This window comes from Papaver somniferum, chromosome 5 (assembly GCF_003573695.1).
Source record: "Papaver somniferum cultivar HN1 chromosome 5, ASM357369v1, whole genome shotgun sequence".
Classification (NCBI taxonomy): domain Eukaryota; kingdom Viridiplantae; phylum Streptophyta; class Magnoliopsida; order Ranunculales; family Papaveraceae; genus Papaver; species Papaver somniferum.
In genome coordinates, this window is record NC_039362.1 from 154,067,608 (window position 1) to 154,139,696 (window position 72,089).

At 37.2% G+C, this 72,089-nt stretch overlaps 3 protein-coding genes, 1 long non-coding RNA gene and 1 pseudogene across 4 annotated transcripts; 3 read left to right on the plus strand and 2 right to left on the minus strand.

Annotated features, from left to right (window-relative positions):
- Positions 1-20,570: 20,570 nt before the first annotated feature.
- On the minus strand, positions 20,571-21,169 carry LOC113279894 (GDSL esterase/lipase At2g40250-like). The gene is made up of 2 exons (XM_026528541.1): positions 21,155-21,169; positions 20,571-21,086 (listed from the first exon to the last, which is right to left on the minus strand). Exons 1-2 carry the CDS (start codon positions 21,167-21,169, stop codon positions 20,571-20,573), a joined length of 531 nt encoding a protein of 176 aa, XP_026384326.1.
- A 202-nt stretch (positions 21,170-21,371) lies between these two features.
- On the plus strand, positions 21,372-22,886 carry LOC113277999. The gene is made up of 2 exons (XR_003325258.1): positions 21,372-22,407; positions 22,663-22,886. It is a non-coding gene; the product is annotated as an uncharacterized LOC113277999 (long non-coding RNA).
- Positions 22,887-35,291: 12,405 nt separating this feature from the next.
- On the plus strand, positions 35,292-35,984 carry LOC113279895. The gene has a single exon (XM_026528542.1). It carries the CDS (start codon positions 35,292-35,294, stop codon positions 35,982-35,984), a length of 693 nt encoding a protein of 230 aa, XP_026384327.1.
- Positions 35,985-37,789: 1,805 nt separating this feature from the next.
- LOC113278000 (probable WRKY transcription factor 9) lies at positions 37,790-40,033 on the plus strand. The gene is made up of 5 exons (XM_026526953.1): positions 37,790-38,026; positions 38,328-38,474; positions 38,579-38,974; positions 39,061-39,174; positions 39,267-40,033. The coding sequence occupies exons 1-5, from the start codon at positions 37,799-37,801 to the stop codon at positions 40,023-40,025; spliced, it is 1,644 nt and encodes a 547-aa protein (XP_026382738.1). The 5' UTR covers positions 37,790-37,798; the 3' UTR covers positions 40,026-40,033.
- Positions 40,034-40,565: 532 nt separating this feature from the next.
- LOC113279896 lies at positions 40,566-41,522 on the minus strand (annotated as a pseudogene).
- Positions 41,523-72,089: the final 30,567 nt, after the last annotated feature.

Consider the following 72,089-nt stretch of genomic DNA (forward strand, 5'->3'; position numbering starts at 1 on the left):
GATCCGAATCATTAGGTCCTAGAGTCTGGAAAAACTCAAATATGATCTTAGAAGCGCACAATAATAACCTAAATAACTGAGGATCCTCTAAGTCAATAAGATTTGACTTACATAATTGACCACAATGAGAGTAGTGGTCTTCCTTAAACAGATGTGTCGACCCTAATCTCCTAAAGTAATTAGGTTTAGTCTCAAAACTTAATAATTGACACATCTGAAATTTATATGTTCCCACAATTGGTAGAAAAGTTTTTGGTGGGAAAACAAAGTCAATCTTGGTATTATTTCCTGGGCTAACCTCATCAACCAGAGGATGGGTTTCTAACAGTTGAGACTCGTGTTGAATATTATTAAGTTCGGAAAAACGAGTACGAAGATAGTCTTGTAAGATGGTTGAGGCATTGATGTCAAGTCCCACGTGAGGGATTTTTGTAAGAGTTAAAGAACATGGAGAATGATAATCACCCCCAAACTTAGAGTTTTCGGCGTCTCTAGGTAGACTGGTCATAATCTCTCTAATTTCTAGGTCATCAGATTCCTGAAAGTGGGCGATTGATTTTTCTAAGTCAGGTTCATCCCCGCTAATCTCTACGAGTTCATCTAAGACTATTGTTTCTAAATCGTTTGACTCGAAAACAGTACTCTCAAGATAAACTGATTCCTCTAAACTATCATCGGTTTCGTAATCATCGTCTAAAACGGGGGTATTTCTAATCAAATCCTCGTCCTTTTGAATAGGTAAATAATTATTAAAATTATTTGGATTTGAACTAGAAATATCATTATAATCATCATCACGATCCTCCTCATCATCATCATCACAATATAATTTTTGATATTCACGAATTCTCAAGATTTGTTCCCAACTACATGGTCTATGTTTATAATATTTCTCATAGATCGTTAGAGGTGATTCCTCAATAAAAGTTGGAGTATCCATATATCGCTGCCCACGCATATATTCACCAAGAGTCATTTCCGAAGACGTCTCTTGATAACGAGAATTTCTAGACATATATTCTCGTAACGTCATCTCAGGTGGCGTCTCCTGAAAAGGATTCATCACCGAGGAAACACAAACTACAGAGGAATTCTACACAATCACAAACAAGGCTGACTCGACCAAATCAAACCTATAAATTCTAGCAAACAAAAAGCATGATGGCTCCACTTAGATTGTTTCTAGACCAGCTTCTATCTTTCGAAAGGGAATTCGTTGCAATTTGAGTAAACCCCTCTGGAATCAATCCGAGTCAAAGTAAGTTGAATAGAAGCGAGGGAAGCTTAGTGGAGCTTTGATACCCAAGGCATCACCGCTATCACAAGGCGGCGCAGTCACGCATTCAACTCACAGAAACCATCATGAACTTCGAGGTGTGCTTAAGAAAGTAACCAATATCCTTCGAAAATTTTTCCTAATAAGCGCGATACCCTATAGGTCTCTTTCTAATCAGATTTTAAATCTTGGGTTCGCGTTAGGTTTTGTTCTCCTAAAGCGGGCAAGAAGGGAGCGGTGATGAAATCCGAACCCTTATCTTGTTCAGGCCAGGCCTTGCCCTTTACTAGGAAAATAAAGACAGTCCGGTTCGTCCTCAAACAATTAGCACATTAAGGAGTACAGTAACTCTCTTGCAGGGGATTCGCGAGTGTTTCGATTGGACTTACCTCCCGTACCAGACGGGGGATGAACCATTGTCGCCGACTCGGTCTACGACTCATATGCCGTGTGCGAACCCGAGGGGCCGAGGTGATATTTTAATCACCGTCCTTCCCTGCACACAGTTTGTAGTTAAGGGTACCCTTCCGTAGGGTTTAAAAATTAAAGTCCAAATGTCCAGTCCAATTTAAAGTTCAAAAAGAAAAAAATAAAATAAAATAATTACAGTTTTCCTCACACACTCAAAAAGAATTAAAAATTAAATCCTAAAATTGTCCTCTTTTCTTCTCTTTTCGCTTTTCGCTTTAAGCTTTTTCCTCTCCAAGTCCTTAGTTTTCACTTTGAACCTGCAAAATAAATACAAAAAGACAAAGTAAAAAGGAACAAATAATAAAGAAATAAAAAAAATAAACCTAAAAATAAATCTATATACAAGTCCGCGTCGGTGACGCCATTTTGTTGTAGTATTTTTCGTGCGGTAAATAAGAGTTCGTTGCTCGGACTTGAAAAGATTTATAAATAAAAATATATACACAATATTTGTCACAGGATCAAGAGACACTAGGACTCAGGATTCCACCATTAATCATTCACACAATTCATATATTTATTCCAAACAATTATAGCTCAAATGATGTCGACTCTTATTCTTGCCAAAGTAGATTTTTAGAAGATTTATTTTATATCACTAGCATGACGCATCAAAAGCACTAAGACCAAGCATACATCATCATACGATATCACAACCAATTAAGAAAAATCATAAAACAATTTATAAAAAGTGCAAGTAGTCAAAAAAGAATTAAATATAATTATTGTATGCATAAAGAACGGCTTCCTCCATCATCCCAGTGTTGGGATTTAGCTACTCATATTAATCATGTTCTCAAAATACATTTTTATAGCTCAAAAAGTTGATTAAAAGATGAGAAAATGCTAAAACAGAGATTCACAACAGTTATAAGCGTTACAGTTCGCTGTATAAAACAAAACTGATGTGTAGCAAACAAACGATACCACCTCAGCGCTGTAAACAGCGACACTTCCGCTGTGCTTTTGACGCTGCTGAAAAACGACGGACCTGGTTGGTACGTTCTTCGTGTTCTTCAGCTCCTTCTTCCTCTTCAACAGCAGCAGGTGGACATTGCTGCTGGTTCTTCTTCTTTGCTCCTGCTGCGTCCCAAAGCTCTCCAAACTCTTCATAAAAATTTTCTCTGACTAAAAGGAAGCTTATTTATACGTAACAACCCCACCAAATCTCACGGAATATCTCCCAATATCTTCTTTTATTCTTCACGCCTACGTCCGAAATTTCTTTCCCTGTGGACTCTGTTTACGCGTTAATAACAGATATTTTGTTATTCAATCTTCTAGGATCAATATACATCCTCCTAGGTACAATATCTTCCCTCTTTACTCGAGTATCTTCCAAAAACACAACTCGATATTCTCTCTGTTTCCAAAATATCTCTCTTCCCTGTTCGACTTAGTCTGGCTATTCTAGCCCAATATGATTGATCCATAAATCAAAACCCAAATCTGTTGCGTGCATGGTTCTTTCCGCCAATTTTCATAATTCGAATTTGAGAAGGAATGCCCCCTATCCAGTTCAGGGGTACGAATATCAAGTGGGGTTGAAATAAAATTCTTAGGTGGAAATAACCAAAACTTGAATTCCTTTAGTAATTTTTCTGGGATGTTTTCCGCACTTTTTGGGGTTCCTCCGGGGTATTGTTGGGGTACTTCCGGTACACTTCTGGGGCGCTTCCGGTATGTTATCAACGGAGGTCCAAATGCCACGTTTTTTAGCCAATTTCGCCGCAAAACCTTATTTTTCCAGAAACACCTACAAATAAATAAAATAACCAAATAAGTATAAAATCGAGCACTAACACTATATACAATTGAGATATATTAGACACATAAATGCGTCTATCAGGAGCCACTAAAGTTTATATTTTTTGTATTCATATGTATTATAGTTTTGTCACTAAAATTAACAAAGGGGAGATAGTTAGAGCATAGCTCGGTCAACCACGCATGCGTTGCTATATCAAGCATGTTTGTCAATGTTAGTGATCAAAACTATGAGTCTTGATTTCTAGTCTATTATAGCCAATTCTCGAACTAGGATAGAAAAGTGTAGTTGAGCTCAAGGAATTCATGGCGATTTATCATACAACGACGAAGATCTACTCAAGGAAGCGTGGAACTTCATCAATAAAAAGGTATGTGGAGACTTGAACTTATCTATCACTCAAAAGTCTATCTATTTTATCTCCTAATTCTTATGAGACAAAAGTCATATGCTATATAGACTGGATCATACACATTTAATATTTCGAGCTGAGTATACTCTACTTATCTTTTTCTCGAAATCGTGTGTTGGTAAAGAGTTTCGCTTTGATCGGGTTTATCTTCACCTAGTGACGAAACTCATAATGTTTCAATCATTTTGAAAATCGCTTTGACGAGAAATAGTGTAACAACTATATAACGTCCTCTAAGAATTTTTCAATGGTTGGAATGAGAGTTTAGGTCTATATAACCAATGATGGATATAAGCATTGTGTGGTAACACATATGTGCATAAGTCTTATTCCTTAATCCAAAGTTTTCGCACTTTGTTGATTGAGAGAAACCGGAGGAATTGGATTTGCCAAGTCCACGAACTGACGGAAGTTCTTGTACTGAGAATTTCTGCTGGGATTTCCAAAAAACTCGTTTGTGTGTTAAGTCCGCGAATCTAGTCTGCGAACTGGCGAAAGTTCTCGAACCGAGAATTTCTGCTGAGTTTGGAAAACTCTGCCGGTTATCTTAAGTCCGCGAACTTGTTTGTGAACTTAAGTGGTTATGATCTAAAGATGTGCTCTGAACATGAAACTTAAATTACTAAGGAATGCTTTATGCAAACCGTGGCTAAAGTTCATGAGTCGATTCAATCGAATCGAATCATCTTTGTTTCAATTGTGTCTTGTGTAGTTACATAAGATCTCATAGCAATTGAACAACTCTCTAACTAGTTCATTTGAAGTCAATTGAACTAGTTTTGGTGAAGAAGAACAAGGTTAATATGAAAAGCTTATATGGTTAACCTTTTTGGGCTACTATGTTGAACCAACATACACGTACACGTTTGGGCATGGTTTTCACGAACTCAGTAAACGTATACCTCAAGTGTGTGTGACAAGCTAAGTTTTCGATCTAACGGTTGAGAAATATTAGCTTGAATCTAAATCATGTTTTCATTTAGCGGTGAATATGGATTGCTTTGTAACTAAGGCAAAACCCTGATTTGAAGACTATATAAAGGAGACATCTAGCATTGGGCAAAACTAATCCCTACACGTCCGTGTGATACTAGTGCGCTCGCTAGAGTCGATTCTCCTTTAACCTTTGGTTTTCTTCTTCTAAAATCAGGTTAACGACTTAAAGACTTCATTGGGATTGTGAAGCCAGACCGATACTACTTTTATCATAGCTGTGTGATCTTGCATCTTCTATTGTACGAGTACAATCATATTGATTGGCTTGAGATCGTGAGAGTTCTCCGATAGGAAAGATATAAAAGTAATCACAAACTCCTTCGTCTCATCGTTTGTGATTCCGCAACATCTTATTTCGCTAGTCGATTAAGTTTGTTGTGAGGTGATTGATTAATCTAGGCTGTTCTTCGGGAATATAAGACCGAATTATCAATTGGTTCCTGTTCACCTTACTTCATATCATAAGACGGAACAAAAACCTAGGGTTTATCTGTGGGAGACAGATTTATCCTTCGATAGACTTTTCTGTGTGAGACAAATTTGTTTATTATCAAAGCCTGCGATTTTGGGTCGTAGCAACTCTTAGTTGTGGGTGAGATCAGCTAAGGGAATCAAGTGCGCAGTATCCTGCTGGGATCAAAGGCGTAGGAGTGCAACTGTACCTTGGATCGGTGGGAGACTGATTGGTGTTCAACTATAGTCCAGTCCGAAGTTAGTTTGTAGTAGGCTAATGTCTGTAGCGGCTTAATACAGTGTGTATTCAATATGGACTAGGTCCAGGGGTTTTTCTGCATTTGCGGTTTCCTCGTTAACAAAACTTCTGGTGTCTGTGCTATTTCTTTTCCGCATTGTATTTTATATAATTGAAATAATACAGGTTGTACGTTAAGATCATCAATTGGAAATCCAACCTTTGGTTATTGATTGATATTGATTGATCCTTGGACATTGGTCTTTGGTACCGTCCAAGTTATTTCTTGTGTTTGATTAAAGACTCGCTATTGTTTTAGCTTGAGTAAATCAAAAAAAGTGAGAGATATTAACTTCTTGAGATACTTTAATCTAGATTGAGTCTGACTGTCTAGTTGATTCTCTAGCAAAGTATTTCGGAGTTAGTCCATACAGATTGCTAAGCGAAATATTGGGTGGTATTGTTAGACCCCCCGCTTTTTCATGCGTGCTTACTCTTGCCACGTGTATATGTGCCTATTTTTCTGGCACAACACATCACAACACTCTAAGCTAAGGTGTGCCCCTTCTGTGCCACGACACGTGATGCGTTGTGCTTTGCTCGAATATTAACGTGATGTGCCGTAAACGTGCTGGCCCGGTCCAGGTTAGTAGGTAAATGTTGCAACCAGTTCTGGAACTGGTATTTCTAGTTCATCTTAATTAAAGAAGGGGTTTTCCTTCATAATACAAATAATATTAGTGACAATTAATCTAAAGACTTAAAAGCCTAGACAAATAAAGCTCCCGCGTTGAATGGTGAGAAAACGTCACTTCCTTTTGGCTGAAATACAATAGAAACTCTTTTAATTAATACTCGATTATTTAACAAACTCTCTTAAATAATAATTTTTGCCGATCTCGAGTCCGAGACAATGTGCAAATTAATAATTTTCTAAAATTATAAGATAATACTTTTTTGGTTATCTATGTAGGACCCATATAAAATATAAATTAACAATGCATTATATATTTTCAATACATTAATAATTTGCGAAGGCTTTTTGAAAAATGATTTAATTGTCTTCTGTTTATTGCGAAAATCAATATTGCGTTGAATTTCATCTCTAATTTTTCTTATCATTGTAAGATAAAAATTTCCTAACCTCCATCCAAGGATACAAATTTCTTATTCAAAAGCAATAATATTTTTGTTCCTTCAGAATTGTACTGGTGCGAAAAGAAAATCAAAATTCACTCAAAACACTTGAACAACCAGCAGAGTCCAGAAGAAAAGCAGAGAGCAGAGAAAAAAATAATCTTACCACGGTTCCGCCCACCAGCACCGTGTAGCTGCTTATTTTACGCTTATTCTGATTGAGTTTCAACGATTCACCCCTTCTTCCGACATATGTATCAGAGCCGCGAGATACGAAGGTTTCCAAATAATAGCTCATACCTCTAGTTAACGAACACTCGTGTATTTTCCTGACTCTTTCATGCTTGGGATCATATAAAATATCCTCACTGTGTATCCAGAATAGAATTTCACCATTTTTAAAGAAACCCGCCATCTTCAAAGGGTACGAGTACACTGGACTCCAACATCTGAAATAAGGATGATTCACAATAGTTTCATTGGTAATGACATAACACTGAGACCATGACTCTCCACGTCCATAATCTTGCATCACCCATACTTCGACGTTAATCATCGGAACATGTACGAGGGCACAAAGGCACATATCCTTTACTCCTATATCCTTCAAGACACGTCCCTACCCCCACGTTATATTAGGTAGTTGCAGTTCTTGCCTTCTTGGAATACCTCTTTGTTTATGTCCCACGATAACATTAACTGAGAGGCATGGCCTCTCTTATCACATACCCAATGCAAAGCGCCATTTAGAAATGCCTCACCTCTGGAATGATGAATATAATAAGGGATGGTTTGAGTGATCCACGACATTTCTCATAACCCGAATATGTGAAATGAGGAACGACAACAGTTTCCGCGAACACTTGCAGCAATTACCAGCTTAAAATTGTCGGTCTTGCAATCATAACCAAAATTGTTGATCCAGATGTCGAAGTGGCTGTATTCTTTCAGTGCTTCTAATTCCGGTAGTTTCACGTATTCTGCAGTAGCGGGGTTCCAAAGACAAATGAAAAAGGGTCTTTACGGTCCTGTGTTTAGAAGCGTCCTGTGCAAAAAAATTTCGTAGGGCCTTTTATAGTATCGAATATTTTATAACAATTGTAAAAAAAGCGTTAATGTTTTTTTTGTATAGACGAATACGCTAGAATTTTTTTTACACATAGCTGGTTTATTAACGCGTATTTTCAAAAATTAAAAAAAAAGTTATTCAATTGAAACCTTTTATTTGTTGATATACATTTGCATGAATAAGAATACGCGAGAAAAACTCAAATGGTATCGCCGCATGTATTATATTTAAGGTCTTGGGAGGTAATAATAATACTGTAACACGTCTAGAATAAAGAACAATGAAGAGACTAGCTCGGTGGATGATGCATTAACCAACGCTACTTGGAGTAGTCTTAGTTTTAATTTAGGAGTTCGAATCTCTTCAAAGACAAAGAAGATTTTTTTTTAGTGGAAATGAACAATTGGGCGAAGTGAGAAAAGGGCCATCGACAGAACTGGGCCCTATGCGGTCACACACCCTGCACATCCTCAGGCCCGATTCTGATGGGTGGCGCCACTTTCATATCGTTACACCGCATTCAGAATAATTATATCGCATGATAAACGAGGGAGTGCAATCCTAACACAATTAGAAAACGAGTTTTGCACTTGAAACTCTGATGTGAAAAAAAAAAATACAATATGCATTAATTGGTCATGCCGCTATTGCAAGGGTAGGGCCTTAAGGTTGGAGTCAGGTGCGAGTAAAAACCTGCGGGTATGGGTCGGGTTTGTGCAACCCCATCACATGACAAATAGAATACTCCTGAACACTTCACCATAATAATTTCCTTCACCATAAAACCCATGGTCAAAACCCAAATTTCCATTTTGGGAATACTTTTTTTATTTGAGGATGCCAGCATTTACCTTGTAATCAAGTTTTTCCACGTCTTTTTTCATACTCGTAGCACTGTTCGCGGACCCTCTTGCCCTCTTGAATTAGGATTCTAGACTTTCCATTTTGCAACCCATTTTGAGCACCACCGGCAAGCTGTTTATCTAGATGGACTGAGCTGTCTGTTGAATGTCCTGCCGAGCTTGCCTGCCTTTTCGAGATTTCTAGTTCTATGATGTGATAATGTTGCTTCCTCTTAGGGGATATTCGTGGTCTGGTGGTAAGATGATCGGTGGTAATGCAATTAGTTTCTCCTTTTCCTGAAAATGCACACAGAGGTATCCCATGACATTGAAATAGTCCACCTTCAGAACCTACTTTTGGACTGTCAACCCCCGTGATCCGACTCATTTCGTTAGATTTTTATCATGAATTTCTTCCAGAAGCTTTTTGTTGAGTTGTTGGGAGAGGATTAATCCACAATGCAAATCCCAATATTCCAAGGTCATTTGTTTCAGGCGTAATTCAAGCTTTTCAAGAACTGCGGTCTTCGTAAAACCTTGCTTGTTGAGAGTAGGCTCAATAAAATCTGCCTCCAGAACACCTACAACACCATTGCCCCTATGGTCGTCGTCATTTAGAACACGCCATATAACGGTATTATAAGCCTGTTTTTATGGTAAATACTGAATCCGTGTTTGTTTACATGAGGAGCTTCCTTCAGGAACCCAATTGTTGTGACTACCACAACCTCCGAATCTGGGGCTGTTCGAGGCTTATAACGGATGAATTCATGAAACTTCATATCATCTGCAATGTTGTGATGCTTAACAACTTCTCCACGTAAAATTATTCTGAAAACTGGATGTGGTCTAAGATATAAGATGGATAAGTACTCGCGAAGAGAATAAAGGAGCTGGATGGAGATATTTTCTTGGCCTATAGTTTGTGAATGCCTTTTCAGAAACTTTAGGGGCTCCAACCGCTCTAGGTAATTGAATATCCTTCGTATCTGAATAAAAATCAAGTTCCTTTGTGCCGTGATTTCCTATACTATCGAATTGTTTCATCAACTCGGTTTCCGTTTTATAAGGAGACCACTTTATGAGCATCGAAATATTAATAGAAAAGTGTTCCTCCGAAGAACGTAATATTGAATATAAATTCAACCATTGGAACTACTACTCCATCATGACCTGTTTGTTTCAAGAAGGTGTATTTCTATCTGAGTTTTTGATAGGTTAAAAGGTTTATTGATATCTAGATTTTTGAGCATGTTTTCAGTAGCTTCAGTTTGATTCATTGTAAATAGAGATGGTTGATATTTTAGGCACTCAGGCGCTATACTTGTAAACAGGGTTTTGAGCTTTTTACACCATGATACAGCCAACATGGTAACTAGAGCAAATAACCAGATCCAAAATAACCAGTAGAGAGGAGTAATTTCTGGTTTGACTAAAGTTATGGGAGACTCTTGCAGAGAGTCACCATGCCCCCGTACCGGAGACATTAGACGCTGGAGCAGGCCAAATCAAATCAGCAGAGTACAGAGAGCAGATACAGAGCAATGAATAAGGTAGCTGGTGGTTGGGAAGGTTACTAACAAAGCAGGGGAAGAATAAGAATTCGAACTATAATAATTCAATGCAAGGTACTTCTTAAGGTTTTGAAAGGGTAAGATAGGGGACAGGTTCTGAGAGCAGATAGGTGAAGTACACATTCAAGGTGGACTGAGCTGGATTTCTCAGGAAGCAAAAACCAATGGAACAGTGAAAGGGATTGAAGTTCTGTTCACCAAAAACACTATTCCAAGAACCAATTTCAGTACGAACGATGAGATTTTTTTTTTTTTGATAGAAACTGGAGAAGCTTGAGCAACTTCAGATGAATACCCTGCAAGAATGCAAAAGTATTAGCACAAATTGAGAATGGGTAAGGGAGTTACCTTATAAATCCATTGCTGCTAGCTCTGGGAGCTTGGATGAACCAGGAGAATAGTTACTCGACGCGCATTTCAAGTCAGATCAAAAGATGAGAGAGAAACCTTCAGCTCATAAGGATATATCATTTATAAGTAGTGCACCACAGAATCGAATCCCAACGGTATATGCATTCGGTGATTCGACACTTGATTCTGGTAACAATGATTATATAACCACACTTTTTACAGGTGATCACTTGCCATATGGAAGAGATTTCCCCGGTCATGTTGCACCTGGAAGATTTACTAATGGAAGATTAATTGGTGATCTTTTAGTATCTTATTTACGTCTTAAAAGGGCATTACCACCATATTTAGCACCTAACTTAAGTGATCAAGAATTACTTAGTGGTGTCAGTTTTGCATCTGCTGGTATTGGTTTCGATAAATTAACTGCACAGACGACAAGTGTTATCAATATGGATACACAAATAAGGTACTTAAGGGAGTATTTAGAGAAGATTAAGAATATTGCTGGAGCTGAAAAAAGTGGTAGTATCATCAATGATGGGTTGTTTATTATTAGTGCTGCTATGAATGATATGATGTTTAATTATTATGATCTTTCTTTGAAAACTGTACAGTATTCATTGCCTGAATACCATGATTTCTTGCTTCACAGATTAGAGAGCGTTGTCTAGGTATAACACTCTCTCAACTTGTTTGTTTGTTGTTTTTTTTTATTTGAATACTTTGGGTGCATGACTTGTAGTGATTCGTGTTTTAGATTCTCCTTTTTTTTTCTCTCTCTCTTTGGGACAAAAATTCCCAGTTTTATATCTTTTATTCATATTTTATTAAGGCCCTAATAAAATAGAAATGGCATGGTTCATAGAATGAATCTATTATGCGCAGAATCCAAAATTATACATCAAAATTCCACACTACTTACATTAAAATCAATATTATATTATCGGGGAGACATGGCGTTAAGTTGATTGTAAAAATTTAATTAAATAATTTTTGTTTTGCATGTAATGTTTTGTGTTTTGGTGTTTTATTGAGGTGTGCACGTTTTTGTCATTGATATAATAATGTTATGACATGTTGATATTGTTGTTGTATGAACATGAATTACATTCCTTGGGTGCAAGGAAGTTTGTTATATCAGGTATGCCTCCAATTGGATGCTTACCTATCCAGAGGACAATTGGTAGTTTATTACCTGGTCAACACATCCTTCAGCGTATTTGTACCGCAAAACAAAATTTAGATACTCAAGCATACAACCAAAAGCTTCAGAGTCTCATCCAACGATTTCAAGCTACACTTCCAGGATCCATTTTTGCTTATACCAACTGTTATGGTCCTATGATGGATATGGTCAATAATCCATCAAAATACGGTAACGCTCTTCAATCCTACTGTTTTTATGATCCATATGAGACTGTCACTCATTAGAATGCATAATAACAAAACAAGCAAGCATTCCTAAGCCACTAAACTTTGCATTATCCATCTCTGTGATAGAAAATGTGACAGGTGCATGTTCATTATACGGTCAGATGCAGTAACATTTTCTATAATTCACATGTACGGAAATTATGTTCACTCATGGGCCCAATCATAGCCCTTTATGGACCATATTTCTATTTGGGCCCAAAATATGTCTCAACATACCTGTTTGAGTTTATTTAACTTTAAACTGAGCCTAATTGTATGTATTATGCTAAGCTACCTAAAACTTTCTAATTTAAGACGATTGATCCATTAATCATGATAGATTAGTTCCTTGATTAGTGTGTTACAGATTTTTATATCAGTGGATAAATATTGGTAGGTGAATCATTTTCATTTAATTATAATTATTTTACTAATGGTTTTTTTTCCTGTTTGCTTACTCGATCGTCTAAAAACTATATAGCACAACGACTTATGTCTGAATATAGGATATAGAGTAGAAATAGACTTTCCAAGTGATAGATGAGTTTCAGTCTCCACATACCTTTTGTTGATGAAGTTCCACAAGCTCCCTTAGTAGTTCTTCGTATTCATATGATGAACGCCGTGAAGTCCAAAGTTCAACTACACAATCTATGTCCTAGTCCGAGACATCCATAAGTAGACTAGAAATCAAGACTTATAGTTTTGATCACTAACATTGACAAACATGTTTGAGATGGCAACACATGTGAGTTCAACCGAGCAATGCTCTAACAAAGACAACACTAGCAAGTGAACCTTGAGATAAGAGTTCAACTATTGGGATCAATTCACTATTTTACACCCTAAGTTAGGTACTATTTGGTGGTTCAGACGAATAAATTATGGTGTTGAAGAGCTTCCGCAATCAGTGATACTAGGAGTTTTCAGGATATCACTAACCTATTTTATATGCTACAGTTGGAGATAAATGATTCCAACCAAAGATAAATAAGTATACTGATCGAATCAACATTTGTTAACGTAGAATAAATTCTTAATCATCTTTTATTTTTAATGTTTGTTTATTTTAGTTAATTAATTAATCAATCCAATCTCCTTTAGATATTTAATTTTATTTTTAGCTCGCTAATCCAAATAACTTATCAATTACACAACTCTATGTGGGCACGATCCTTACTACTGCTATATTACCAGTTAAGTAGTTGCACTTACGACACACATCAGTGTACCCTGCGATCTGTCTCTGAAGTTTCTCTGATATTTCCAACAATTTTACTACGACCTTATCTGAAGCTTTGGAACCTATTTTTAGGACGCACTCTTCTATGATAATTATCTTTCCCTGTTGGTTTTCTAATGGTATATACTCTCAGAAGGATTTATGTTGTTTAAACTGGCTGGAAGAATCTATTAGAGCATCGCTTGGTCAAACTCAAAAGTTTTGGCATGTCAAGCTTGCTGTCAAATTTAGTTAACCAAAACTATGCCTTGATTTATAGTATACTAGAGTCAGTCACGTACTTGGAGTAGATCATGGAAGTCGAATATCAGAATTCACCAATTTACCTTGAAAATTCAAGACCGAAAAACAACTAAATTTAATTTAACTTTTAGTTTGCTCCTCCAAATAAATTATCAACTACACAACTCTCTGTGGGAACGATCCTTACTACCTCTATATTACCAGTTAATTAGTCGGAAAATATCTTTGGTAATTTATTGCACCTGCGACACGAATCAGTGTACCCTTCGATTTTCTTAGGATGTTTCTCTATTTTTTCCAATAATTTTACTACAACCTTATCCAAAGATTTGCAGCCTATTTATGAGATGTACTCGTCTATGATTATCACATTTCTCTATTGGCTTTGCTAATGGTACATACTCTCGGAAGGATTGTATTTTTTTTTAAAGTTGGTTGGCAGATTAGAGCATCGCTCGGTCAAAATCAAAAGTTTTGGTATTTCAAGCTTGTTGTTAAATTTAGTTGACCAAAACTACGTCTTAATCTATAATTTATTAGAGTAATTCTCGGGCTTGGAAGAGTATCAGAATTTACTAATAGACCTTGAAGACCGAAGACTGGAGAACAATGACGTCAACGGAAACTTCATCAACAACGGTATGTGAAGACTGACTATCCTCTTTACTCATATTGTCTACCATTCTATCTACCGAGACATGTCGTATGAATTTAGTATTGTGATGAACATTGCAAAAAACAATTCAAGCAATATAAAAATTATCACATAATAGGTTGAGAGAAATTTTTTGTTCAATGTATCACAATTGCGTATTGAGTTCATAAGGATTCCTCAAGTTAGTTCTTATATTCATAAATTGTTTACAGTTCACGAACTTGAACTTGTAAATAATAAAAACTTGATGAATTATTCTCAATTAAACCGAATAAACGAATCTATTTTCTCAGTTTACGAACTAGTCGATTTTGAGATGTTACTGGATACTTTTGGTATCACTAGTACACAAACTAGTTTGTGCAGTTCGCGAACTAGTTGAATTAAGACTTCTCTGTAGACTTTTTGTATATGAGTACACACAATATTTTGGACAATATAATAACTTATAAATATAAAAGGTTCCCGAGTTACGAGACAAAAAAATATTCATGAACAATTTTGGATAGTTCGGGAATTATTTTTGGTCTTGTGATATTGTACATGATAGATCTTTGTTATCCGGATATTTTTTTTATTAATTATTGTAGTTCTCGAACTATATATCAGAAGCGAGAAATATGGAAATCACAAAGTACTATTCATCTCAGACTTTGTGATTCCACAAGATAGATGTCTAAAACTCTTATCTTTTAATGTGTTTAGAGTGTTCTTGTGAGGTAGAATCGATTAGGCATCTTTACAACTTTTGAACAGAGTAAGCTATCCTAATTATTGAGGTTTACTTGATATCTTTTTGTTACCTTGAAGATCTGTCATAAGTAAATAGATTTTCATTACCTTGATTGAATATCTTTCTGAAGGAAAATAGGATATATGTTAGAGGCGGAATAGTTAAAGAATCTCCATTTAGGTTGAAACAAGTTCTAGGCCTGTAAAAGACGTCAGTCGGGAAATCGTGTTGTGTGGGTCTTGCGAGATCCAAAAGGCGTAAAGGAGCATAACTGAAGCTGAAGTACTCGTATGGTCGATTCAGTCTCAACTACATTTCATTATGAAGTTTGATAATACGCGCTAATGTTTGTTAAGGCTTACTACAGTGTGGTCTTCAAGTTCTGGACTTGGTCCGGGGTTTTTATGCACATTGCAGTTTTCCGTGTTAACAAATTTTTTGGTATCTTGTGTTATTTATTTTTTGCATTATGTTGTTTATCTTTATAGTATAAATATCATAAGTAGTACGTTGAAAACCTAGACAGTTTTTGATCACAAAATACTGTACATAAACTACAAGATTTATTCTTGAGAATTCACATCTTGAAATATATATTACAATGCTTGTCTTTGTTGAAGTTCGGTTCGGATACAGTTCGGGTACACATACTAGGTTGATCCTTGGAAATTGATTATAAAGATCCTCCAAGTAAACTTGTTTACATGTGTACATAATCTAATTATTGATCTGTACTAATGCATGTGACAAGTTTTTCCATACAGGTTTCCGAGCGAAAAAGTTGGTGGATACTTGGTACCCTTTCCTTTTTACAATCATCGTCCCTCCACCTACGGTGGATGACACGATGCTTATCCACTCTTTATATACTCCATGCTACTGGTTCATTGTTTTTTTGCAGCCTAATTGGTTAATTTCTTAAAGGTAAGGTTGTTCATCAAGTGTTGTTGCTGGTTCAGACTCGGTACTTCTCCTTTGTTAATAATGCGTCTTCAGGCTCCGACGGCTCTGTCTAGATGTAATTGTATATTGGCTGGTTCGGATACTTTATCCGGATATTGTACATGTATTGAAGAATGTTTATCTGTTTTGTCGGAATCTATGCGCTTGAGATAACTTCTATTAAGACTCGTACATAGCGGTTCTCTCGGTGATGAAAGCTTTCTGAGTTTTAACGAGATTAACTAGTATATCCACTCTTGCAAGAATTAGGCCTAGTTTTATTCATATTATTTGTTCCGTTGGTGAGTATTAGGAATAGTAGGATCCTGTACATCAACCTGAATCCATACTTGTCTAGATGTTCATTTTTTTTCCTATTTCTATGCGGGTGCTTAGAGACAATATTCGCTTTAATACATGGGATTGGAATCTGATTACTAATCCAACTATCTAGTTGTTGAGATTTGGAAGTGACTCTACTTTGCGTCTCGACAAAAGAAGGAACCAGAAAAACTTTTCTCAATTGCAAAGGGTTGAGTAGAAACATCTCTTCGTAGGCGACAAAATATAGTTGCTAAATAGCAGAACCACATTGAACTAGAGATGAACTCACTACAAAAATCTGTTAGATAATTGCTCGGTCGAACTCGCAAGCGTTGCTATCTCAAGCTTGTTTGTCAAGTTTAGTTGCCAAAACTATAAGTCTTGAGTTTCGGCTATATGATTGCATCTAAAAAAGTTGATATGTGCTTTTATTTTGGTCATGAAGTATCTCTATGGAAATTTCATTAGGATCCCACTAATTTTCGTACCTTTGCCAATTTTATTGACAAAAAGGGGGAGAATTAATGTGTAGTTCACACTACAAATACATATGGTTTTCGGATCATTATGTAAGGGGTAGTGGTTTTCATGTGAGATGAAGTATTGACTAAGGGGGAGTGATACATATCACCATAGTATTGTTGTCAAAGTTGTGATACAATTGAACTTTGATGTTGTGTAATAATACTATGACACTGTATAACAATGATTTAGAGCTATTGTTTCTCATTGTTATGGCTACGAATCTTCAACAACGGTGATGCTGAAATGAACATCTTTAGAATCATTGGAGTACTTGGAAGTGACGAAGATTTCGAGTAATGTTGAAGAACCAAGGAGATCAAGTATTTGGATGAGAAGCTACTAAGTTTATTTATTTTGTATTCCATATGTATTGATAGTTTTGTCACTAAAATTGACAAATTAAGGGAGACATTGTTAGATCATTGGTTGGTCGAACTCTCAAGCGTTGATATCTCAAGCTTGTTTTCCAAGTTAGTTGACAAAACTATACGTCTTGATTTCTAGTCTACTTATAGCTAATTCTCGGATTAGGATAGTAAGTGTAGTTGGGCTTTAGACGCCACGGTGTTCATCAAATGAACACGAATAACTACTCGAGGGAACTTGTGGAACTTCATCGATAAAAAGTATGTGGAGACTTGAAATTATCTATCACTCAAAAGTCTATCTACTCTATCTCCTATTTGAGATAGAAGTACTATTGCTATATAGGACTTCAATTATATACACTTGCAATTTCGAGCCTAGTTTATCTTGCTTATCTATTTCTCGAAATATGTGTTGGTAAGCTTTCGCTTTCAGTGTGATTTCGCTAATGCTTTATGGAGCTGGGTTATGCAGGTGTTTAGACATCAGTTGGACTGTGCAGATGTCAATTAACTTTTTACTTCGGTAAGATGATTCAGGGGTTGCTCTCAATCAAAAAATCTTCTCTTGATAGCTGTGGTGAGCTGCATATGGATCATTTGGTACTGTCGTAATAGACTAAGGTTTGAGCATTGCTTTACTTCTTCAACTCAGGCCATTATCTACTTGAAATCTGTAATTGTTGAATCGAGTAGACATAGTGGTGGTTTCTCTTTTTACACTGCTGCAGACAAGGTAATTCTGGATTTTCTTGGCATTAAAAGACTTTCTCCTAGGCTGCCAAAAGCTATCATGGTTAAATGGCAGCCTCCGATGCCTGGTTGGATTAAAGCCAACATTGATGGATGTTATTTGGGTAATCCAGGCCCTTCTGGTTGTGGAATGACTTTTCGAGACTCTAATGGTCTGGTTAAAGGTTGCTTGACTCAAAACTTGGGTTTTAATGATTCTTCTTGCGCCGAGCTTTGGGGAGCTATTCACGCTCTTCGTATAGCCTATACAAAGAAAATTCAGCATCTTTGTCTTGAGTGTGACTCTACATTTGTCTTACAGGCTATCAAAAATCCGAATTTGGTCCCCTGGACTCTTTCTACTCACTGGCACAATGGCTTAAAATTCACATCTTCTATCTAATTTGTGTGCACTCATATTTACCGGGAAGGTAACTCGGTGGCTGACCTTTTAAGCCAAGCATGGTGCACTGTCTGAGTCTCGCTGGTGGTTTGAACCTCTAGAATTCAAAAGGCGGAATCTCATCATAGATAATTTTGTTTTACCGCTTTCGTAATATGTAATTTATTTTCTTTTTGTTCTTTCTTTGTTTTTCTTTTGGTCAACTAAATTTGACAGCAATCTTGACATGCCAAAACTTTTGAGTTTGACCAAGCGATGCTCTAATAGATTCTTCCAGCCAGTTTAAACAACATAAATCCTTCTGAGAGTATATATCATTAGAAAACCAACAGGGAAAGATAATTATCATAGAAGAGTGCGTCCTAAAAATAGGTTCGAAGCTTTAGATAAGGTCGTAGTAAAATTGTTGGAAATATCAGAGAAACTTCAGAGACAAATCGCATGGTACACTGATGTATGTCGTAAGTGCAACTAATTAACTGGTAATATAGCAGTAGTAAGGATCGTGCCCACATAGAGTTGTGTAATTGATAAGTTATTTGGATTAGCGAGCTAAAAATAAAACTAAATATCTAAAGGAGATTGAATTGATTAATTAATTAACTCAAATAAACAAACATTAAAAATAAAAGATGATTAAGAATTTATTCTACGTTAACAAATGTTGATTCGATCAGTATACTTATTTATCTTTGGTTGGAATCATTTATCTCCAACTGTAGCATAGAAAATAGGTTAGTGATATCCTGAAAACTCCTAGTATCACTAATTGCGGAAGCTCTTCAGCACCATAATTTATTCGTCTGAACCAGCAAATAGTACCTAACTTAGGGTGTAACCTAGTGAATTGATCCCAATAGTTGAACTCTTATCTCAAGGTTCACTTGCTAGTGTTGTCTTTGTTAGAGCATTGCTCGGTTGAACTCACATGTGTTGCTATCTCAAGCATGTTTGTCAATGTTAGTGATCAAAACTATAAGTCTTGATTTCTAGTCTACTTATGGATGTCTCGGACTAGGACATAGATTGTGTAGTTGAACTTTGGACTTCACAACGTTCATCATTTGAATACGAATAACTATTAAGGCGAGCTTGTGGAACTTCATCAACAAAAGGTATGCGGAGACTGAAACTCATCTATCACTTGGAAAGTCTATTTCTACTCTATATCCTATATTCAGACATAAGTCGCTGTGCTATATAGTTTTTAGACGATCGAGTAAGCAAGCATGAAAAAGAAAACCATTAGTAAAATAATTATAATTAAATGAAAATGATTCACCTATGGATATTTATCCACTGATACAAAAATCTGTAACACACTAATCAAGGAACTAATTTATCATGATTAATGGATCAATCGTCTTAAATTAGTAAGTTTTAGGTAGCTTAGCATAATACATACGATTAGGCTCAGTTTAAAGTTAAATAAACTCAAACGGGTATGTTGAGACATATTTTGGGCCCAAATAAAAGTATGGTCCATAAAGGGCTAGGATTGGGCCCATGAGTGAACATAATTTCCGTACATGTGAATTATAGAAAATGTTACTGCATCTGACCGCATAATGAACATGCACCTGTCACATTTGCTATCACAGAGATGGATAGTGCAAAGTTTAGTGACTTAGGAATGCTTGCTTGTTTTGTTATTATGCATTCTAATGAGTGACAATCTCATATGATTGAAGAGCGTTACCGTATTTTGATGGATTATTGACCATATCCATCATAGGACCATAACAGTTGGTGTAAGAAAAAATGGATCCAGGAAGTGTAGCTTGAAATCGTTGGATGAGACTCTGAAGCTTTTGGTTGTATGCTTGAGTATCTAAATTTTGTTTTTCAGTACAAATACGTTGAAGGATGTGTTGACCAGGTAATAAACTACCAATTGTCCTCTGGAAAGGTAAGCATCCAATTGGTGGCGTACCTGATATAACAAACTTCCTTGCACCCAAGGAATGTAATTCATGTTCATACAACAACAAAATCAACATGTCATAACATCATTATATCAATGAGAAAAACGTGCACACCTCAATAAAACACCAAAATACAAAACATTACATGCAAAACAAAAATTATTTAATTAAATTTTTACAACCAACTTAACGTCATGTCTCCCGGATAGTATAATTTTGATTTTAATGTAAGTAGTGCGGAATTTTGATGTATAATTTTGGATTCCGCGCATAATAGATCCATTCTATTAACCATGCCATTCCTATTTTATTAGAGCCTAAAATTAATAAAATATGAATAAGAGATATAAAACTGGGAATTTTTGTCCCAAAGAGAGAGAAAAAAAAAGGAGAACCTAAAACACGAATTACTTCAAGTCATGCAGAAAGTACCCAAAGTATCCAAATAAAAAAAAAAACAAACAAGTTGAGAGAGTGTTATACCTGGACAATGCTCACTAATATGTGAAGCAAGAAATCATGGAATTCAGGCAATGAATACTGTACAATTTTCAAAGAAAGATCATAATAATTAAACACCATATCATTCGTAGCAGCACTAATAATAAACAACCCATTATTAATGATACTACCACTTTTTTCAGCTCCAACAATATTCTTAATCTTCTCTAAATACTCCCCTAAATATCTTATTTGGGTATCCATATTGATAACACTCGCCGTCTGTGCAGTTAATTCATCGAAACCAGTACCAGCAGATGCAAAACTGACACCACTAAGTAATTCTTGATCACTTAAGTTAGGTGCTAAATATGATGGTAATGCCCTTTTAAGACCTAAATAAGATACTAAAAAATCACCAATTAATCTTCCATTAGTAAATCTTCCAGGTGCAGCATGACCGGGGAAATCTCTTCCATATGGCAAGTGATCACCTGTAAAAAGTGTGGTTATATAGTCATTGTTACCAGAACTAATTCCTGAAATAGTCCCCTAAATGTGGTTATATAGTCATTGTTACCAGAACTAATTGTAAAGTGTGGTTATATAGTCATTGTTACCGAAACTAATTCCATGTGGCAAGTGATCACCTGTCAAAAGGGGTTGACAACTCCTTTCTATACAAAGGGGCTCCAGACTAGTGGTGTAAGATTGCTTATGGTCCTATTCACTAAATAGGATGCCCTTAGAAAAAAAAAGTTGTGTGTAGTTAACAACTAGGTCATAAAAAGGAAATAAAAACCTAGGTTAAGTTGCCTGAGTTTGATATCTGGTCTTTCTCGTCAAAGAAAGGAGTTGTGCGGCGTGAAGGTGGAGTTGCAGCTGAAACTAAGGGGATTTCTAGGGTTTCTCAAGACAAAGGAAAGTTCTTTCTTGCTTTATCATGTACTATTGGTATTTATGTAAGCTTCAATTGTTCTTTCTATTGAAAACATAAGATAAGAAGTAGAAATTTTTAGGTTAAATTCGTATGGATTGATATTTTTGTCATCTGAAAAATTAGGTACTGATGGGTCTCTAAACGGAGATCCAACCATCGGATTATTGTGATTTTTTATTATGTTATACCTTTCTATGAACTTGCCACTCGACCAAAATTTCAGCTCGATCGTACTGGGAGAGGTCACATAAAATTCCATATTTCAGAGACTGATTTCTGCAGATTTTGTGTAATTAGGCAGTTCTGAAAACCCAAAAGAGCATAGTTATACTAAATATAATTGTCTGAGATTTTAATGGGAATAATAAATTTATCATATGAATTTACTTTAAAAATTTCACTTGAATCCAAGTTATAGAAGTACCTCAACTAGCTGACTTTTACATGTGAATTGGTAGGAATTCAGTTTTCGATGTTTGTATAGAATCAGGGGTATTTTGGTTTCTAACCGTTGTTTTCCTTTAAAATTATAAGACAATGGTTTTGTTATTTCTATGAATGCGTGATAAAGTTTTCATTAGGATCAGATTAGTGTTTATAAAGAAAGTGACAGGTCCAATGGTGATGGTCGAAGTAAGACTGCTGGGTAGTTCTGAAAAATGTTGTGTGTTGTGGTAATGTTTCCGCTTATTGATATTCTTATGTGAATGAATACTGTATTGAAGTGCAGGTGCTTGATTATAGACTTTCTAAAATGTCTTGTAAAGATGTTGAAGTAATGTTAGGATTTAAATCCTTATTGAATGATATATTGTATGTGAATCTACTTACTAAGAGAGCAGGGCCTCGTCTATTCAAATAGTATGAGTGTCGCGGTGGGTAGTAGATGAATTGGATAAGCCAAGAGATCAGGGCCACGATAGCATATAGCTTGTGAGTACCGGTGGGCGCTGGATTAAATGTAAATGTTTTATTCTTGAATATGTGTGTGATCTTTTGTGAACTGCCGAAGGTAAACGGTATTGTCGTTTGGTTGAAATGCTGATTTTGTGATCTAATTTCGTTGTAGTTAAAACATATAGACTACCTTTATACATTGTATCTTACATGCTATCAATGTGTATGATGGATTGAAAGTGAACTTGCATTTCCAAGGCTCTGACCTTGTGTTAATTTTTTCCCTTTCAGGTAGCAGAATAATACGGTGGGATAGTTGTGGGGTTTTCTTGAGTTTCCGCTGCAGTATCTGGGAAGAAGTGGAATCTCTTCCTTTATGTGGTTTTCTGTTGAATTTGTTTTCATTTATTTTCTACAAGGTTATCACATTGTTATTTGTATTTTTTTCAAATATTTTTCTTATCAAAACTTTGTTAATACTAAAGTATTTCATTAGTAGAACTTTTTAAGTCCAATTCAGTGCTCATTTATACGAAAATAGGTTTTCCTTTCAATAGTGTTTCGAATTAGACGTTTTTGACTTAGCGTGAGACATGCAGACTTATTTTCGTGTGGAAATATCATGAATTATTATTGATAGGGCCTGCCAGACTATTAATATAAATTCAGGGTTGTCACAGTTGGTATCATAGCACGGTTCCGATTTACTCGGGATGTGCGTATGAGTTCGCCAGTTTTTGAGAGTTCTCTATACAAGAAATACATTTTTATCGGCGGTAATTTATTTTAATAGTTTGAGTAACTAATTTATTTATTTTTTCAAGAGTATTGATCGCCTAGTTTTCCTATCGATTTTGTCTTGATTTTAAAAGAGTGATCTTTCGGTTTTATGGTTTGACTTTTGGGATGGGGGCGTATATTTAGCAGTTTGAGTGTTTAGACTTCCTAACTAATTTGTTTGTTTTTGCTTATGGTTGGTTTCAGTGTTAGTACTTGACATGCTTGCTTTTATTGTTATATTGAAGGTAATATTGATTATTGTTCCAATCCGAGGTATGTTGATTTCGAGGACGAAATCGTTTCTTTTAGGAGGAAAGAATGTAATACCCCGTTACTCAATAATTATGAATGATTAGCTAAACTCTATTTGATGTAGGAGCGTATTAGTGGTGTAAGATTGCTTATGGTTGTATTCACTAAATAGGATTCCCTTAGAAAAAAATAGTTATGTGTAGTTAACAACTAGGTCATAAAAAGGAAATAAAAACCTAGGTTAAGTTGCCTGAGTTTGATATCTGGTCTTTCTCGTCAAATAAAGGAGTTGTGCAGCGTGAAGGTGGAGTTGCAGCTGAAACTAAAGGGATTCCTAGGGTTTCTCAAGACAAAGGCAAGTTCTTTCTTGCTTTATCATGTAGTATTGGTATTTATGTAAGATTCAATTGTTCTTTCTATTGAAAACATAAGATAAGAAGTAGAAATTTTTAGGTTAAATTCATATAGATTGATATTTCTGTCACCTGAAAAATTAGGTACTGACGGGTCCCTAAACAGAGATCCAACCATCGGATCATCGTGGTGTTTGATTATATTATTCCTTTATACGAACTTGCCACTCGACCAAAAATTCAGCTCGATCGTACTTGAAGAGGTCACATAAAATTCCATATTTCAGAGACTGGTTTCTACAGAATTTGTGTAATTAGGCAGTTCTGGAAACCCAAAAGAGCATAGTTATACTACATAGAATTGTCTGAGATTTTAATGGGAGTAACCCATTTAGCATATAAGTTTTCTGTAAAAATTTCATTTGAATCCAAGTTAGAGAAGTACCTCAACTAGCTGAATTTTACATGTGAATTGGTAGGAATTCAGTTTTCGATGTTTGTATAGAATCATTGGTATTTTGGTTTCTAACCGTTGTTTTCCTCTAAAATTATGAGGTAATGGTTGTGTTATGTCTATGAATGTGGTTATATAGTCATTGTTACCCTCTTTCCCTCTTGAATTAGGATTCTATACTTTCCACTTTGCAACCCATTTTGAGCACCACCGGCAAGCTGTTTATCTAGATGGACTGAGTTTTCTGTTGAATGTCCTGCCGAGCTTGCATACCTTTTCGAGATTTCTGGTCTTATGATGTGATAATGTTGCTTCCTCTTAGGGGATATTCGTGGTCTGGTGGTAAGATTATTGGTGGTAATGCAATTAGTTTCTCCTTTTCCTGAAATAGGGCCGGCAGGACTATTAATATAAATTCAGGGTTGTCACACAGACTGAAGAAGAATCATTTGTGATTCCTCTAATTAGTGATATATATGACAAGGATGATAACGAAAGTATTTTTGAACAACCCATTGATACTGAAGGTATCATCCAAAAACCTGCCAAGTGGGTACATCAAAGACACGCTACTGAAGATATTATTGAAGATGCCAATTCCGAGTTATAACTCGAAGAGAACTTCAGAATGTCTGTCACTATTCATGTTTTTTTATCTTCAATAGAACCAAAAATATTGAAAAAGCACTCAGTGAACCAGCTTGTGTAAACTTTATCCATGAGGAACTCAATCAGTTTAAAAGGCAAGAAGTGTGGGAACTTGTTCCAAAACCAACAGGAGTAAATATTGTTGGAACTAAGTGGATCTACAAGAACAAATCAGACGAATTCAGAGTAATTTTCAAAAACAAATCCAAGATTGTTGCTCAAGGATATTCTCTTGAAGTTATTGACTTTGATGAAACTTTTGCTCCTGTTACTCGTTTAGAATCTATTAGAATTTTACTTGCTTATGCCTGCTATTTTAAGATAAAATTGTTTCAAATGGATATCAAGTCTGCTTTTTTAAATGGGGATTTAAAAGAAGAAGTTTTTTTAACCCAACCTAAAGGGTTTGAAGATCCATCATTCCCAGATTATGTCTTTAAACTTAAAAAGGCCTTGTATGGTCTAAAACAAGCTCCTAGAGCTTGGTATGATAAGTTAACATCTTTTTTACTCCAAAAGGGATTCTCTAGAGGTGGTGCTGATAAAACACTTTTCACCAAGTGGAGTGGTAAAATGTCCTTATAGCACAAATATATGTAGATGATATCATATATGTTCCACCTCAAAAACTCTAACAGATGAATTCCTAAATCTTATGAGTGGAGAATTCGAAATGAGTAATGTCGGAGAATTGTCATACTTTCTTGGTTTGCAAATACAAAAATAAAAAGACAATATTATTCTTTCTCAATAAAAATATGCAAGGAATCTTGTTGAGAAATTCAAATTTAATGAATCAACGCCTATGGCAACTCCAATGCCGACTACTGGGAAACTCCAATCCAATCCAGGAGAAAAATATGTTGATCATAAAACTCTATAGATCAATGATAGGAAGCTTGCTATACTTAACTGCAACAAGCCCAGACATTGCTTTCAGTATGGAATGTTGTGCCATATTTCAAGCAGATCCTAAAGAATCACACCTTAAAGTTGTAAAACGAATCATAAGATACGTTAATGACACTGTAGATTATGGTCTCTCATACTCTATGGATACAAACAACAGTCTAGTTTCCTATTCAGATGCTGATTAGGAAGGGTGTATAGAAGATCGGAAAAGCACCTCTGGTGGTTGTTTCTATGTTGGTCAAAATCTTGTTGCTTGGCACAGCAAGAAACATAATTCACAGTCTTTATCAACCTGTGAAATAGAATACATTGCTGCTGGTACATGCTGTACCCAATTATTATGGATGAAACAGATGCTCATCGACTATGGAATAAATATTTCAACTATGAACATTCTTTATGATAACTCAAGTGATATTCGCTTGACTGAGAATCCAGTTGAACATTCTCGTACTAAACACATAGATATTAGATATCACTTTATTAGAGAATTGTATGAGAATGGGGTTATCAAATTACAGTATATTCCATCTGAGCATCAACTAGGTGATATTCTTACTAAACCCTTAGATAGAGCAATTTTCGAAAATCTAAGGAAATCCATGGGAATTATCAAGGAACATTAGTACCATGTGGAACCCTTGTGGTTTGGGTGACTTTTTGATTTAGCAGGATTAAGTTCTAGCCCATGTTGGTAGGCTTTATCAAAGAATCATGAGGGGTTCTGGTAGAAACAATAGTGAAAAAGTCATAATATGTTGAATCGGTTTTGGTTTAGCATAAAAGCATATGTATTTCGACGGTTTTCAACTTTTTCTTGCAATTGTTAAAAACTATTTTCAACCTTTCTCTGGTAAAGGTTGGTTGTTGTTATTATTCTGATTATGCATAAGGATGACAACATGATGATATTTCGATAACAATTCTCCCTGGACGAAGATGCAAACATATTGGAGAAGTGGATGCGAAATTTGAGGTAACAATCTTGTTAGTTAATTGTTTTCCTGTTTAAGAAAATCCTGAGTTTATATCATATATATTTATTGCTTTCGCTTAACAAAATTTCGGTACAATTGATGTTTATTCCATGATGTGTGTGTGGATGTGTGTGATTCAATTGGTTCCGGTTAAGAAAAACTATTTTTATCTTGCGTTTGTATGGTATCAATTGTTTAGGATTACAAAATTTCGGTACAATTGATGTTGTGTGTGATCCAATTGGTTCCGGTTAAGAAAAACTATTGTTATCTTGCGTTTGTACGATATCAATTGTTTAGGCTTACAAAATTTCGGTGCAATTGCGGTGCTTCTAATGTCTATGTTGTTTCAATTGCTTCCGGTTGAGGTGAATAATTATGCAAGTTGATTTATGTTAGTTTGTATGAATTATTTATGGCTTAACGAAATAAAAGGTGTATGGGATGAGTTGTTTAGTCAAATTCGATTCCGGATAAGAGAAACTAAGTTAATTCTGACCTTAGTTAGACTTATCGAAGTGAGGTTTCGGTTATTCAAGTCTAAACGAATGTCTTAACAAGAAATGCTAGTTAACTAACCTAGTACTTGTCTTGTTTAAACTTGATAGGTCTAAGTTTATGGATAATTAGAACCTGATGAGAAAAATAGAGTTATCTTTATTTTGGTCTTATCGAATTAAGCGGTTGTTTTTGAACAATCGGTTTAGCAAAGGGACTAAGGTGCTTAGTTGATTTGTGTTTTGCTAAACTAAAGCGGAAAATTTGTTTCGGACAATTGTTTCCTTGGTAACATATCAAATAAAACTACTTGTAGTTTCGGTTTTGATATTGGTTATCAGAACATGATGTGTGGAACCTTCGTGCCTAACTCTACAGGTTGCAAGTCTATTGAGATTTGTAAGATTCTTTTCGTGTTGTCCTTTATTTTTCGTTTCTTTGTCATTTCTGTGATAAAAAGGTGGAGAAATATATAAAGTAAATAAGTGATACTGGCATTGATTTTATATTGATTGGTATCGCTAAGGAAAAGAACAGTGGTGCTTGAACGTTTATCTAACGAAAGATTGAAAGCACAGACTAAGGGGGAGTAACATGTCATATGAATTGGTATAACAAAGACGTGCGGATTGAATATATACCTATATTCCTTAGGGGGAGTAATAGCTTTGTTATTATAATGTCAACAACGGCATTTTCAAGGATTGAATGTAAGCAGTTTTACTGTGTTGTTGAATTCGGGAATCAAGCGTATGTGTAATGAATTCTTGTAATTTGTTTATCCATATGATGTAAGAGTTTTGTCACTAAAATTGGCAAAGGGGGAGATTGTTAGAGCATTGCTCGGTTGAACCCACCAAGCGTTGGTATGTCAAGTTTGGTTGTCATATTTTAGTGAATCAAAACTCATGTTAAGAGTCTCTTGATTATGTACTAGAGTAAACTTCGTATAGGTTAGCTTGAAAGTATTAGGATATGAGACATTACAAGTATTGCGAAGACTTGAAGATGTGAAGAAGCAAGGAGCTACAACGACAACAATCATCCTTCCACTTGAGGTTAGTGATATTTGACTTGAACTATTTCATTCCCTGGCGTATCTTTCAAGTCGTGCATATTGACAACATAACTACGAAGCATATTTGAACTCTAGATAGACAATAGTATTAAGGAACACAATACGAGATTTATTTCTTAACCATTAAACTTTGTAGATAAGACATCGCCATAATCATTTGAATGCTATTATGATTATGTATGGGTATGAGGTGAGGATTTCATCCTAGAGAAAAATATTTACATGTGTTCTAAGGAAGTAAGTTCATAAACTTGTTTGTGAACCGAAAAGGAAATTGCCAGGTGTTATTGGTTTTGTTATTCATTGCATATCTTATGAACAACCAATATGTGTGCTTGAGTATAACCGCTCACAACTTGTTTGTGTTCTTGGTAGAACTATTCACAAAGGCCTGACTTATCTATTGGTATGACTTTTATTAGTGAAAGCGATCCTAGTAAGAGGTGCAGTACATCACAAAGGGGAACCGATCCTTGTATGAGGTGCAGCAAGGTTTATAGCAGAAAGGGACACCGATCCTATGGACATGTGCAACACGTTTTTAGTCAAAGGGGAACCGATCCTATGGAAATGTGCAACACATATAAGTTAGATATCATATATATGTGGGGAACTGATCCTAGTACCTAGTCAACCGAATTTTTGGAAAGCTAGTGTGACTATGCACAGTACTCACATGGAGGTAGAACCGAAATTTGTTTTGGTAGAACCGTTAAACCCATGATTGTGATTGAATGTTTGTTTAATAAATCAAATAGTTCTTGAAAGTCAGATGAACCAACTCTAAACTTGTTTGAAAGTGTAGCAAATCGGTTTCAAGGTTGTAAGTGCGAAAGAGAACTTACAAAGTAAGGATGTCGACATACTGTGAACACATGTTGTTAATGTTTATTTCTTTAATTGTTCAAAGTTATTCCTTAATAGCTAAAGCAAGAAAATCCCAGGATCGAAACATAAGTAAGTTAAGAATCTTTTAATTAAGGTTATTAATTTCATTTTGTAGAAATATAAGAATTAGTAATGTGCATTTACTAATTAGATTTTCCGAGAGATTTCGATCATTATTTTTGGACAGAGCATTTCCAGGAATTATGGAAACCGAATTTGTTCTTTAATGAATATCTTGAGAATATTTTCGGTTTTGGAAATTCCTTGGTATCCAAACTTCATTGTCTATAAATACTTGAAGTTTGCCTTTCTAGCAAACTAATCCTTCGTGACAACATACTTCCTCTTTTGTTGTTGTTATTGCTGTAGCCGCCTATTTGGAGAGGAGAGTAACCTAATTAGGCGAAGTATCTTACGACCGCTCAGTTTAAAGTCTTCTTTGGGATTGAGAAGTCTAGCGTGTACCGTTGGTGAAAAACTAGATAATTCTGGTTTATCTTTTGGTTTCGATTGATTTGATTGACTAATGGTGGTTGAAATATGATTGCACCTAGTTTGTTTATGCTTGAGGATCTTCTCTTCTGATATAAGATTCACTCAAACTAGTTCAGAGTTTCGACAGGGATCTTTAGACTGTTGTTAGTTCCAAAGACGATCTTGTGATAATACATTGTTAACAGACTCCGTTCTGTGTGTGATTGATCACAAGAGATTCAAGTGATTGTCTGCAGGTTTTTATTGAAGATTTAAGAAGATTTGAAGACAAAGAAGATATTGAAGACCTGACTTGGGTTTATAATCTTTGGTGTGCACAATACTTATTTTGGTAAAAGAGGATCCAATTAATAATCAGTTTATCCTTGTGGTAGATTAGATTGATTAATTGAGTAGATCGGCATCAACATAATTCTTTGGATTAAGAGTGTTGTTTGTTGTTGGCTTATTCTTAAACGATTACTTCGGTAATTGAACATAAGATGGATCTAAGGACCTTATGGAGGAGTTTATGTTAAGATAAACGGAAGAGCCTTTGTCCAACTCATATCACTTGGTTGAATAGAGTTGATACCAAACAGATTTGTTGTTCCTTTACTGTTTGGAATACGAACCAAAGGAATTATTCCAAGTACATGACTTATTTATAAGTTGGAGGCGTGGGAATACAGACGGAACTAGGTGAACTATAGGTTTAGTTGCTTGGTCTCAACTATGCGAAGTTAGGTGTAATTTTGTGTAGCGGCTTAATCCTGAGAGTATTCAATTCTGGACAAGGTCCCGAGGTTTTCTGCATTTGCAGTTTCCTCGTTAAAAAAATCTTGTTGTGTCATTTACTTTATATTTCCGCATTATAATTAAAGTAAATTACACAAACGTTAATTCCTATTTACTTGATAAGCAATCCTATTGTGTTTGGTTAAGTCCGAACCTTTGTATCAAGTAAACATACTTTGTTGTTGCATTGTCTCGATATCGTATCCATAGACGATCACACGAAGTGTGAACCAACTAGTTTTATTGTCTCGACTCAGTACATAGACAATCATTTTCGGAGAAAGGACTTACAGGTATGAAAAGTTTTAGATAGTGGTATATTTGGGTACCCTCGACTTTTCATTGGCAACTACGAGCTCAGAAAGAAAAGCAGAAATATCTTCACAGTCACCTTTCAATCCAAAGAAGATTGGAGTTGGGTTCTCTCTGAAGCACCATGGTGTTTGTATGGGTATCTTTGGATCATAAAATCATGGAATCCAACACAAAACTACAGAGATATTGCTTAACAATTTTGGGTCATATTCAAAGATCTTCCATAAGAGTTCATGAACGTGTATGTAGTAATGAAATGGGGAAGATATTAGGAGAAGTTAAGGATATTGACCCTGAAGATGCAAATCCAGTTGAGTCAAATGATGTGGGAAATCTGATCGAAATTGATATATCCAAATCTCTCATCAGATGAGTCCTGGCCCAAAATGCAGCTGATTGCACTCAATGGATAAATTTCTATTATCGGAAGCAGCCTCATCAACTGTGTTCAGCTTACTTCATCATTGACCACAACAAGGATGAATGTAAAGACAAGGCTAAGGATGTGAGAGATTTATCTCAGAATCTCTTTAGGTTTCTTGACAAGATTCCTTATAACATGACAAGGAATGAATATTGGAACATTGATGATGCTCAACAATAATTTCACCAAAGAATACCAATAAGAATAAAAAGTCAAATATGGTTTTGTTTGTCAAACTTGAAAATGGACAATACTGTCATTCTGTGTACACTGAACCAGTTCAAGAGGAGCAGAACTCTAATGCTGCCTCTCAGAGCTTTAGAGGTCAAGGAAGTAGGAGTGGAATCTTCAGAAAATTCAATAGAACAAGGGATAATGAAAGTTCAAGGGTGAGATCTAACCAGATGAGTGAGGGTTATGAAGAGGGTGAATCTAGTCAGCAACCCATGAACAATGACCTTCAAATGGAACCTCAAGAGGAAGGAGACTGGGACAAGTATATCAACAACAACCAAGGTGCAGATGCATGACAAGGAAACTCAAGGGTAAACTATCTAAACCAGTTTTGTTTAAACTTTTTTCATCAGTTTAATCTTTTAAGTAAGCATTGTCTCTTTTTTAAGCCAAAAATGAGAATATTATCTTGGAACCTCAAGGGCTAGGAAATAAACTAACTAGAGACCATCTTAGAAATTTCATTTTCAACTATAGCCCAGACATTATTTTTCTCTCTGAAACAAAGTCAACTGTAGAAAAAGCCTCATATCTTCTAAAACAGATGAAGTTCCCCAATGTTTGATGTAATGAAGATAGAATTAGAGTTGGTGGCTTAGCTTTATTATGGAATGATGGCATGAATTTAGAATTCATTCATAACTCTAAATTTATGGTGAATGTTATCTTAAAAAATAATGAAGCTAACAAGGAGTGGTTCCTAACATGTCTATATAGTTCTACTTATGATAATGATAGACAGGTTCAATGGAGCTTTATCCAAGAAATGAGAAGAAATATGAGCATGCCATGGGTTATAATGGGAGACTCTAACTCCACAATATACAGTTATGAGAGACAAAGCTACTCCATTAACCCTACTAAATATCATCTTATAGTGGTTAAAAATGTTACCTCCTTAGGTCTTATGGATGTCCCATTCTCAGGATGCCCTTTTACATGGTCAAAGCATAGAGATCAACTAAATCAAGTCAGAACTAGATTGGATAGAGATGTATGTCTACCCAACTGGATGCACCTTTTCCCAAATGCCACTCTAAAAAACCTCATACCCTCTGGCTCAGATCATGCTCCAATACTTCTAATCACAAACCCCCAATCAGAAAACCTAAGTAAACCTTATAGATTCTATGAACACTGGCTCACAAATAAAACTTGTAAGGAAGAAATCAAGATAAGATGGAGATGCAACAATCAGGGAACTGAAGCCTTCAAATTCAGTAACAAAGCCAGAGCTGTCAAAAAAGGACACAAAGAGTGGAGAATAAAAGAATATGGGGATATAGATAGGAGAATCAAGGAAGCTCAAGAACAAATTCAAAACTGTTTGAACCAGCAAGTGATAGACAATCAAGAACATCAAAGACTCCAACAACAGTTAAAGAATCTTTATGAAGTCAAAAACAGAATCGCCTATTAACAATCCATAGAAAACATTATCAAGTATCAAGATAGAAATTGAAAAAGTTTTCATGCTCTAGCAAATTACAGAAGAAGATGCATCCAAAATGATGCTCTCAAGAACAAGCAAGGGGAGTGGAAGGACACAAGAGAAGAAATTGTTGCTATACTCAAAGATCATTTCCAAGAAATAGCTACTTATAGCTTGCCTGGGGATGATAATGAAATCTTCAACCTCATTTCCCCTTGCATCACAGAAACATAAAACATAAAGCTAATTTCTATTCCAACTGAACAAGAAATCAAGAGTAATGTGTTCCAAATAAGAGCATGGTCAGCACCAGGACCAGATGGTTTTCAGGCAGGTTTCTATCAACAAAATTAGGAAATAGTGGGTGGTGATGTGATTAAAATGGTCCAAGAATTCTTCAAGAAATGAAAACTTCTAAAGGAACTCAATCATAGATTTCAAACTCTCATACCCAAACACAATTGTGTCCAAAACCCTTCAGATTTCAGACCCATAAGCTTATGCAACATTTATTACAAAATAATATCAAAAATCATGACAACTAGGATGAAACCTCTGCTTCATAAACTTATCTCCCCATGGCAAGATGCTTATGTTCCAGGAAGAAACATCACTGCCAACACAGTCAATGCTCATGAAGTCATACAATACATGAAAACCACCAAAAACAGCGATCGAGCAGTAGCAATAAAGCTGGACATGTCCAAAGCATTTGATAGAATGGAGTGGAAATTCATCATCAACATTCTCAGAAGACTAGGATTCTCAAATAATTGGTGTCAGTTGGTTAATCAATGCATATCCACTACAAATATATATATAATTCTTAATGGTTCACCAATTGAAACTATTCAGCCTACAAGAGGACTACGACAAGGAGATAGCCTATCTCCCTATATATTCATCATATGTATGGAAGGATTAAGCAGAATGATTCAAGCTTCAGTGGATAACAAAAACATAATCCCCATATACCCATCCAAAAGAAGCCTCCAATATCACACTTGTTCTTTGCAGATGATTGCATCTTGTTCTCCTCTTCCAAAGTAAGCTCTATCAACAACCTCAAGGACATCATCAGTAAATTCTGTAAAGTCTCTGGTCAAATGGTGAATCTCAAAAAATCAAGTATACACTTTAACAAAAAACTTGATGAGGAAGTCAGGCAACAAATTTGCAATATCCTCAACATGGATGTTATGCCAATGGAAGAAAAATATCTTGGAATAAATCTCTTCATTGAAAAAAGAAAAGAAATCCAATTCCTTCAACAGCATAAAATAGAAAATGCATAAAAGACTTATTCAATGGCAAGCTGGCATCACCAATCAAGCTGGTAGGAGCATTCAAATTCAATATGTCACCAATTCTATGGCTCAGTTTCAGATGAGTTGTTTCATGCTACCCCAAAAGAACATAAATGAACTTGAAGAATACAAAGAAGATAATGGTGGAACAAGAAACAAGGAAGAGGAGGATACTTCAAGTCATGGGAAAGTATTAATATTCCAAAAAGATGGGGAAGGTTTAGGATTTATAAACTTGAAAGTTTTTAATGAAGCCATGGTTACTAAACTTGCTTGGAGATTGATTCAAGAAAAGGACAATAAATGGGTTGAACTTCTGATGGCAAAACATTTCAAGGATGAAGATATTCTGCAAGATGATGTTTCAAGCAATGGGAATGATATTTGGAGAGGAATTTGGAATCAAATGGGTGAAACAATTCCATATATGGCATATTGGTAATGGGAAGAATGTCTATGCTTTTAGAGACAATTGGATAGAAGGGTTCACTGCTCCACAAGTGCAACAAAATTTCTCAACTTATGAAGAGTATCCTTCTGAAAGCGAATGAGCTAATTGACATATATACTCAAAGATGGAATTTGGATCTACTTCAGTAATACTTCACTCAAGAACAGATGGAGAAAATCATGCACATAAGACCTTCAATGCAGCAAGAAGATGAAATGGTTTGGTCTTTAACTAGAAGTGGCCAATTTACAGTTAACTCAACATACAAGGCCATTATACGTCAGAAGAATCAGAGTCTGGCAAACAAAGAGGAGGAGGCTAAGTTCTGGCTCAGCTTATGGCATGTGCAGATCCCACACAAATGTCAACTCTTCTTATGGAAAGTTGCTCATGACATAGTCCCTGTGAATGAGAGACTTGCAAGATATAACCAAGCTCAATAAGTGCAACGCCAAAGATGCAACTCAGATGAAGAAACTATCACCCACCTGCTGCTCAAATGCAACTATGCAAGAAATGTTTGGAATGTTGTTGCACCAGAGATTTGTCAAGAGATTGGCAACATCACTGACATACAACAATGGCTGAGAAGCTGGATCAATCCTAGATAACAACATCTGCTTCCAAAGAAAAACAACAGTAAATATGATAACTGTCACTATGTGGTTCATCTGGAAATCTAGATGTGAGCTCATATTTAACAACAGCAGATGCACTAGCTCAAGCCTAAAGCACAGGATTCTAACCTACTGCAATGAAAACAAAATTCATATAAATAATAATGCAAGTATAGACCAAGTTGCTAGAAGATTGATAGACATAAATGAGGCTAGTTGCAATAACAATAGATGGATCCCTCTACCTATAGGAAAATTAAAAATTAATGTTGATGCTTATATATTACCTGATCATTTTACTGCTGGTATTGCTCTAATCATTAGAGATTTTTCAGGGAGGATGGTGGAAGCCTGGACTCTGGTAGAAAGATCTAGAGATGTAGCTCAAGCTGAAGCAGTTGCAGTGCTAAAAGCTTTACAGTGGATCGCCCAGTTGCAGTTACAGAATGTCATTGTGGAGGGAGACAACAAAGAAGTCATGGAAAGTATTAGTGGTACCCAAATTACTACCAGGTGGATAGATGCTAATGTCATCAGAGATTGTCAACATCTACTTAAATGCTTAGGAAATGTTCAAGTTTGTTTTAGGAATAGGAAATGCAACCAAGTAACTGATCTACTTGCTAGGTATGCTAGAAATAATAATTGTGCTAGGAAATGGAGTTCTGAACTCCCTCTGTGTGTCGAGTCTAGATTAGAGAGTGAGAAAGGAGTGATGTAATGCTTCTGTGTTTGCCTTTGAGCTTTAATGAAAGTCCTTTCGGTTTTTCTTTCAAAAAAAAAAAAAAACCCTTCTTAAGTACAAAGGTTTGAGAATCTCAAACAACATGATTAGTATCTAAACAAGCATAAATCCTTGTGGATGGGGATGGGGGGCTAGAGTTAAAAAATAATATTTCTCTCCAATTTATAAATATAATCCCGACGGATTAATTGGCTGCGGCGACGTTGGCTCCCTTGTCTGTAGCAACGTGCCACTGCTCCCATCCTCTATTCTGCATGATGTTTCCAATTTATAAAAGGACTTTTGTTTTCTCTAGATTGAAGGTTGAAACCGTGCTATATATTGGGGGAGTCTTTTTTTTTTTTGCATGTTACTCTATCACGGCTTTTTGAAAGTGTGTGATCTGTTTAAGGGCATATTTCGGGATTCGGCTCAAATAATCTCGGGTCTTCTATGACATCAACATCTTTTGAGTTGCTTGAGATAGAAACAAGGTGTAAATCATCTATATACTATATAGCCATGTTGCAGTCTAGATGGTAACCTACTTGAGTTATGTGATGATGAAAATAACACTTCCATTAAAGAGGTGGAATTCAGATGGAAATTAAGTTGCTGACTTCTATACATTGTTTTATCCAAAAATCTCAATTCAAATCGCGTACTAAAACTAACTCTAACTGAAACGACAAGGTAGAAAATTGAAGGTTTTCTTATTATGAAAAGCTTGGTTTACAAAACAGATTTCCCCGTGAATTAATAGGTAAAGATAAAACAAATCTAAACGTAATAAATATATTTCTTAACTAATAAAATACGTAACCATATATATAAATACACAATAAATATATATCTCCTAATACTAACAATACAGCGTAATGGTAACAGTGGAGTACCGATCAAAAAAAAAAAAAACAGTGGAGTGTGCACAAAATCGGATTCATCAAACAAGTGAATCAAATGAGGACTGATAACTGTTGAGCAGTCCTTTAGAGTCAATGCAGCAGCGACATTCGATACTAGCGTCTCTGTTGGTGTCGATCAGTTGCTCTTGTTTCCTGGACACTGGACTTGGATGTAACATTTTTCTTCGGGCTGGAGCTGCTCAATTAATTGCGTTGACGAAAGCAGATTAGAATACATCACTATCCCAATCTGAAATTTATGAAAGGATCACTAATTCATTTTATAATAATTAACTAGTTAATGAGTTATGATGTTTATAATCTTATGGGCAATGGATCTTACTAACAGTTGACATTTTTCAAGTATATCAGATCTAGCGACGATCTAGATCGTATTAAAATGAAAGATTCATCAGGATTTTATTAGCAGCATTCAAAAAATTTCTGGTTTCTCATATATAGATATGATCTTGGTCATTTTCCAAAAGCTAGTCTCCTCCAAAGTGCATTACTTATGAATCTTATGAATTGCATACTATAAAGACCGTATACTAATATTTTTGGTCTCTTTGATTAGCAAAACTTGGCCCTCTTATAGCCGGCATCTTCATTTTGACAATTTCTTGGAAGGTGATGGATATACATCAGCATATAATTAAACGATCGAGATAAATAATAAAGAAAAGTATATGACTTGTATTTTAGACGCCTTTTATCTCTCTCGCATCGTATGTAGCTTAAACAATGTATAAATACGTTTTAGAACTAAGGGCATTGACTTTGGTGCCTCAAAAGAAGGATTTATAATAATAAACCAGTAGTATTAGTACTTCTCTGTCTCTAGGGATTAGCTAGTGAGATCGACAGCTTAAGATGATGGAGGAGGATTGGGAAGAAGAAAACACAATGCAGACTAATCTCTCTCTAAATAATCAAGTTGAAGAGAAAAACGATTTTTTCGATCATCAACCAGCAAGAATTGACGATGGAAACGATAACGAAGTCATCGCTCAAGTTAGTCCAGATAGAGCAGAAGCAGTACCCTCAACAGAATCATCTGATGACAAAGAAGATAGAATAGAACAAAATGATATAGGTCCACTATCATCTCAGCTGCATCAAACTAATACCGAGGTACAATCTCTCTCTCCCGCATGATAATTAGTTTCTGCTCTCAATTCTATTATAGATCATATACCAAAGTGCAAAGACTAATACGTGAATCAGTACTGTTATTAGTACCGTGGGCGGAGCCAAATATGGATAAGCGGGGACAATTGCCCCATTACCTAACCGGCTTCTAATGTAACTTTGTGTATGCATTAACACCAGAACTCCTAGATTTGTCTGTTTTTGTACATATTTAGCTACTATAGTTTATTTTTGTCTCTTCTGAATCCTGGCTCCTGCCACTAACCACCTATACGATTTTCAGTTATCAGTGTTGAAGGTAGAGATGGAGAGAATGCAAGAGGAAAACAAAGGTTTGAGGAAGGTAATTGAGAAGACAATGAAGGATTATCATGACCTTCAAATGAAACTATCACACATCCAAGAGAAAAATGATCAATCCTATACTAAGGTACATTATTTTTCATTTCTTATCTTATAGTACAAATTAATTTATTTATTTTCGTTTTTTTGGATCTAGTCACACATTAATGATTGGCCATTTTGATTGTTTAGGACCCACAAATCTTTCTGTCACTAAACGGTGATCATCATGATTACACAATTGATCATGAGGAAGATTCATCCAAGAGACTAGAACTGATGATTTCCACGAGGAGTTTAGATTTTGAAAGTCGAACGTCGACACCCCCATTACCCTCAAGATGTCACGATGACCGGGAAGCTGCTGAATTAGGACTGACATTGGGGTTGCAAAGTCGTCATCATCAACATGAAATGGTAGAAGAACCTAAAGAGGTTGTAGAAGACACGACCAATTTGGCTTTATCAACACAAAACAAGTTGCAAAAGAGTGGTGGTGAATTCATGGGAATTGCAAACAATAATATGTCATCCCCTCCTAATAGAAAAGCTAGAGTCTCCGTCCGAGCTAGATGTCAAGAAGCCACGGTGAGTATTACTAGACATATTGAGTCGCGCAATATTATAATGCATTTCGATATTATGGATCCCGATAATCTACTGATCTTGTGCAGATGAATGATGGGTGTCAATGGAGAAAATACGGGCAGAAAATTGCAAAAGGAAATCCTTGTCCAAGGGCCTACTACCGCTGCACGGTTGCTCTAGGATGTCCAGTGCGAAAACAGGTATCAAGTATAATTGGTTCCTCGGGACCAAAATTAGAAGCCGAATTATACTGCAAAGTCTAAACACTGCTCATGTATATATATATATATAGGTGCAAAGATGTCTTGAAGATATGACCATACTCATAACAACCTATGAAGGAACACACAACCATCCATTACCTGTAGGTGCAACAGCCATGGCTTCGACAACATCTGCAGAAGCTAATAATTTTATGCTATCATCGAGGCCGTATTCAGGAATTGACAAGAATATTTCAGATAGTATTTTGAACAGTTTTCACATACCTGCAGCTTCACACCTGAGTAACCTTAACCAAATAAACCATTATTCCAATACTTCTGCCATCAACAGTATCTTCAACCACGCGGATCGCACAAACAATGGGCTCATGCTAGACCTCTCAAACAATTCTTATCATAATCCACCAAACAGGTCTACTCATTTCACCAATGTCCCAAGTTCTTCATCAAACTCATTTCCGCAATTGAATTATTCATGGATGAATCCTAATAGCAATTCCAGCTATCACCGCGGTCATGAATCTGATAATACAGCAGGGTTCTTCAACAGTGCACATCAAGCCGCAGTTGATGCGCACAATAATAATAATAAGAAGAAGAACGAAGGAAACAATAACAGGATAGGACAGGAACCAAATTCATTAGCTGAAAATGTGAGTGCAATTGCTTCAGATCCAAAATTCAGGGTTGCTGTTGCAGCAGCCATCACAAATATGTTTAATAAAGAAACTCTTCGTACAGTTCAACCTACATCAGGGTCTTCTTTGGTTCTTAAAGATGGAGAAAGTGCGAATTCTAGTAGTAATAAAAAGTGGGTTTCTGATTAAAAGGAAGAATTTTGTGAGCTCATTGTACTTTGTATATTAGAATTTGAAGAACATACATTAGTTTGTTCTAATAATGTTATCTTTAATTTGAGAAACATCATTGTACTATACAGTGCATGGTAAAGTCGCTAAGTGACCTTACCAATGACTTCAGTCAGAAATTCGTCAACACCTAAATCGTACTGAACGATCAAAAGTGTTTCAATGTGATTTTTTTTGGTTTTCTTTGCGCAATTGTTACATAAGTGCAATAGAAAGGTACAAAAAGGACAAAGTGACAAATCATGCAGAATTATAACAAGGTTTAACCAAAAAATAAAAAACTTTTACCAACCAAATGAAAGAGCCAAAGTTGAATTATACTGTAAGTTACAATGAGCATGGCTTGTATAGCCTTCCATGACTTAATATAGAAATCCAAGTACCACTAAACCAGCCTAAGAGAATGTGTTATTCTCATGAAACTAAGTAAAAGTATCGAGGAACTAAATTGTGAAGCAAATCCTAGGCCATGGTCTTCTTGGAACCAAAGAGTGAACTTCAAAATAAGGGATAAACAGGGTTCATATTAGGATAATATAAACCAAAATTCTGTTCAACTCCAGCAGGTTGCTTCAAATTCTCTTTGAATATCGAAAAAAGAAATGTATCGTAATGGTGATCGGGTCTTCTTGGAGTTCCTCCTTTTGAAGCATGTTTCACAAGGTTTGTATTGTAAGCCTTGGCATGATCAACACTTGTATAAGGCTCATTCCCTGCACTTGGCCAACCATTTTCAGATACGGCAATGTTTACATCAGACATACCTATCTTCTCCAGAGCTGCATTGAAACTGTCTACAATGGCATCAAAGAGATTGTAATACTTCAAGTCTCCATCTACCACAACAGGTGTAGTAGAGGTGAATAGTGCATACTCCAGGGAGACTTATTCTGGATTTTCAGCATAAGCGAAATATGGGTACACATTGATCATTAACGGTGCACCATAACGTTTTACTAACGCGGAAACTTGAGTCATAACCTCCACAACTTCAGGAGAAAAAGCACCAGCTGAAGGAGGATAAGAAGTGCCAAGAACAAAAGCTGGAACAACTGTAGTAACCTTAATTTGATCTAAGCCGATTTTCGACAAAGCATTGTAAAGGTTGGTCATGGCTCCAGGAACATATTGAGCCAGCGGTCCAGGGATAACTTCGTTACCAGCAGTGACCCAACCAAACTTAACATCATCTTTGTATGAGACAATATTTGTTGCCACCCATGAGTTAGCAGCATCTTGGGTCGACGAAAGAGATGCTAAATCTTCGTTGAGAGTACCTAGTGATACTAAAATCCCAGTTCCCCTTAATGCTTCTAGTATTTGAGGTGTTGGTGCAAACAATCTTACCATTTGGATTCCATTTCTTTTATAGAGACTTATTACCTCTTGTGGTGATGGTAGATTGTCTGCAACTGTTCCATAGCAAACCCCAATTTGACCACCAGCACCTGCCATGCATGTAATTTGTTTTGAGTTAGTTATCACTAAAAACTTGATAGAATTCGAAGATCATCAAAAAAAAGTTAAATTTGACAGGTTGATATCATGGCTGCATGGCATATGTTATGCTTGAACAAAAACAAAGCCTCCTATGGGCCTACACCCGCATCCACATAGAAACGGCAAACAATTGACCCGACAGTTCGACGCCTTATAAGATGCGTCTCAAAATTATCGAGAATTGCCTGTCCCAGTCGGCTGTTTACCACTTGGGCCATCTATTATCGTTTTAGACCTCGAAACATCCGTTCCTTGATTTCTCAAGAATATTTCTGCTGATTCACGAAAGATATCTCTTTTCTTTTTTGATTTGAGACAAAGTACAAAAGGTAGAATGATTTTCATATACAAAAGTAATAAAGATGATAATGAAACATAAATACCTTTGCTACGTTGAAAGAAAATTTGAGATATCTTACTGGTGATAGACAACTGGTGAGCAAAAAACAATGCCAGGAACAGTACTGTGATGATCCTTTTCATGTCCATCTTTCTACGCACTACGCTCTTGCGCGATTTTGCAGAAACTTGCTGACTAGAGATGAACTAAAAGAGAAAACGTAAAGAAGCTAAGCTGGAAAGTCCACCAAAAACTAACCTAGTATTTTACGACTCCAAGAAGATGATAAGCGAATTCGAACGGTGTAGTAGTATACTGTGGTGCAACCAAGTATATACATACATAAATACTCTTGAAAAAGAAATACTCTTGGAATTTACATATTAAAAGGTTTTTTCTTAAAATAAAACACTAAAGAAAATACTCTTTGGTTTTACAGACATAATAGGAATGTTTAGATTAAAATATACTATTGGATAATAAAAAAAACAAGAAATTTAAATAATTATTTACCAGTGTAAAAAGAAAATTTGGAATAGGATAATTAAGGTTTTACATGTATGGAAAGTGATGGATGGAGAAGGAGAGTGCGTTATTCATGGAAACTAGATAATAACCCGTACCCGTGGTTCGCACTGGGGGTATGATCTAATTCAAGTTCCGCTCCGCTTAAAATTAGTTCTGATCCCGTCTCCGATCAAAATCAGTTCTGATGCAGTGACTTAATGAGCTAATGCGAGTTTGGGTTCTAGTCCTGGATAGAAAATATAACGTTACAACAAAGGGAAAGGAGAAGGGGGTTTAGGAGGCCTCATTCATAGGGTGACTGGGGCGAGAAAACAAAGAGATTTGCTCCCCAAATTCACTGCATACAAAGTTGAGATTGCAACTTTTTAGTAGGTAGATTTTTTTTTTAATTTCTTGGAGTAAAATATGTATACATTGGGTTGATTTCCAAACTTAACATATAAGTGTATCTTCCAATACATTTTACACACCCAAATAGTTGCGAGAATAATAGTTTAAAATTCTTGTTGGACTGATACACTAGACCACCAAATTATTTAATAAAGACTCATAGCTTGGGGTGCGATTAATTGGCTCCTATCTACTACCTGTACAAAGAGTACAAAGAGTTATAGCTTGAAATGTGAGTGCGATCTATAATTCATTAGCTGTTAGGGAAGAAAATAGACCCAACCTCTGGTCTAAGTCTGACCACTTGCGTAGGCTTTCAAAGTCTCATATTCAAAACTGTCTAAAAAAGTTCCGACATCCAAATGGGATATATAGTGCCCGCTGAAGCTGTAGCACTTCTGGCTGTCGAGAGGTATAACAGGTTATGAGACACACCATAGCACTTCTGAAGCCGTAGCACTTCTGGTATCTGCTTATGAGATATGTGGACCGACGCTGCACGATCTTAAGAGCAACTACTAACAAACTCCCCTGTTTAGGCGTCCTTATGTAATGATATTGCATCAATAAAACAAAAAAGAAGTAAATAAATAAAAAGCATTGATTATCGATGATAAGAAACAACTAATTGAAGTAAAATTACCAAACATGTTCGACATCTGATGGTGTTACTCATAAAAGGCGATTCTAACCAGTAGGCAGTAACAGCCGAAACATTTCAAAATCTCAGACCTATATTGAAATTTGAGAGCTACACAGTTTCACTGTCAGAAACTTTTCCAATCAAAACATTTCAAAACACGAAGCCACAAAAAGAACTTAACAGACCAAACTATTACATTATAAAAAAATTGTCATAAAATGCTTATTGATTCGTAAAGTAAGGAAATGAGAAAAAAAAATAAAAAAAAATATTCATTAAGGAGCGAACGTCAGGGAAATTACATATTCCCACTAAAGGTACTAATGTAGTCGAACTCATTGAAAAGCAATCAACAATGTGCGATTTGCGGACTCAGTCCAACCCGTCTAGTGAGTTGTCTAGTATTTTACCAGTTTAACCTCCCTGGTCAAGTTAAAGTGTGAAGCTAGGGTTAGGTACTTTTCTTTCAATTCCATTGATGGCTCTGTTTCTGTTAGGATCCTTGCATGTATCTCACAAAAATAAGCTAAGAACCATAAATAAACCCTTTGATTGGGGGTTAACCACCAGCTTGAAGAGTAATTTTAAAGAACAGAACTTTGGTTTTTTGATTAGTTCCCCGAATACAGGACTTAAGGCAGTATTTATAGCTGCACAGACTTGCAAAACAAGGAAAAAGAGTTCTGATAAAAAAGGGAAACCAAACTATGCTAGAAATAGGGAAGCCTAAATAAGTAAACTAGTGTGAATGGTGTTGGGTCGCAACATCCCACCCTGCTCGAAACCAGGCTTGTCCTCAAGCCTCAAATTCTGGAAACTTAGCAATGAAATCATCAGCATCTTCCCAAGTTGCGTCCTCTTGCGCATGATTCTTCCACTTGATTAACCATCTGGTGCCTGCACCACTGCCTTTCTTATACATGCGACGATCCAAAATCGAATCAGGTTCCCACTTTTCATAATCAATAATGTCTGGTAACACTTGTTCCACAGATGTAGTTGATCCCACCTTTAGTTTAAGCTGAGATACGTGAACAACTGGATGAATGCGGCTAGAGGCAGGAAGCTCTAGTTTGTACGCAACTGACCCAATTTTCTCCAAAATGCGGAATGGTCCATAGAACTTAGGAGACAGCTTTGAAAAAGATTGCTGAGACACTGTTGTTTGACGATAAGGCTGTAATCTTAAATAAACCCAATCATCTACTGAAAATGAACGCTCAGTACGGTGCGAATCAGCATATTTTTTCATTCTGGACTGTGCATCATGCAAATGAGACTTCAAAAGCTTGAGTGTATGATCACGAGCCTTAAGATTTAATTCAACATCGTGCACTGAAGTTGAACCTGGTAAATAAGCTGTAACTGCAGGTGGGGGACGACTGTACAATGCCTGATAAGGAGACATTCGAATGGCTGAATGAAAGCTTGTATTATACCACCACTCAGCCCAAGGTAACCATTTGCTCCAATCAGTTGGCTTCATTCCTGCAAAACACCTCAAATAACACTCTGAAGTTCTATTTGTCACCTCTGTTTGTCCATCCGACTGAGGATGATAAGCTGAACTGCGACATAACTGTGTATTCTGAAGAGAGAAATAAGCCTCCCAAAACTTACTCAAAAAAATGGGATCTCGATCACTTACAATCGATCTTGGCATGCCATGTAAACGCACAATCTCCCTCACAAAGATATCGGCTACAGAATGTGCAGAATATGGATGTGTAAGTGGTATAAAGTGAGCATATTTCGTTAAACGATCTACGACTACCAATATAGAATTTTTTCTATTGGACGAGGGAAACCCATCAATAAAGTCCATAGAAATATCGATCCATACGTCAGTTGGTATTGGTAATGGATTAAGAAAACCTGGAGGAGAAACAGCCTCAGATTTGTTTCTCTGACATACTTCACAATGAAGGATAAAATTCTTCACAGATTGCTTAAGTCCTTTCCAGTAAAAATTATGTTGTACTCTCTTATATGTACGCAAAAACCCGGAATGGCCACCAATTGGAGTTGAATGAAACTCCTGCAAAATTTTGAACACCACGAAGAAGTGGAAACTACCACAATTCTGCCTTTGTAACGTAATATACCAGCTACGTAATAATAATTACGCTTATAAGTTTGATCTGCAACTAACCGTTGAATAAGCTCTACATATTCAGTGTCATTATGACATTCGTGCATTATTTCTGTTACACCACTGAAAACTGGTGCAGTAAGACTGTAGTGGAAGCTGGATTGGCGAGACAGAGCATCAGCTGCAGCATTGTCTTTTCCTGATCTAAAGATTATCTCATAATCGTAACCCAAAAGTTTAGATAGCCATTTCTGTTGCTCTAAGGAAGATATTTTCTGGTCCAAAAAATATTTCAGACTCTTATGATCTGTATATATTTTGAAATGCCTCCCAAGAAAATAATGGCGCCATTTTTGAATTGCAGAAATAATAGCTAGCATCTCCTTATCATAAACTGTTAAATTCTTGTTCTTCTCAGCTAAAGGCTTGCTGTGAAAAGCAATAGGCCTACCAGATTGTAACAAAACAGCACCCAATCCAAATCCAGAAGCATCGCATTCTATTGCAAATTCTTTAGAAAAATCAGGAAGGATCAAAACTGGTGTTGTAGTAAGAGCAGTTTGCAAAAGTTTGAAGGTAGCAGTAGCTTTTTCCGACCATTGAAAAGCATCTTTCTTAAGTAGTTGAGTTAATGGCACACTGATCTTACCAAAATCATTAACAAACTTTCGATAATAACCTTCCAAGCCCAAAAAACCGCGTAACTCTCTGATGGTAGTTGGTGTAGGCCATGACATAATACATTCAATCTTCTCTTGTTCAACTGAAACTCCCTCAGCTGAAATAACATGTCCCAAATAACCCACGGAGGACTGAGCAAAGGTGCACTTGGATTCCTTCACAAATAACTGATTAGAACGAAGTACTTCAAACACCTGAGACAAGTGAATCAAATGATCAGACATATTCTTGCTATAAATCAGAATGTCATCAAAGAAGACCAGCACGAACTTTCGTAAATATTCCCTGAAAGAATCATTCATTAAACTCTGAAAAGTGGATGGAGCATTGGAAAGACCGAATGGCATAACCAAGAACTCATAGTGACCATCGTGAGTTCGAAAAGCTTTCTTAGGAATATCAGCTTTATGCAATCGAATTTGATGATAACCCGAGCGCAAATCCAGTTTAGTAAACACAGTCGCACCATGCAGTTCGTCTAACAGCTCATCAACAACAGGGATTGGAAATTTATCCTTGATTGTCAGCTTATTCAAAGCACGGTAATCAACACACATACGCCAAGACCCGTCTTTCTTACGTACCATCAGCACTGGGGAAGAATAGGGGCTCGAACTTGGACGTATAAAACCAGAGAATTGTAATTCAGCAACAATCTTTTCAATTTCTGATTTCTGGAAGTAAGGGTATCGATACGGCCTCACATTGACAGGTGGAGAACCAGGAACCAATGGAATTCTATGATCATGAAGACGTTCTGGTGGAAGAGCCGTTGGTTGCTTGAAAATATCAGTAAACTGAGCTAATAATTGTTGTACTTGAGGATCAATAACCGATGTTGACTTCAATGAAGTAGTTAATGCAGCTAGTTCAATAAAAACCCCATGATTTGCATGTTGTAATAAACGCTGCATTGATTTTTGCTCCAAAATCATTACAGAAGAATGATTGTTACCAAGTACGGACACAGTTTTACCATTAACTGTAAATTGCATTGATAATCTTGCAAAATCCCATTCAATAGGTCCTAAAGTACGTAACCATTGTACCCCTAAAACTGCATCACAACCACTAATGTCAAGCAAGTGGAAATCAGCACTAAACCTGAAACTAGGGAGTTGAATAGGGACAGAAGGACAAGAACCCCGAGTATTCAACTTGCCACCATCACCCACAGTAACACTTAGAGGAGAATCTCGAGAACAAACTTCAAATCCACATTGTTTAGCCACAGATGGATGCAAAAAATTATGAGTAGATCCTGAATCAATCAAAATAGTAATGGGTTGAGATTTAATACGACCTGTAACGCGCATGGTACGTGGAAAGGAAGAACCAAATAGCGAGCTTAAGGAGATGGTAGGATCAAATTCATATACTTCAGAAACTTCAAAGGAAACAGGAGCAGTATCCTCTGTAGTGGTAGAACCTTCACGAATATATTCCTCAACATCCAAAATGGTCAGTCTGGGATTCAGACAAACATGATCTTTCTTGTAAACCTCATCACAATTAAAACAGAGACCCTTTTCTTGCGTTCACGTTGTTCAGCTGGTGATAAATGGCGATACACAGGAGAAGAAGAAGACTTGTTATAAGGAGTGGGTTGAACAGTTGCAGCAGGCCGGAAGGGAGGAGGACGATAAGGCTGTCTGGGAACAGACTTATTTGCTGCAAGGGCTTCCTCTTGATGGATGGTTTTTTAAAAGCATCATCCAAAGATCTGATATCTAATAATCTAAGCGCCGAACCTATTTGAGGTTTAAGAGAGCGGATGAAGCATTGAATCAAGTGTTCTTCCGTGAAGTCCACTAAATTCATTAAACGCTCAAACACAGGAATATGCTCACGCACTGTGCCTTTTTGTTCGATGTTGCTAATAGCTAGTCTAGGATCCACAAATTTCTCTGGTGCAAAACGAGCTCGAAGATGAGCACCAAACTCAGCCCAAGTAACAATGGCAGCTTTAGACTGCTTCCATCTAAACCAAACATTAGCATCACCTTTCAAATTTGCAGAGGCAATAGTAATTTTAAGAGCATCATCTGCTGTGTGAACTGCGAAATATTGATATGCATTGAAAAGCCAACCGTCAGGATCATCTCCATTGAATTGAGGAAACTTGAGGTTGATGTTATTTTGGCGCGGAGGTGGGGGTGGAGGTGGATTATTACGAGGACCACCATGATTGCCTGCAACTGGAGGAAGCAAGGGGCGAAGTTGATCAACAATGGCCGTGGCAACAGAAGCGGCAATGGTTGTGGACAAATTTGTTAACGCTGTAGTAATATTGGCTGTCAAAGCCGTATTATTCTCCGTTAACTCTAGCTGACGTTGTGTTCTTTCTTCTTCACGTTGCTGACGCTGCTCAATAACTTTCTGTTTTCTTCTCTCTGTTTCTTCAGACTTGTTGGCGTTCATAGCCTGAATAAGCGTATTGACATTCTTGGTCAAGTCTGTCAATCCATCATTAACCCCCTTGAGATTTTCTGTATAATCATGACCACCCATTGTACTTCCAAAAAATAAAAAAAAAATTCAGAATTTGAGAGTAATTCGTAACCTTGCTCTGATCCAAATGTTAGGATCCTTGCCTGTATCTCACAAAAATAAGCTAAGAACCCTAAATAAACCCTTTGATTGGGGGTTAACCACCAGCTTGAAGAGTAATTTTAAAGAACAGAACTTTGGTTTTCTAATTAGTTCCCTGAATACAGGACTTAAGGCAGTATTTATAGCAGCACAGACTTGCAAAACAAGGAAAAAGAGTTCCGATAAAAAATGGAAACCAAACTATTCTATAAATAGGGAAGCCTAAATAAGTAAACTAGTGTGAATGGTGTTGGGTCGCAACAGTTTCGGTGATTTAAGCGAGAGAGAGTGGGAGTGAAGATTGAAAATTCCATGTCTCGGGTCTATAGTGTCTTCCATACTAAAAAAAAAATTCATCAGCTATTGCAATTAGTTTTAGGGCGTCTGGAAGTGGGTTTCCTTTATTCTTACCTGAAGAAGTTGATAAATCAAAGACCCATATGCTAGAAAACTTGCTCAACGGATTAAGAGATTACCATTACAGGTTGGGTTTTCGATATTTATTTATATCCCCTATTATTGTTGATCATGATGTAATAAAGCTTTCAATTTTGGTGGATATTTGCTTGTTTTAGTGATTTTGTTTTCACATTGGTAAACTGGGATTTGGTTGGATCAATTGATATCGAATGTGATTTAACATATCCTTTTGCATTTTATAATTTTTTTTTGTGAAATTGGTAGCCATTAAATCCATAGCATCTAATTTGAAGTCGTCGAATATGTGTGCAGTGAACGCATTATTTGTAGTTAAATAGAACTTGAATGATTGAAGGAATTTCTTGAATAAATTGAATAAGCAGGTACACCCATGTACCTCCAATTGGACTCGTTTTTTTTTTATGTTTCACTACTTCCTCTCTTACCGATGGCTACTTACGTGTTCGAGAACTATAATATTGTATGTTTACTTGCATTACTTGCTTCCCAATTTGATTGCTTCCGCTTAGTATATGTAGCTAATCAATTGCTTTCTTTTCAATTGGTTATTCTTTTTTTTTTTTTTTTTTTAGACAGGCAATTGTTGAGTATGAATCTTACCAGAATCTTATCACCCGAGTTCGGTCGATTTCTTACTTGAAAAGAATGAAAGTTTGAACCACCTATGCACCTAGCAGCAAGTTGTTGCGTATATATGGTGTCATGTGATTCTTCTGCTGATGATTGATACATTTTCATTTTGTTTTTGTTTCGTTGTGGCAGGGATTTCATGTAGAAGAAAATCACTGGGAGTATATCCAAGGAAATCGACAACATTAAAAAATTGAAGCTGTTGTAAGTTGTTTACATTGCTTATTATTGTTTCAACCAGACCCAAGTTGACACCATGTGATTGCTATGCCAATGTTGTTATGACTTATGTATTGCAGTCTCTTGAATCGAAACAGATTGACAGGTTCCTTAGCGGAGGAACTTGTTGGTCTTTCAAATTTGGAAAATAATTTAGATAGACCGGAAATTCATATCAATACCATTGCCTAAATCATTTGCCAACTTTTTAAAAATAATGCACTTGGGAGTAGTGAATTACACACTGTACTGGCCAGTGGATTCTCTGGAACTTTCAGGTTCCAAGTTAACTGCCTCCTATGTTGGTAACTAAACTGTGGTATTTGAGCTCTTTACTTGCGTTATCTGGACTTAATGTTTGTTATATATTTTATATGATTCTACAAAAGACATCTCAGTTTTTTTATCTATTCAACGAAGCACATGAAAGTATATCCCATTTGGAGAATATCCATATGTAACAACCCTTGACTAGATAGTTTGTTGCTAGACTATTTTTTGTCCTTAAAAATGTGTGTGTGATGGGAGAACCTGAATAATTAATTTTTGAGGAATTCACAGATAGTCGACACTCGAGAAGTAGGACTGATATTATAGATTGCTAAATGCTGGTGTGCGTAGAGCATAGTAACTCTAACCTCCTGATCTTTTGAACTTAGTCAGTAATCAATACTGTCGTGTCCGAAGTTCCATAGAATAAACAATCTGGACTACGGGACTATGAAATGCATGCATTTGGGTTAATTTAATGGCTATATTATGTGTTTATAACTAGAGAATAGGCCACAAACATTCAAACTTGTTCATTAATCAAGGTATATATCATAAGATCTAAATTACTGATGTATGGATAATATTATAGGCTTTTACTTGGTATTTGCATGTAGCTAATGAAATGGACAAGCTACGTATCAGGATTGGATTCATGCCTTGCTTAAATTCACTCGTTGAGACAATGACTGCATTTTCTCCCATACTATAGATTCTTAATCTTTTCTTGGTTCCTCGATAAGGAAGTCGTAAGTTACATGTGATCCCACTTTGATACGTTGTTCGTGGAAAGTCAATTTTTTCTTAAAAAGTTCAGATAGATGGCAAGTCCCAAGAGGATTGTGGTCATCCCTGACATATTTGTGTGCCAAGAGTTTACCTGATTGGGCAACATCCAGTTCATTCTATAATGCGACTAAGTTTATTTTACTGTATACTGCATATCAGTTGCCTCATTTAGGTCATATAGAATACTAAAAATGCTTAAAAAGTATCCATACGTGTATCTCTTGTTTGTTGAGAGCATTCGTTGAAGTAGAGAGGTTACAGTCTGACCTTGAATATTCTCTTGGAACTTTCTTTTGCAAGTATTTCGAAACACGATTTAGTTTCTCATTTATTGGGATACCCATTTTTTTTTTTTTTGCATTTACTTGCTTCTATAGCCACATGAACAGTAGTTCAATCAGTGTGACATTTTCACCAGAGCTTTTCAAATGACCTTGTTTTTCTCTTCGGAGTTAACAGCTGGTAAACAACATACCCAATTTTTACGATCGTCTGAATTAGTTTCCCATTTAAATTTATACTACAATGGGACAACACACCCAACTTATTTTATGCGACCTTCTTAATGGGGTACCCAGTTAATTTTTGTACGACCATATGAAATGTAATACATATTGTTCAGTACTGCTATTGTGAATACCAATATTTTGTGGAGCACGCGTCACGATCTTAATGGTCGCATACAAATACAACTATGTAGCCTTCGCTGGATAGAGAAACCTAAGTAGCAAAGGATACCTCCGCAGATCTACTTTATCTCGCCCCAAGAAAGGAGGCCTCGACGGTTGAGATGAGAAGAGTAAAAGCCTAGTCTACAAAGAGGCAGCTGGCGAAGGGACAGAGGTAGATGACGCATCTAATCAGCATTAAATGCACAAATCTCTTATCTACACGTATGAATCAAGGCACGTGAAGAGAGAAGGCGTGGCAGATTCCGATTGGCAGAAGCTGGCGGTGAACGAAGGTACAACCTGTACTAAGGTTGGGTAGTTCCCGAAGGAAAGTGGGTCAGCTGGGGTGGCGGAATGCGACTGGAGAAAGTATGCGGTGGACGAAGGTACCATTGGTACGAAAAGTATATCAGCAAGCGATGGACTCAGAGACAGCAAAGATATACCTGGAGTAGAAGGGGTTATAAATACCAAGCCTCACCAACAAACTAAGGGAATTCAATATCTAAGAGAGAAGATCTAGTCTTAAGCTTATACCTCTTTAATGTTAGAACTTAAGTATATACTTCAACGTGAGTTCTCTCTATTACTTTGGGAAGCATTTAAGATCTCTTGTAACCACCACAACTTAATACAAAATAATCGCTCATTACTCGTGGACGTAGACAAATGTCGAACCACGTAATCTCTTGTGTCTCATGATAACTTAGAAGTTTTTACATTATATTTGTGTTCTTCGTTATTATTGTGATCTTGAATATCTTTTATTACTTAACATTATCAGTTCACAAGAGGTATCGATACTACTTAGCATCAGATCCTCTGAGCTGTATACATTACGTAGACTACGGGAAAACGAGTAGTCACAGTTTGGCGCCCACCGTGTTTGGCTCACGAGCTTGAGTTTAGACATAGTTTTACCTTTAAATTACGTATCTTCTGTAATGAAGGGATTTGTCCTTTTTAACGATGAATCTCACTCTCTAGCGATTTGTTCATCCGTTATGTGCGTATGTTTTTTGAGTTCATAGCCTCTAAAAACGTATCTTGTTACAGATGCACAAAACTTTCACAAAAAACGTGCTCACAAAACGCCAAAATCTTTGTTTTATACTAAAACAGCCCTTTTTTAACAAAGCATATTTAAGATCTGAGAACCTTTGACTGACAGAGGAATCTCAGTGAGATTTTAAGGAAGAAAGATCTTCTAAAGCATTTAATAACCTTGTTTTTCACGAGATCTGACACCCTTTTTTATTGGTTTTCAACGTTTAAGGTTGTCTTTTCCAAGGGTGTCATAAACATTTAATACATGTCTTTCAAAGACATTATTTCATTCCTTTTTCTGAAAAAGCTGCTTGGCCGTCTTCGTGTCAGAGCATTAATTGCTACTTTTAACGAAGGTACTCAAGTAGCAGATTTCTTCACTTTTTCTGTGACCGCAGGATAACAAAAATCGAAGGCATGCAGAAACCAAATGACATACCAACAAGATCACGACCAGTAATCACCAGAGGAAGATCCCAAAATCCGTCTCAAGCAAATCAAAGGAATGAAGCAGAGAACGGACAAAGCGAAATAGCAAGAATAACAATTGCTAACAAATCACCTATTCCTGCTGAAATGGGGCAGACATCGGGAGCTCAACCAATCTACGGCATGCCGTTACCGGAGCATCCTACCACTACAAAGCCACTTGCGGCCAACGCAGGGTTACCCAGAACCTTAGCTCCTACGGGACGAGGGATGGGAAAATTAACCTCAATTCAGATAGATCCAGACGCACCAAATCGTAGACGAAGGAGTGGAAAACTCTGAAGATCCAGCTGACAACACTCCTCAGGGAGGTGGATCCCACAACGAAGACCAAATGGTGGCATAAATAGCATCTTTGTTACTCCGTAACAAGGAGAACGAGGATGCAATGCACGAAATGTCCCAAGAGAACCAGAACCTCAAAGGTATGCTAGACATACAGATCGAAGGTTCCCAAACTCACCCTCTACCAAAGAGGTGTGATAACGGAGCTATCTCAGGAAGACGAAGGGTGGATCTCAACCCACCAAAGGTCAATCAACCTAAGGGAACCAGGAGAGCGCACCACGATCCAAACGAGATGGACTCGACATACAAGCCCTCTCAATCCTACTACGACAAAGCATTTTCCAAAGATGCTCACAATGTGAACATGGTTATGGAGCAAATGGAGAAAATGCGGAAGGAGATACAAGGCCTAAAAACTGGCCACGCAGGAGAAAGACTAGAAGAAGTGCTCCAAGAAGCAACCACGTCCCCACTATCTTTTCGCATTTTGAGGGAACCCATCCCTCTGAAATGCCCGGTACCTACGTTCCAAGCATACGGGATCATCACTATCCTGAGTTAGTACTCTGTAGGTACTTACCTGCAAGCTTGACGGGATCATCACTATCCTGGTATAACAACTTACCAGCAAACTCAATTGACTCCTTCGAGCAATTGTCTATGGTATTTTTGGAGACATACATGTACAACAAATCAACAAAGGCAGGGTTAGATAGGCTATTTGCTTTAGCTATCGGACCCCGGGAGACATTGATGCAGTACACAGACAGGTGGCAAACGACATGCCAAGCAATCGGGAAAGTCAATCCAGAAATTAGCATTAAGTGCTATAACTACGGACTTGATAGAACCTCAGCCATCTTCGTGGAGCTTCACAACAGAGCCCTCGATTCCGAAGGCGAGCTCAGGGTTGTCCAAGACCGCTACATCAGGATCGAAGAAATCCAGAAGGACAACCCCAGGACACAAGCAAAGACGTCAACAGCTCCGCAGCGAATCAACTCTCTGGAACCAATCCCAGAGATACCTAAGCGACAAAATGAAGTCTGGGGCAGAACTAGCTCTCGAGAAAAACGATCCAAATACGGAGACGGAAAAAGGGGGAAAGGAAGAGAAGAATTTATGGATAAAATCTAAACGAAGCTAAATACAACTTTCTCTCACATCCTAAGCAAGGAGGGAGCAAATCCAGGCTTTCCTTACCCTAATACTAGGGGAAAGCAACCAGAAAAAACGAAGGAGTCCAAGGAGTATTGTGCATACCACCAATACTATGGGCATACAACTGATACGTGCTACCACTTACGCAATGTGATCCAAATATTCATCGACGAAGGCAAATTCATGGAGTACGTACATCTACAACCAGCGGAAACTGAGGAGACCCCAAATAAAAGGGTAGAACTACCTCAGGACGGCAAATACAACAACATGATAACCTTTTCCAATGGAGGCCAAGAAGAAATGCTCGAAGATATCCTCGAGTTAGCTCGAAATAGAAAGAAGATGGAATCCCATGAGGTGTTCAAGCTAAGTGGACCACCTACTAGCACTTGGGAGGAATGGATGGCCATGCCATTAACTTTCTCAACAAAGGACGTCAACCAGGAGGTTGAAATGCACAATGATTCATTAGTAATCACTCACTCTTCCAATACACGGATGGAATGTTACGAAGGTCCTCGTTGATGGGGAAGTTCATTAAATGTGTTATTTTACGAACCCTACCTACGCATGGGTTTGACAGTGGAGCAAATGGATTCTTCCACTTGCACAATATACGGTTTCAATGGAGAAGTCTCTAGACCAAAAGGAGAAATTGTCTTGCAGGTACATGGAGGACCTTTAGTAACCAATACACGGTTCTGCATAGTGGAAGCACCTTCGCCTATAATGTCATCATGGGCAGGCTATGGGTCCATAGTTTGCGAGGAACAACTTCGAAATATCACCAATACCTACGCTTTCCCACACTTATGGGTGAAATGGAAATCAAAGGTGGCCAGCAAGACGCAAGGCTATGCAATCTAGCCGAAATCAGACTCAACGAAGAAAGAACTGCTGCTCAACAGCACAAAAGAAAACGACGCAAGGAAAACACCAAGGAAGTACAGGACAGAGACTCCTTAGTACCCAAAGCCGTCTCAGCACCGGAGACATGTACCTCCGCCACTCCAGGCGCAGATGTCTCCGCCAAATGACAATTACATAAAATCACTCCTCAACGACCTCAACAACAAATCTGCTCACCGGTGGAACCAACGAAGAAAATCAATATCGGGACAGAGGCAGAACCAAAGATGCTTAACATCGAAACTTTGCTTTAAGCGGAAGGGGAGGTGCAACTACAAAGGTTACTAAAAGAATACGCAGGCGTCTTTGCGTGGTCAATGGAGGATATGCCAGGAATTGATCCAAATTTCGTCTCACACCACCTTCGGCTCAAACCGGAAGTACCACCGTTCAAACAACGCATACGTAAAGTGGCAGACATCTACCACGAAGGGGTAGAAAAAGAATTGAAAAATCTACTTAGAGCTGGATTCATACAAGAAGTCAAATATCCCACGTGGATATCCAGCATGGTCATTGTTCCTAAGAAGAACGGATTCGTGCACATTTGCATCGACTTTAGCAATCTCAACAAAGCTACCCCAAAGACACCTACCCACTGCCAAATATTGACCAGCTGGTCAACGCAACCGAAGGCCACCAAAGACTATCTTTCATGGATGGATACTCAGGCTACAACCAAATAGCCCTCGCGGAAGAAGATCAGGAGCATAATGCGTTCTTTACACCATGAGGCATGTATTACCATACAAGGATGCCTTTTTGACTAAAGAACGCGGGGAAACATATCAACGATTAGTAGACAAAATCTTCAAGTCATGGATAGGAAAAATACTGGAGGTCTACGTAGATGACATGCTCGTCAAGAGCAAAGAAGCAAAAAACCATATCTCAGACCTAAGGGAGATATTTGAAGCCATGAGGAACTTCCACATGAAGGTGAACCCGGAGAAATGCACGTTCGGAGTTACCTCAGGAAAATTCCTGGGATATCTGGTGACTAAGCGAGGAATTGAAGTAGACCCCGAAAGGGTCATAGCAATAATGGAGATGCCATCTCCACAAACCCTAAAATGAGTACAAAAGTTAAATGGAATTTTAGCATCCATGGGAAGATTCGTAGAAAGACCGTCAGATAAATGCAAAGCATTTTTCGACACGCTAAGGAAAGGAAACAGGTTCATGTGGACCGCAGAGTGTGAGCAAGCCTTTCACAAAATCAAAGAGTACTTAGCATCAGTACCCATTCTGCAGAAGCCGGAGCCAGGTGAGATACTCACCCTATACCTAGCAGCAACAAGCTACGCTGCGAGCGCAGTGTTGGTACGAGACCAAGGGCAGGGATAAAAGCCCGTATACTACATCAGCAAGACACTTAGTTCAGCGGAGCGTAATTACACCAAGGTGGAGCAACTCATATATGTCTTAGTAGTGGAAACACATAAACTAAGGATATTTTTCGATGCGTACACCATTCGAGTTTTCACAAAATCTCAAATAAGTCAAATCCTGGACAGCACGGAGAAAATTGGAAGAGTGGCAAAATGGAATGCCATGATCAAACAGTTTCACATAATCTTCGAAACCAGGAAAGCGGAGAAGTCACAAATCTTAGCAGAATTATTAGCGGACCTACCTCTGAATGACGAAGCAGTGATAGACGATATCCCAGAAATGGAGGAAGAAAAGCCGAAACCATAAGACCTCTTGGAACCGCAAAATTCACGAAGGCGGGAAATATTCGTAGATGGCTCCTCCAACGGAGAAGGTGCAGGTATAGGGATTGTAATAAAAACCCATACCGGAGACCGACTCATCTACGCATTCAGGTTAGAATTCGAACAATATACTAATAACATCACGGAGTATGAGGCAGTCATACACGGCCTACGCTTAGCACAAGAGCTGGGCTTATCAGATGTTCGTTTCACTAGTGACTCACAATTGGTCATTAGACAAATAGAGCTCAAATACCAAACTCTGGATCCAATACTATTTTCATACCTAAATATAGCACAGGAGCATGCATCAAAGATCAACAAGGTCACATTCAGGCATGTCTGCCGGAAAGACAACAGACACGCAGATGCCTTAGCATTTATATCATCAATGCTGAGGGACAGAAATACCACCTCTGTACAAATTGGGAGAATTTATGAACCTTTGATAGAAGGACTGACCTCAGCAGTTGAGGGAACCCTGACCGTCCAGACCAGGGCCATGAGAGAATCATAGAAAGAGAAAGAAGACGAGGGAATGGAAGAGCCAGATAACGAAGCCGACGATGCTGACGAAGATCAATCCATGTCAAACGGAAGAAACGAAGACGAAGCGGAAGACGATTTGAGAATCCCAATTCACCAGTACCTTGACAAAGGTACCCTCCCCGCAGATGTCAAAGAAACTCGAAAACTCGAATCAAAGGCAGCAATGTACAGCCTAAGAGATGGAATACCATATAGAAGGTCATTTCTTATACCTCTGATGCGGTGCCTCTCACAAAACGAAGGTCGAAGAATACTGCATGATATACACAACGGAGAAGCTGGAAATCATAGTAGAAGAAGGTCCTTGGCGATCAAAGCCAAAATGCAAGGATACTATTGATTAAGCATGGACGAAGATGCAAAGAACGTAGCAAGGCGTTGCGAAAGATGCCAACGCTTTTCTAGGAAGATTAAAGCACCAGCAATGGAGCTTAACTCGGTCATCAGCCCATGGCCATTCGTCAAATGGGGAGTTGACATTATTGGACCCTGGATAGAGGGGACATCTAAAAGAATGTACCTTATCGTGGCTACGGATTACTTCACCAAATGGGTGAAAGCAAGGGCTTTGGCAAGAATTAGGGACACAGATGTCTTTAAATTCTTGTTTGAGCAAATTATATGCAGGTTCGTAATACCAGCCGCCATAGTCTCTGACAATGGAAAGCAGTTGGAAGGAAAGAACATAGACATGTTGTTTAACATATTCAACATTCAAAAAAACAAGTCTGCTCCAATATATCCTAAGAGCAATGGACAAGCGGAGGCCACTAACAAGACGATAGAAATGAACTTAAAAAAGAAGCTGGGGGCATACAAGAAAAGATGGTGTGAGCAGCTGCACAATGTCCTATGGGCCTACCGTACCACGAGAAGGACGGCCACGGGAGAAACTACATTCTTTCTAACCTACGGAGCCGAAGCTGTCATCCCGACGGGGATAATACTGCTAACAACGAAAACGGAGGCATGGGAAAAGAACCTAACAACGGATCTTATGTTGGAAAAGCTTGATGATCTTGAAGAAAGGCGAGAAGTGGCTTTGCAAAGGATGGTAAAATATCAACGAAGGCTATATCGCGAATACAACAAACGGGTAATCCCTAGAAACTTTGTGGTTGATGAGTACGTACTACGTCAAATACCACCATATCAAAGGAAGAAAGAGTGGGGAAAACTAGCTCCGACGTGGGACGGACCCCACATCATACACGATATTGACGGGAAAGGTTCATACTACCTAAGGAACCTCAAAGGAGAAGTATTGCAACACCCTTGGAACGCAATATACCTAAAGAAGTACTACCCGTAAACGAATGGTAATTACTCAGGAGAAGAAGGGAAGGGGCAATGACCCACCATGTTCTATCCATGATCAAAGGTATTATAAACCTAACTAATCAATGAAAGGAACTTTTTGCTAAAAAAAAGTATAATTTGATTAAAAACAAATTGGGTTAGAATAGACACCCTCCGTCAGAATTGACGATGAGGCAAGGCACGACATAACTGCGCATATGTCAATCTCGGATCCTAAGGGAAAATGAATCCCACTAAAAGGCAAATAATAAGCAATATATCCCACAAAGATAGATACCTTGCCGAAGTAAAGCATCCATCGCGCTGAACGCGTAGGGTTACAGGAAAATTATTGCCCACGTAGGAGCCCTCGCCACCACGGCACCTTCTGGCCAAAGGATACTTGGGTAGGATGATGAATGTTCCACCAAAGGTTAAACATACCTTATCACCTTGTGATGACTCGAATGTGCAAATGATTAGACACAACACGTCTACATATATTCATATAATAATAAAAGTACCATAATTGTGTTAACAAAATACGACTAACATGTCTTAAAAGTTGCAGATGACAAAGGTTCAAAACGTAACAAAGAGTTGTTTCAAGGAAAAGAGACAGAAAAGTCCCCTCAAGTGGGGGCATAATACAACAAAGAAGTTCAGTTGGAAACAAAGCCAGCATAACGTGATCATGGGTAAGGAAGACGTGGAAAGACCACTCCCTCAGCCTGGAGCTCGGCCTCCATAAAAGCATCATTGATGTAATCAATGGCAGAACGCTCAAATTGCACCTTCATCTGTGAAGCCTGAGCTCTAGATCCGAAGCAGACTTCTGGAGGAGCTCCACCATCTGACCGCTAAGCTGATCATTAGCTTGCTGAAGCGCCTCAGCCTTGAACTTAGCAGCAACACCAAACTAGCGAGATATTTCCAACGCAAATATCTGACCCTCAAGGCGGCTAATCTTGGCATTTGCACCCACCAACTGCTCCTGGAAACCTGCAGATACGAAGGGTATCAGCATCAAGAAAAATCAGTTGAAGACACAAAGGATGCTACGGAAAAATAATTATCCTAAGCTACCTCCGGCATGGCTAATGGATTCTTTTAAACTATGTTGAGCCTCAGCAAGATCCACCTCAGCCGCATCAAGATCTTCCACAAGGGTATCCCTTTCCGTACGGAGATCATCAACATCTATCCGGAGCGAAGCATTCTCAGAGGATAAATCTTGGTACACACTCTCTAACTCTTCAAAACTTTTTACTAAGGATGCATGAGACATGGAAGAAGGCACGGAGATGGCATCGACAAGTTTGTTCTTAAGAGAACATACCTCAGAAGTTAAGACGTTATGCTCCGAAGTAACCTTAGCTAAGGAAGCACAAGCATCTTCAAAATCGGAATGATACTTCTTGCGAATAATTTCTTGAGCTGAGAGACGTTTCTCGACTAAGGCAATATCCTCCTTTTGCTTTAAAATGAGACTCTCTTTCCATCTAAGGGCTTCGTCACACTCCTTACGAAGCAAAGCCATATGTTTCACTAAGTCAGTATTATGGGCAGACTCAAGGGAAAGTTGGGCCTCATTATGGACAATTACGGTCATCAGCCCATCGGATTTCTTTTGATAATACCAAACGTCGGAGGATAACTTGGCCACTTGATCTTGGAGATATCTAAGTTCACTAGACCTACCTGCTGGCAGACGAAGGTTGTCTCAGGACTATGCAACCAAAAATGAAGAAAAATCTAAGGAGGAGAAGAAACAAACCTATGGCTTCAGAGGACTCAGCAGCTAAGGCAGAATCAGCAGCTTTGCGACCATCCTCAGCAACCTTGGCAGCATTATTAGCTCTCTCAAGAGCCAATAAACAAGCTTCCAAGAGATATCTGAGTCTTCCCAGATCATCTTCCAACGAAGATATCTTAGCAACATAAGCAGCACTAAGGAGCTAAATGAGGGAACGACGTGACAAGTATGCTCGGGAAAAAAGTCGAGGCCAGCACGCTTAATCCTTTACAACTTGGAAAATCAAAGAAAATTACGAAGATTGCCAAGCCCAGCAAAGGGGAAAAGTCTACCAATAGTAACTCAAGAGAAGAAGACTACTCAAGACAAATACAAAAACGATTATGAAGAAAAAAGTAGCACATAAGTAAAGATGCTTTTTTCCATTTAAGCAACGGGAATCAGCTTTCAAGGAAAAAATGGGGGCAAACACACATCAACCACAGAACCCACGAAGGAGTATACTTAGTTCTAAAGGGAATATCAAAAAGAAATGCTTCAATCAAAGAGAAGAAGACCCTGAACCCACGACATCTTCTGAGCTAGGCTTGGAATTAAAAAACTTTGCCGACTTTTCCCTAACAACTGAAGGGGCACATAAAGACCGGAGGATGCGCCAAAAATCACCACCAGAGGGAATTCTCTAACATGGTCTCCAGCAGAAGACGACTCAAGCACACCAGGTGAAACCCTTCTCTTCTTTATTATATTACTAACAGAGCCAAGGATAGTTTTAGCAACAGATCCCAGAGCAGTTCCAGCAGACGAAGCAGGGGTAGGCTACAAAAGAAAGATATCATAATATCAAAACAAAGATATCAAAGAAAATATATGCGAAGCCGCCAACCTTCAAAGAAAAACGAAGGTTACCTCGTGAGAAGCGGCAAGGCTGGAATACCAAAGCTGGTGCCCGTCACGTTTCATAGGAAAAGAAAAAGCAGTATGAGGAACGATGGTGTTCGCATTAGCAGAGCCTGAAAACCATAGATCGGTCATAAGAAAGGGAGTATACGCCCAACATTTACCACGGTCAAGATAAGAAGATTCGGTAATCTCAACTGAGGTCGGATGGGAGTAGCTATCGTTGCCACAAACTGACAGCCTTTGCAGTTCATAATAAGGCGGAGGAGGGGGAAGATCTTCAACAGCAACTTCTTCAAACTCAGGGTCCGCAGCTTCCTAAGGCACCGTAGCCACCTCAGTCCCAGCAGGCACCTCAGAGTCCTCATGAGGAGGGGATGGCGTAGCATCAAGATGATCCATTCGCGGAGGAGGATCAGTCGACGAAGACATCTTCAGACTCTTGTGCGTAGGCTTCTTCAGGAGCCTCATAATGCCTAACATCAACAAGAAGAACTTCTCCATCAACAAATGGCAGAGGAAAATTGTAGTTCATTCAAAAGCAAATTAGGGGCAAAAACTGACGTACTTTGGGCATGGGTTTTACTTAACCAACCAAAGGGGACAGTTTAAACACATCATGGGGAAAAATCAAGGACCATTAATTACATGATCGAAATCACAGACGAAGAACAATCATGGCAGGATTATCGTCAAAATACAAAATGGGAAGAAACCCAAGTTCTCATACAACCAGAATGGGTGAAAAACAACTACACCCCTCACACGCAAGCATCACACTAACAGCAAGCAATCAAAAATGGAAAGCGCAAAACCTAGCATGAGGAAGATCAAAGACTAAAAATCGAGTATCACTTACTTGTATGATCAACAATGGAGCCAAAGCACTCGAAGAATCGAAAAGAAGGATGAGCAGTTTGCAGAGGAATCTCAATGAAAGAGATGGAGAGCGACAGTTCGAAGAAGAAGAAGAAGAAAGGGAATTAATAAAAATTCCTCCTCTTTATTCCCTTCTTATAGGCGGCTGGAAAATCCAAAAATTTGGATGTCCCGAAATTCAAATGGAAGTTATTGCATGAAAGGACATGTAGGGGCCACCCAATCGGTACGTGCAAAAAAGCGGCGTAACGCAAGTTTTCTTCAAATTCTACCAAATGGTAGAATATGAAATAAAATTGGCAAACTGTGAATACCAATATTCTGTGGAGCACGCGTCACGATCTTAGTGGGCGCATAAAAATCCAACTATGTAGCCTTCGCTGGACAGAGAAACCTAAGTAGAAAAGGATACCTCCGCAGATCTACTTTATCTCGCCCCAAGAAAGGAGGCCTCGACGGTTGAGATGAGAAGAGTAAAAGCCTAGTCTACAAAGAGGCAGCTGGCGAAGGGACAGAGGTAGATGACGCATCTAATCAGCATTAAATGCACAAATCTCTTATCTACACGCATGAATCAAGGCACGTGAAGAGAGAAGACGTGGCAGAACCCGGTTGGCAGAAGCTGGCGGTGAACGAAGGTACAACCTGTATTAAGGTTGGGTAGTTCCCGAAGGAACGTGGGTCAGCTGAGGTGGCGGAATGCGACTGGATAAAGCATGCGGTGGACGAAGGTACCATTGGTACGAAAAGTATATCAGCAAACGATGGACTCAGAGATAGCAAAGATATACCTGGAGCAGAAGGGGCTATAAATACCAAGACTCACCAACAAACTAAGGGCATTCAATATCTAAGAAAGAATATCTAGTCTTAAGCTTATACCTCTTTAATGTTTAGAACTTAAGTATCTACCTCAACTTGAGTTCTCTCTATTACTTTGGGAAGCATTTAAGATCTCTTGTAACCACCACAACTTAATACAAAACAATCACTCATTACCCCGTGGACGTAGACAAATGTCAAACCACGTAATCTCTTGTGTCTCATGATAACTTAGAAGCTTTTAGATTATATTTGTGTTCTTCGTTATTATTGTGATCTTGAATATCTTTTATTACTTAACATTATCAGTTCAATAGAGGTATTGATACTACTTAGCATCAGATCCTATGAGTTATATACATTACGTAGACTACGGGAAAACGAGTAGTCACAGCTATCATTAACAGCAGAAACTAAAAAGGAAGAATGCTCAAAAGCATACCAAACTGGTTCGGAAAAGAATGAGAATACGAAATGGGATCACTTAGCTCATTAGAAATAGTGACTGTAAATGCCAAAAACGGCTTTGCAAGTTCAGCCAACTTTGTTGTATAAATTAAGGCATGCTTACAGGGGTGCCCTTTACAATTGTTGATACATGCCGCAGAGTCGTTCCTTAAACTGTCAAGGTAAGATACCCATTATAATTTGTAATATTGTGAAAAGTCAGGTACCTAATTTAATTTATACGACCGTTTTAGTAAGTGTACCGAATTTATTTTATAGGACCGTCTATAAGACTAGAAAAGTAAACTTCGTGGCAGATGCTATGGCCAAACAACTCGAAATCTGAACACATTGTACAACTGGAATAACAATAATTCCTAAGTGAAAATGCTTAAAAGTCAGATATGAGAACCCAAAAATTCCTGAAAAATTAGTTTCAGTCACCTGCACATTGGTACAAACCAATACTCTATTGTCTACTCAACAGTTTGACATTTTGATAAAGAAACTTGCAAAATTGTGGTGTTTCCCCCACTTTTGTGGGAGAGTAATTTGTAGATAATATGAACGGAAAAAGTTGAATTCTGCTGCTAGATTTAGCGCTATACTTTAATCCAGAAACTACTCACGGTTTTGGATTGGGTCGCGCCCGTCTTTCTTGTTTATGGACTTCGCTTGGTGATCTGAGGCAGATTTTATTAATTTGGATTGGATATCAACAATGCTAACACCATCTAATGTGGAATCTACTTGCTTTTTTAAAGACTTGCAAGCGTCAAGTCGTTCTACTCTTGATCTGTATAGAAGACGCTTATAAAAAACAGCCTAATAGTACTATTACCATGACCAGTAGAACTGTTAGTCTCCAACGACCCAGGTGTTTCCTTGCAATTCTATATTTTCCCTTTCGAATGAATATAACTTATTTTCTTCTACATATCGACTATTGCATTGCTTTTACAATTAGCAACGTTGTTGCAGCAATGCTTTTCTATGGATCAGTTATTGCACTGCTTCTATAATTGACTGAGTTTGGTGTTGAAAATGACTGGATGCAGCTAGTACACCTAGTACACATATTGGAAACTCATTACCTAAGAATTCAAGGGTCGAGGGCTATACCAGAACCATGGTATCCTCACCAAATTTGTATGACTCATCTTTTTCAGATGAACACTGGATACCTTCATCATAACATACGTTCTTGCAGTTGGTGATCTGGATATAGCGAACCCGATTGAATTAACCAGGGTAGTTTACCTGACTCGACTAGAGAGGGTAGATTAGGTAGGAAGAGGTTCTAGTAACTGAGTGAGTTGACCTGAGTCCATATCGCACGTTGTTGTTACCTTTTTGAAGAGTTTGACAGGCACTGCACCTTTCCGTGAAATACTCAATTTTGTTGAGGTTCGCTCTTCATTAAGCATGGAATCATACTTACTCTTCTCAATTTCAGACGATTATTAGTTAACTGCAAACAATAAGAGAAGCAATAGTACAGGAAGGACCTGTTTCATTTTCTATTAATTGCGGCTAATGATCAGAAAGGATAAGAACAGACTAATCAATTGGCACTGAGTTTGTTAACTCCATCACATTGATCCCAAAAAACTTAATCAAGACCCATATATAGTTCTACAAATTAACACACCAATTTCATACAAAACCAAGTCAAATTCAAAACTGAAAATCAAAATCAAAAATTAAATAATAATAGTTCCCGATTATAAACTTAACCTGTAGTAGACTACGACCTTCCTCGAGCTATCATGCCGGGAACTTGGTAACCAAAATTGGACGATACTGGAGTACCAGGCTAGCACCAGCTAAGATCCCTGTTGGAGCCAGGTTGCGAGGAATTGGGATCCCACTCCTTTTATGACTGCAGCAGCAACCATTATAAGATATTGTTGATGCGCTAGCATAGCAAGTTGCTGCTGATGAGGGGAAATGGTAACAACATATAGTCTGTATAAGTACATGAGTTGCTCTTTGATGATATGTTTACACAGTTAGGCATTATTGAGGTGGTGTTTAATTATATGGTTGCACTATTACGCATTTACACAAACAGTCAGGGGTCAGAAAGTTAACTCAAACTGAAACTTTATTTAAGCCCAAATAAATCACATTAGGAACATATTAAACTGAAACAAATCTCGAGCAAGTTCTTAACTTTCAGAATTAGATTTCACAAACTGTAATTTAATCACGGATTGAAGCAGAATAAAATCACATTTCAGTTGAATTCCTTACCATCAATTCTCTATCAATGCTCCAGTGGAGAGAGTTTAGAATCTTGTGGGGGCTTCTCCCAATTCTTGTTTTATACGCATTCCTTGCATCAAACACAAAAAGTCGTTTAGCCTCCTTAGATTGACCCTCACTTTCCAAATCATTTTTTACCGATAACAACTCCAAAATCAACAATTTTACCATGAAAGATTACCAATGAATTCATTCCTAGTGTATTTATACAGAATCAAACATCATCTAAAATTTAAAATCAAAAGGAACAAAAAAAACAAATGAAATAATTACCTGAATTTATCATTAACATTGTTGAATGATGGTTTCACAATTGAGAACCACGGACAGGGTTCTGCGAAGAAGAAGAGAAAATAAGAATGTATTCTGCCAAGTAACGAATGGGTTTATGATGTTTGAATGACTCCATTCTTTGTCAACAACAAAGATCGAAGAAGAGAAATGAAGAATTAACTCACGAAAAGGAAATGGGCAAGTTAAACACTTGGTTTGAAGTGGTGGAGTCGTGGAGAACTCGAGGAAGTATTAGTTTCGATGGAGATGGAAGGTCCAACCGTTCAAGTGGTATGGTGGGTCCGGAATTGGAGAACTCGAGGAAGGATTAGTTTCGATAGAGATGGAAGGTCCAACCGTTCAAGTGTTATGGTGGGTCCGGAATAAATGAGAGAGTTGTTTTTGGTGATACTCTTATTGGAGTTATTCATTTCAGTTTTTTGTCAGGTCAGAATGAAGGAGAATTGAGTATTGAGTTTCAATTATTATCTTGTCGGATGAATTTCTGAATTTCTTTAATTTGTACCATTATTACTGGTAAGTTGTTACGTTAAAGTTCATGAATAATCACATAACGATTAATTTGTGATTTTGACGTTCAAGTGTATCTACTTGTGTATCTACCAAGCAATCCCTTTCAACGATTAAGAACCTCGAGTGTAAGTTTTTTGTGACTTCTAAGTTCAATTATTTCGGTAAGAACTATGTGTGTAAACTTAGCAAAAAGTAAACTACGTGACTCTAAAATTTATAAAAGTTGGAGGTTGATGTTGTTAGAGCATTACTCGGCCAACCTCGCATGCGTTGCTATCTAAAGCATGTTTGTCAATGTTAGTGATCAAAACGATAAGTCTTGATTTATAATCTATTATAGCTAAGTCTCGGACTAGGATAGAAAGTGTAGTTAAGCTCAAGGACTTCATGGCGATTTATCGTACAAGCAGAAGAACTACTCAAGGAACCAGTGGAACTTCTCGACAAAAAGGTATGTGAAGACTTCAACTTATCTATCACTCAAAAGTCTATCTACTATATCTCCTACTCTTTGAGACAAGAAGTCGTATACTATATATATAGACCTGGATTATACTCATTTGGTATTTCGAGCCGAGTATACCTCGCCTATCTATATCTCGAAATATGTGTTGGTAAGTTTTTCGCTTCGATCAAGTTTCTTTACCTAGTGAAGAAAGTCATGACATGTTTCAATAACTTTGAAAATTGCTTTGACGAGAAATGGTGTAACAACTATATAACGTCCTCTAATAATGTTTCAATGATTGAAATGAGAGTTTAGATTACATAACCAATGATGGACATAAGCATTGTTCTGGAAACACATTTAAGTATAAGTCTTATTCCTTGAACCAAAGTTTGCGAACTTTATTGATCAAGAGAAACCAGAAGAATGGCTTGTTGCCAAGTCCGCGAACTCAGTCTGCGAACTGCCGAACTTCTCATCCCGAGAAATTTTGCTAGAATTGACAAACTAGTTGCGTGAGTACCAGTACGTGAACCGGCGGAAGGTCTTTTGCCGAGATTTTATGCTGGAGTTTGTAAACTCTGTCCGGTTTCTTAAGTCTGCGAACTTAAGAAGGTTATATAACTGAAGATGATTTCTGAACTTAAACTTAAAAAAGACTAAGGAATGCAGTTTGCAAACCGTGGCTATAAAAGTTCATGAACCGAATCAAGTGAATCAAATCATCTTTGCTTCAATTGTGTCTTATATAGTACATAAGATTTCCTTGCAATTGAAAAACTCTCTACCTAGTTCATTTGAAGTCATTTGAACTAGTTATGGTGAAGAAGAACATGGTTGATATGAGATGCTCATATGGCTAACCTTTTGGTTAACTATTATTGAACCAACAAGTTCATACGTTTGGGTACGGTTAACAAACCTAGAAGCATGCATTATCAAGTGTGTGTAACAAGCTAAGTTTTCGATCTAACGGTTGAGAAATATTAGCTTGAATCTAAATCAGGTTTTCATCTAACGGTGGATATTGAATGCTTTGTTACTAAGCTAACATTGATTGCAAACCCTGATTTGAAAGACTATATAAAGGATACATTTAGTATTGTGCAAAACTAATCCCCACACCTGTGATACTAGTTTGCATACTAGAGTCGGTTCTCCTTTAACCTTTGGTTTTCTTCTTCTAAAACCAGGTTAACGACTTAAAGACTTCATTGGGATTGTGAAGCCAGACCGATACTACTTTTATCGTAGTTGTGTGATATGATCTTGCATCTTATATCGTACGAGTACAATCAGATTGATTGGCTTGAGATTTATATCTCCGATAGGCAAGATATTATAAAGTAATCACAAACATCTTCATCTCATCGTTTGTGATTCCACAACATCTTGTTTCGCTACCATACGATTAAGACTGTTGTGAGGTGATTGATAACTCTAGATTGTTCTTCGAGACCATTCATGTTAGGAAGACTTGCTTCTATTAGTGAACTGATAGATCCCATATTTTATTTAGAAACTAATAGAGTACCTTTTCTTGTAATTAGAACCATTAATCTATTAAATTAGAAATGAACTTAAATTGTAAAAGTAATTAAGATAATAGTTCGCCCACTAGTGTTAATGATAATAAATGACAATAGGATCACTAATAATCATAACAAAAGTAACATTAACACTTATCAAATAGTATTGTATTGAACTTTACCTAATTAAAATCTTATTAGTAAGTATATAATGACATAAGTAATAATTAGGATTAAGTAGCTATGCAGAATTATTAATAATTAACTACGGTCAGATTTTGTAAATTAAATAAAATTAGAAATACTTTCATGTGCATTGAAACCAGATAGATAATATAAGACTTATTAGGATACGACTTAAGAACGTGCGAATATATTTCATAAAAATAAAAATATTAAATTACTTAGTAATCTTATACCTTAATTATCTTTAGTCTAATAACTAATTTAGTATATCACTAAAATACATATGAAGAAGTAATAATAATATTTGGATGCTTAGTACAACAATAGACTTGAAGAAAAATAAATTCGTGTAATAATATGATACCTTACATCAATAGAAAAATCTAAAGACTGTTAGGACACATCATAATTTTATGTAGACTCGGATTGAAATAATATTTAAGTTTCCAACGCTAATATATAATAAGATATATATAGTATACAAACTCGATATGATTAGGTAAAATCAATTACAGTCATACTTAGAAAAGACTTAATGTACCAGCGGGACTATAAACAAACTAATAACGATAATGATAAACATATAGAAAATAGTTACACTACTAATAATATTATTTCAATAGTTTTGTTAATAGCAAATTTATAGTAGACAATAATATTTGGAAAATTTATATATAGTATGACAGTAAGTTAAAATATCAGATATTATAAGTTTACGAAAAATCAAATTTGGATTAGATATATGAATAAATGTATAACAAATATGGAACTACATCAAATTAATAAAATACTAAATATTAAATTACAAATTTTAGCGCGAAGAGCTTAGACATACTTATTTGTTAGAGATTAATTCAACATACTGAGCTTAGATACAACCATATTATGAAATAGAAAATTAGTCTATTGCACTTAGAGCTACAAATGGTAGATTTTATTTGTAGAAAACCATATAGGCTTGTGTTTGATTTCTTGTTGTTTCGAAGTCATTTAAAATGAGTTGTTTTATCACGCTTTTGTAAGTACGAGAAGTACCTGCATTTAGTCGTGAGATAGTAATTCTCTATAAGGTGGGGAGTTCTTGAAGACTATATGGTGACGAAAATGATATAAGGTGGGGTGAATGTAACGAGCCTCAAGCTCGTCAACGCTATTAGACCGGTCAAGAGACCATTTAGCCGATAAGGACTCGATTAATTAGAGACGAACGTTAATTAAACGATCTACATACGAAACTAGTATCACTAGATAAGTATCGAAAAGTTATGCGATTTGGACTACTCAAACGTGTCATTCGGATACCAGACGAAGAAGATTTCGTCAGAATAGTCGAAGGGAAAAACAACCGGTTTTCATTTAAACCGCTTGGCTGCCCTTATCAGTTCAATGGGTGCCTTTATAAGTTTTACTGGCCTTATCATCACAAAGACGTGTCGAAGAGATTCATTTCTCTTTTTTACTTTCTTCTGTTCTTCTTCTCCGTTTCTCTTTCGATCTCAGTCTCTGAGATTCGAGTGTTTATTTGTATGAGAATTCTTGTAGACTTTGTTTCCTTGATAACTGGGTGAGGAGGTGTTTTGACTGAAGCTGATTTAGTGCTAGAAAAGCAGAGATTTGGGTAAGTTAAATTAGGGTTTTGTAATTGATTGAAATTTCTTTATGAAATCGTTTTGTTTTGATCGGTTTTAGTTGCGTATGTGTTTATTTGAAGTTTAGATGATTCTACAAGGTTTAATTTCAGTTTCTCAGTTGTTTGAATTAGATATTAGGGTTTGAGTTTTAGTTAGGAATTGAATGAATTATTTTCGAAGGGAGATGAATTGGGGAATTAAAGCTGTTGGTGGTGGTTTGGAATTAGAGTTCTGTGACAAGAAGATGTTGAAGATTGTTTTGGTGGTTTGTGAAGTTGAGAAGTTAAAGTTGTAAGCTGAATTACAGGGGATGAAGAAGAATTAGAGAGTGGTCTTGTAAATAGTAGTATCGAAATCTGAAGAAGTTTGCAGTTTTATGGGTTGTGGTTTTATGGGCTATGGCAGTTTTATTGAACTGGCAGGGGACATGAAGAACTGATGTTGAAACTGATCGGAGTTAGATAAATGGGTTAGGGGAGAAGAAGTTACAGATATTTTGATTTTCTTGGGCAGTTATGGAACTTGAATTGGATTTGAGTGAATATCCTAGATGGATGTTAAGACTGGTGTTGTATTGAATCTGCAGTTGAAGATAGACGGGCGTGGTAGTGTTGTTGATGTCGAATTGAGTTTGAGACTGCAGTTAGTAGTGAAGATATTCTTGGTTGCAACTCACATGTACTTGGGCTGAACTTAGTTAGATGAATGAAGTGTTGCATCTGGAATTGCAAGTGATAGTGAATTCAGGGACTGGATATGGGAAGGCAGTGGTGATGCCGTTGTTGCTGATATGAGGTATGAAGGGTGGCTGAAAATTGATTTGGTGTTACAAGTGAAGCTGTTAGTGCTGAATTGGTGAGAACAATGAAGAGTTGTGTTGATAATTAATGAATTACAAGACTTTAGAATGGTCTTGTAGTTGAGGATACTGTGTATGATAGTGGTGTTGTTGAAGCTAAGATGGCAGTATTGATAGAGTTCAAGAGATTTGAATGAGTTGAAGTTGTATTAGGTTTAGTGATTTTTACTGGATTGCTGGAGGTAATGAAATTGTTGAGATGAAATGTTGAACTAGTGGTGTTGGTGGTCTAGATGAGTTG

Coding starts and splice junctions, on each gene's coding strand:
- LOC113278000 (XM_026526953.1), top strand. CDS start 37,799: ATGCAGACTAATCTCTCTCTAAATAATCAAGTTGAAGAGAAAAACGAT. Junction 38,475..38,578: donor ATGATCAATCCTATACTAAG/GTACATTATTTT, acceptor TTGATTGTTTAG/GACCCACAAATCTTTCTGTC. Junction 38,975..39,060: donor CTAGATGTCAAGAAGCCACG/GTGAGTATTACT, acceptor GATCTTGTGCAG/ATGAATGATGGGTGTCAATG.
- LOC113279895 (XM_026528542.1), top strand. CDS start 35,292: ATGATAACTGTCACTATGTGGTTCATCTGGAAATCTAGATGTGAGCTC.